Below are 71427 nucleotides of genomic sequence, written 5' to 3' on the forward strand. Positions count from 1 at the left end.
ATGTATCTTGTGAAGTGAAAACAAGCTTCATTCCTTGACAAAATAACTTCATTTTGAGTCAGGTTTCCAGTGTTTTGGTAAAGTTAGTGTGTGCAGAGAAATGACGAGTTAGTGTATATGTAACAAAATGTGGTGTAAGAACATGGGATGCGCTTTTGAGAGGAAAATGATCCATTTGGCCAATTGTGTTTTGTAGGTGAGAGTCTGTGTTTAGAGTTTTGAAAATGTGTCAAATGAATGGACAAACGATTGTTAGCGATTGAAAAAAACTGTAGTTACCAGGCTTCAAAATTTAAATTTTAAGATCGAATATTAACTGAAAGATGTCAGCCACTTGTGTAACAGTTGGTTTTTACAATAGGAAGCAAAAAGGTGAAATAATATTTTTCCCAAACACAAAATATATTTGAAAAAACATATTTTCGACACTTAAAATATATTTAAATATACTTCTGTTCTGTATGCCCATACAGGCTCATACACAACAAAAATATATTTAAAATATATTTTCACAATATATATTTTAAATTATAATTAGGTAAATTTCAAAATGGGCCCCCAAATATATTTTTGACACTTTCACTTCAATATGTATACATTTTCTGTATTTCTGGCTTCATTAGATCCTCATAGTTGTGGAAGATGGTGATGGTTAGCAGGGAAGTGTTTTTTTATGCTGTAGCCTACTGTCTACTGTACTAGCCTAGGTAGTCTAGCAACTCACTGTTGACTTGGGAGCAGGCCAGTTTCAACAAGGAATATAACAGGTGGCGGGTAAACAAATCATCAGAATCTAATACATCACATGAAAAACCTTCATCCATCCATCCATCCATCCGGGGTAGCCATGGTCTACTGGTTAGGGCTACGGGCTGGTAACTGAAGAGTTAGGGTCGGAAGGGTCCCCGGCCAGTAGGAAAAATGTGAGTGGGGGGAGTGGTCTCCCATGCCCACAGCTGAAGTACTCTTGAGCAAGGCACCTATTCCCTCACTGCTCCCCGTGCGCTGCTGTGGCAGTGCTCCAGGTTAATGTGTGCTTCAACTCACTTTGTGCTGTGTGTGTTTCACTAATTCACAGATTGGGATAAATGCAGAGACCAAATTTCCCTCACGGGATCAAAAGACTATACCCATACTTATACTATCTATCTATCCCTATCTATCTATATCCCCTCTCAAAAAAGTAAATGCCTTTAAGTTTGAAATGTAAAACAATGGGAAAAAGGAGCTCAAGCTGAGATGAGTGTTAAAAAAATCTGCGTGTTTCAATACAAACGTTCCGATCAGCAATGTGTCAATCACAACTTTTATTCTAGTACGGTGTTGTAACGGATTATGAGCTATTTGTCATCAATTTATCAAATGACATTGTGAAATCTCTTCATCTGATGAGTGGCATGAGCGTAGGAAAATGTAAAAGAGGGAAAAAGTGTCTGACAATATTCCACTACCAATAGTGTAGCTTAGAGCTACTTTAGTGGGTGAAACTAATGAGAGTTACAGAGTCACAACATAACAAAATGAATCAAGCACATCTTAAGGCAGTTTATACAGTATAAGTGGCTGTCCCACCTGAGAAAAATGGCAAGACTTTCAGTGCAATGACTAAAATAAGTCAACTAAGTGGGAGAAGTCTTGTTAGTCTAGTTTAGAAGTGGGAACATTCCCACTTCCCAGCCACATATACACACTATCAAACTAGATTTGTAGTTTGCAATCTGACTCATAATCAGGGCTGTTGCAAAGGCATTTTGTGCTTGGTGCCCCGAGATGGCTAGCCAACTTCCCCCCCAGTGACAGTTGATTACATTGGTCTGCAGCAACAGTAACTCCTTGGGGGCCAGTGAAGTGTTGGGGCGAGCCCTCAGTCCTCAATTGCCTAGCTCCCTGAGTCCCTTGAAAAAACACTACTCAGTCACAGAAAAAGTCTTTATTTTGAGAAAAAAGGTAGGCCTATAGGCTAGATTAGTCTACAGTTTGTTTAAGATATAACAATGGTAATTCATAGAAAAAAAGGCATTTAAAATACATTTTGTTCATTAGAAGAAGAGGATTTTCTTTAAAATGGTATATGATTGTTATGACTAGATGTACTGTAGGCTAGTCTAAAACCTGACTGACTTCAAGGAAATGAAACATTGCAGTCATCCCTCGTAAGCTTAGGTGGGCCCAGCCATGGTTGACTCCAGACCCTAAAATGGCATGTGTAGGGCTGAAAGACAAACAACAAAAACACAAAAAAATGTTAAAAAAAATATTTGGAACTATTGCTGCCTTCATATAGCCTGACGTTGTCATATCTAGTCTAGCCTAACCAATCAGGGGTGCTTTTCTAGAAAGCGTCGTATGCTAACTTGCGTCGCAATCTTGGGAGTTCGCTCCGTCGTTCTTGGATTTGGTGTTTCTAGAAAAGGTAGTTCAAACTCTCAATCACAAACAAGGGCGTAAAGTTTGGTCGTTTGAACAACTGCCCCTGGGCAGTCGCACCTGTGGCGTACCTTGGGAGTTCCAGTTGGTGAAGTCGTCAGTGTCAGGAGCGCCTAACCAAAAATCACAAACGCCCAACCAAAATTCGCAAAGTTGTTGTTTTTCTCGTGGCTCAAAGATTGCGCTATGCTGTAGGCGAATATAAATTAAAAGACTGACTCCCCTGTTGGGCTCATTCTTGCTACTTGTGTTACTTTGTGTTAATTTGCGTGTTGGTTTGCATTTTGGTAGGCTACTAATATGGTGTTTATAAACCATCATTGTAAACAAATCGATCATTGGTAGGCTATACAGCGGTTAAGGCAGGTGAATTGTTAACGAAACGTTGCAGGTTCTAATCCCATGTGAGTCATACATGCTTTTGTGTCTGACCAGTGAAACGTGGAAATAACCCTAGTAATGCCGTGGAACTATTAAATAAACTGATGTCATGTTCCTGGCCACTCGATGTAAAGCAATTAAATATATTCAGAATATATTGTAACCTATTGTTGTGTGTGGTATACTCAAAAGTGACATGGAGAGGTAAGATGCGAACTTTGGCCGTGCGCGCAATGTACTGACGCACAACAGCTGAACCACTAGACACAGATTAGTTATTGTGATAATTTGTAATTAGTCTAGGCCATATATATACTTTTTACAGAATTTTTTCAGATATTTCACACAAATAACTAGAAATGCAATTCCAAGGAATTACCAGTGCATGAAAATGCAAAAAAATGTAGATATGGCTACTAAGGTGTAGCTAGGGTAAACATGGTGGTTGCATAGTTTAAAGAGAGTTGATGGTGTTAAGGTAGACATTTTAAAGCTTAAACATTCCTGTTCTAACTTAACTAATGATTTCTAACAGGTATTCTAAAATGTTGACTATGCTAACAATGCTAACCAGGTTAATAAGTTAACTTAGCTGATGATTTCTAGCAGTAATGTTAAAAATGCTAACTATGCTAACATTGCTAACTATGTTAACAATGCTAACCATGTTGATTAGCTAACTTAGCTAATCATTTTAGCAGTTGTTAAAAATGCTAACAATGCTAACTATGCTAACAATGCTAACCAGGTTGATTAGCTAACGTAGCTAATCATTTTTAGCAGTTATGCTAAAAATGCTAACTATGCTAACAATGCTAACTATGCTAACAATGCTAACTTGCTAGTGAGGACTTTTATTTTGAAACAGTAGTTGCTAGGGTATCCATGGTGCCCACTATCAGGAATAAAGAGGTTACTGTAGTATTCACCCCTTGCCAATGATGTCATAAAAGTTCGCGCCACAGCGAAATAGCTAACTGGACGGCAAGAAGACGAGTCGAATCAATGGGTTCTGATGGGACGTATAGCGCTAGCTCAAAGATTATATTGAAATTGTACCTTCATAATGTCCTTCCACCACTGTTAGCATATTGTCTGTAATGAATCAACATCCGATTACTTGAAACAGATATATTTTGCTTTGTTTTCTTGAGTGTTTCGGGAGTATTTCAACCACGATTGCACTGTCATCTGGTCCGTCTACTTAGCTCAGCAAGGGTTGTTATACACTAATCCAGCGGGGATTTTATGGGCGCCGCCATCTTGCCTTGTCGCCATTACTGCGTGCCTGCAGAGTGCATGTTTAGTGCGACCGTGTGACACTTGCCGGTACCCTCTATTTGCATTTCAATGAATGAAAGCGGATCTTGCTAAGATTATGTCCGATCAAAGGGAAAATTGGATAGATGATGTTCGGCAGTGGCCAAAAGTCACAGATGAAGGTAATTTATTGACAACATAATGTATTAAGACGTGTATTTATTGATTACAACAATAAAACCAAACACTGTCATTACGAGCTGTGTTGCTAATATGTTCACACGCTTTGCTAATATGTTCACACGCTTCACAAGTTGCAAATAACTATTAGCCACGACCGGTTGTGGCAGTAAAATACATGTACTTACAGGTATTCAGGATTATTTTCTTAATCGTCTGGCATGCGATGAACTTCAGAACCATAACTACAGGGCACTGATTGAGGGGCAGAATTACATGCGATCCGGATGGATTGGCCAGCTACTGCATGCCATCGCTGATGAGGTCATCACAATAAAAGGGGTTGTGAGGTTTTCACAGGCAGTGAACTCATACCATAATGTGTCTGTAACTGTAGAGAGAGAAGACGGTAAAGTTCTCGATGTAGTCTGTGATTGCATGGCCGGCCGGGGGAAGTGTTGTAGCCATACAGCGGGGTTACTGTACAAAATTAAAGATGCCACAGACAGAGGGTTCACAGGCTTGGCCTGCACAGACACAGCATGTGCCTGGAACCGGTCCACATGTGCCAATGTAGTGCCAGAGACAGTGGAGAACATGCAACAACGCACTGGTCCCAGAAAATGTACAAGCAGCATTTCTACTGCATTTGAAACTGATGCAAATGTAATTGCACATTTTTCAGCACCAGACATGGTTGGCTTGTCTATGGTTCCTGGAACTATTTTGTACCATGTTTTAACTGCTAAACCACAGACTGCACACACAGGTCCACCCCAAGAGCACACAATGTGTGCAGAACGAAATTGCACACTTTGCAACACAACATTTAAAAATTATGTACAATGTGGGGAACAGGACAGGCATAGATTACAATCAGAGACCAAGGCCCAGGATAGTCAGCTCTGGCTGGACCAGAGAAAGATAAGAATTACCAGCAGTGAGGCATCTGAGGTCCCAAAAAAGACAGACCCAACAAACTGGGTAGAAAGGAAGCTTAACACTAGGTTTTCTGGAAATGAGGCTACTAGGTACGGTCAGCAAGCTGAGCCTTTGGCTAGACAATGTTTTGAGCAGACAACAGGGTTTACAGTGGAGACTACAGGCCTGGTTGTGCATGATCAAGAAAATTGGCTTGGTGCAAGTCTCGATGGAATTATTGACACAGATACTATTCTTGAGATAAAATGTCCCACATCAAAAAAGCTTGAAGCACATGGTGGCAGTCTTCTTAAAATGATAGATTCAAACAAATATGATGTTAGACTGAGTGATGGAAAGTACATTCTGAGGGAAACAGCATCTGGGTTAGGGTACTATTATCAGGTCCAGGTGGCAATGCACTGTTAAAAAAAAAGGAATTGTAAGTTCATGGTGTGGACCCCAAATGAGCATGTGATCGTAGATGTACCCTACAATGAAGAGTGGATAATGAACAAAATCAGCCACCTGAAAAGCGTGTACTTTCAGCATCTCCTACCAGCAGTAGCAACACGAATTGCACACGGGAACATGACCATTTGTGGGCTCAAGTAAATGATACATTTAAATGTGCTTTCCCATGACAACATAGTGGTATTAGACATATCAAGAGTTCAACATGTTTATTTTTTAAAACTGTACACTGTTTACAACTGCATTGCATCGTTATGGCAATTTGATATGAGAGTTGTGACATGTGTTGTTGTTTACAGTTGAAACCTGTGCATTTCAACTATTTGCAATTCTGTCTGAAACTGTTGATTGATTTGTTAGATTTTTCTGAAATACAAATAACCATTTGGTATACTGTGACCTTCTTTAGCCTAAGGACAAAAGTCATACAAAATTAACCATATCACACTCACACTTTCCAATAACAAAGTATCCCATGACACACTCAGACACACAAGGCTCTTCTCACTCGTCTTTTTATCTATCTATCCTCCCTTCCTTCCTCTGTCCTTCACTGATCTATATAAAGAATGATGGAGCGGCAACAATAGATATACTGTATGCCCAAGGGGAAATTCAAGGAGGACCGAGGAAGGAAGGTAGGGAGGATAGATAAAAAAGATGAATGAGAAGAGCCCACATACACATCCATTGCAGGTGTCTCTTCTTCATTCAGTACTGTTACGGATTAGCTGAGGTTGTAAATTACATAACCCTGCACAAATAATTACAATCTCATCGACACTTTGCAACCTGCCACACATAACATTACACAACATCTTAAAACCCTTCAGCCTTCGAATTGCTCGCTCAATGTGAATTCGGACATTAGCTAGGCGACGTGTGGATGTCACCTCATGTTCAGACAGCTCCTTACGTCCGCGTGTGAATGCAGGAAGGGCTAGACTCACTCCTGGAGGCAATATATCCATGATGGTGAATCCGCGATCTGCCAAAATCTCATCACCAGGGATCAGGTGATGAACAAAACCACTGTTCTTTGTGATAAAATTATCACTGGCCCTTCCACCAAAAAGCTTCGACACAAACATGACATAGCCATTGGGGGCTATACAGTATAGCAGTTTGTATGTGTTATGGTGTTTGTAATTGCTATATGTTTGAGATCTTTTTCTTAAGTTTTTTGGCCTTTGTACATAGACCTCTGTACAGTCAATTATGCATGTGGCTTTAGGATAGTTTTTGTGAAATGACTTGGGCCTGATTCTGTTCAGTGTATCCCTGGGCAACCAAGCAATCACCTTTTCCCTCATGAATTTGGCAAGGATTGGCCTCCAAAATGTAAATATTGTAGATGCCGTGCTTCGACTCACCCCAAATCGCTTTCCCAAGTCAGTAAATAATAAACCCAAACGGAGTCTCATTAAAACAAGCAACAATTGTTCATGGACGGCCAATTTGGTACTAAGTGGTTGAGAGCAAAACGTCAACAAGACTCGCAAAAGTTGCCAGAAACTGTCCGCACATAAACCAGTAAAAAATATGAAGTCTTTGTTATTTAAATGATGTGCTGATACTGACGGTGTTGGATCTGTTTGAGTGCCACAGTCCTTCATTGACTTGCCACTGCAGTTGAAACTGTAGTTGTGCTCTATGTGATCTGGCCACTGGGTTCCAACATCACATGTCTTCAGAGGTATATTCTCCAAATTCTCAACATCCACATCAGTTTCCATAGGTTCAGGTTCAGGTTCAGGTTCAGTAGTTGAGTTCAGGTGTAATGGCTGAAGACATCTTCTTTTGGGGGGAGGTCTAGCGGGTGTTACCTAAAGGCAAAAAAAAGAAGAGAGATGTGCATTAGTTAAACATGACAATCAAGTATATTTAAATTAACGAGTTGTGATGCAATAATATGGCTGTCCAAGAGATCTACTTACATGAAATGCATAGCCCATAGACAACACAGGATAGGGGTTTTCTCTTGTAGGTTGTCCGTCAGGAAAATGTATCCCACACACCTTAGAGTGATAATGAAGATACATACAGTACATAATGAGCGGTGCATTGGTGGTAGTACTTCTCAAATAACTATGAACATGACAGCACTTTAAATAGCACTCTGCACTTTCTCTTAACGTCAAACATGCACAATTGCACTTTATCATTCTATTTATGATGCATGAAAGGGGTACGATTGTTCTTTTGTGGGGTGAGGGGCCAAAACTGTTATGTATCCTGTCCTGTCCATCTTACTTGTCTCCTATTGTGTGGTTTCTGCAAGGACGAACATCTATCTATTTATAATTTATAAAGTAGTTTAATTAGTTAATATTACCAATCACACAATAATCACACAATGAGTGTGTACGTTTATCTATCCATCAAGCTGACCTTTCAATTTCTACGTTAAAATGTTCTAAAGAAAAGTGTGTGCTGTACAATGGATAGAAAAAAATTAATCTGAATCGACTAAAATCTGTATCGGCAGGTCAAACTCCATGAAAAACGGAATCGGCCAAGGAAATGGCAATCAGTGCATTTCTACCATGAATTTACAAATGTGGCAGGTTATTGGAATGGCAAATTCATAAATCTGTGCAGCATGTAGGTATAACATATAGTCAGTAACAATTTTAAGATATTTCAACATGATAATCTGGAAAGTCAAGGTAATGAGAGAAAGCATATTGGAGGATGGGGTGGTGGGGGGTTCACCTCACAATAGAGTAAGAACAGTTAATCGGCCTGGTCTCTCAAACGAGAACAATTTGGACGGGGGGGGGGGGGCTCTTGGCAGCTCTCTTTGTGTGGAGGGAGCTCTTGAGTTCGTTACACAGCTGAAACAAGAGCCTTTCACTGTCAAACAATAGACTGCCATTCTTAAGGCCTACGCTGGATAAGTGTGGAGCAAATTGTGTGAGAGCAAGAGTTTGAGTGTGTGTGTGCACGCACGTGTAAAAGCCACGTCAAACCCCTCCCGTACTCAAATAAAACCTGTGTCAAAGGAGAGGAGGAATCATCGACTGCTGAAGTGCTTTACGAGGTTCACCATTTAACAGAGGGCTCCATGGAAATCTTAACACATAAGGGGTCCTCTTTCTCTCTCTCTCTCACACACTCCCTCTCTCCCTTTCACACTCACACACTCTCAGTCTCAGTATTTGACCCTCTTCTCGCCGGGCAAAAGCAGTGGGGCATTTTCACCCATTAATGGTAGGCTTTCTGAGGGGCCAACACATTTAATGCAGCTCAGCTGGCCTAAAGAGACACAAGAGAATAGAATAGAACCGAACATTTGGTAGAGGAGACAGAGATAAAAATGTAAGACTGGCGCAGCAATGTATGCTTTTATAGAATAAGCGACCATATACCACTTTTTCACTTCTCCTAAAGAGTTTCAGATAGTTCTGGCATCTGCACATTACTTTCAATGGTCACGTGAATGACAGATTGATAAATCGATCTCTCTCTCTCATATATCTACATCGACTATTGAGCCCCTTAATATGTTGGTCTGAGGTTTGTTAAGTGCATAGAAAGTATGCCTTTCAGGCTAACAGCCAATGATCTTGATAGCATGAATATGAATTGAACATCTACTGGCTTGTTTGGTGTAGAATCTGTGCTCAAAGTTGATTAAAGATTACTATTAATCAACAGTATTTGAAATCACTGTTGAATTGACATAAATTCCATGATCACATTTCAATATCCATTATCAAAAAGTCATCTTCAAAAGATTCAATCAACAGGGTATAACTAATTAGCTAGTTATTTGACAGTCACAGTCCTACAGTAATGTCCTGCAAATAAGCCGCATTGTGTATAAGCCGCAGGACAGTGTTTTGCAAGTTAAAAGAAACAAAACCATATTAACACCATATTAACTGCCCCTCTGTATTAACCTCATAGCTGAAGAGATTTAGCAAAATCAATGTATAAGCCGCGGCTAATAGTCGGGAAATTACGGTAGTACAAATCTTCTATTGTTCAACTGCTTGCAAAAATGGAAAAACACTATGCTGCACTTAAATGCATTTGCAAGGTTTTCCTTATTCTCCCACCCACATCTCATTGCTCCGAATCCGTCTTCAGGCAATTTCCTCAAATTATGTCAGGAAACTCCCACCAACATGATGCGGGACTTTCTTTAAAACGAAATCTTTTCTTTTCACGAGCGAAGCGTATGAGCTCATCTCTCTGGCCTGTGCCCTCTCCCTGGGTCCTCCTCGAGGGGGTGGTCAGAGTGACAGTCCCTTCTTCTGCTACAATTACCATGGCTGACAGAGCCATTCTCCTTCCTGTCATCACCTATTATCTTCCATCACGACAATCCACCAGCGCACAGAGGACCACGAGAGGGGTGGAAGACGAGTGCAAGTGTGTATGTGTGCATTCATTTGTGTCGGCATATTTATAGTGTGAAAAAAATTATAAGAACAAAAACATAAAATCAAGTATATCCATCAGCTCATCTTCCTTTCATAGTAGGGACAAAGCTATATGGTAAAATTTTAAGGGGGGGGGGGGGGTAGGGGGGGTGCGCATTACTGGACATTTTCATTAGCTATGTTGGTCTGTAACAGAACTAGCTGACAGCTCCAATCTCAAGCGCATGCATTAGGTCTGTCGATTGGAGGTTAGTATTCAAAGGTGCATAAGAGTGCACAAATAAGAATCTCATAGACTTTGATGGATAATAGATTTGATAGGTCAGTAAAAGCCAGTGATGCCAGCTTTGAGATATCCTGCAGGACTTCAAGACCTTGACAGGGGAATGGACTTCTCTCTGTACAAAATGTCCATCTGCATTATGCCTCGCGTCCACACCTTGACGACAAACTAGCGCATGTGCCCAATTGAACAGAGACATCCCATTGACGTAACAGGGCAAGAGAGCCGGAGGGATTTGACAGCTATTTCCTCACAGTAGAACTGTGAAAAGAAATCCAATGGGAGCTTTACGGCACTCAGAGATACACTGGCCGTGACTGGTAGAAAGGGGGTTGGGGGGTGATGGGAGTACGAGGCTTTCCGGTGAACCCACGACGGTTCCCGGTGTGATGGAGGATGCATACATCCCTAACAGCTCTGCCTCTCTACTTCCATCAAGGGGTCGCAAGCAACATGCCAAGCAAAGGGGGAAGAGGGCAAGGGTGGGTGGAAGGATAGATAGATAGATGAAAAAGAGGGGGGGAAAAGAGAAGGAAGGGGACAGAGAGAGAGAGAGAGAGAGAGAGAGAGAGAGAGAGAGAGAGAGAGAGAAAGAAAAGAAGGATGGGAACGGGAGTGAGGGGTGAGAGTGTTGGGAGGAAAGGAAGGAGGGAGGGAGGGAGGGAAAAGCGGACTGCTGACATTACACAACACAACAGGCATTGTTGCCTGCCCCCCTCAGAGAGGAGCGCAGGCCACTTCCGACAGCTCACAAAGGCTCTTCCAGTGAAAGGGGCTACCCCTCTCTTGCTGCACACTCGTAATGCCATTTACCCCCAACCAGGGGCTATTATATCTGCCCCCCACTGACCACAGTTTCCGTTGTGGGGAGAGAGGGTGGGGGGTGAAAGAGACAGAAGAGAAGGAGGACAAAATAATCATAAAAGCAGAGAAAGGCAGGTGAGGGGTATAGTGTTCAGGGTGGAATGTACGGGGGTGGTCAGCCGATGGTTTATTAGTCGCAATATTGGATTGTGCCCAAGCTCTCTACATGAGCTGCCAAGATTTATTATGCACAAGCAAGCAATTTTAGAGCGCAGCAAAGTGACCATGTCAGAATATTTATGCCATTTAGGGAAATATGCTTCATGCCCCTTTTTTTCCCTTTTGTGCAACACATTGAACACTTGAACACTAATGCAAGTATATGAACACTGGCTTAAGGGGCCTGCTCAAACTGAAAGCCAGCCTGGGCCTACCTCTGCCTCCTAAACAGGTTTTCTAAAAGCAACTCATGAACTACACTGAGAAATGGTTTTCCCATATAAATGAGCACAACGCAACAGTTGTATCTAGTCCCAACTGTCGCACGTCAAGGCATTAAAGGAAAAGTTCGGAATTTTTAACATAGGACCTCATTTCCAACTTTGCCGAGGTGATATAGGTCGGTGGAGACATTTTTTTATCGCATTTAATCCCTTCCTTAAGTTGCAGCGTTCCCCTTTGATAAGCTGGTTCTGAGCTAACGCATTTCAACGGTAACATCCCAAACAGTCTTACTCACTCCACAGCACACCCGAGACAAGTAAATTAAAACGTCAGACTATCGATGTACATGTCCGTGTTGATAGAATAATTTTAGAAATAAAACTAACCTTGCAACTCAATGATTTATTACATTTTGAGGGACTAGTTTCTCATATCAATCCGCTACTGCCATACAGGGAAAAAGTATAGGCTATTGCAATGCGATGCAAGGTTCGTTTTATTTCTAACATCGTTCCATCAACACAGACATGTGCATCGATAGTCTGACATTATAATTTATTTGTTTCGGGTGTTATGTGGAGTGGATTTAGTGGCAGGCTGGATGTTACCGTTGACTGGCATTATCTCGGCACCAGATTAGCACCAGATGAACGCTGCAATTTAAGGAAATCACTCAAAATGGTCTCCACCAACCTATATCACCAACGGCTCTGGGTAGAGGCGTGTTCAAGGCAGAGGAAAGAGTGTTGTTATTGGTTTAAACTCGGCAATCCGCTTTCTGACATCTACCAGTAGCAAATCGAGGCACTTAAAGGAGGCGGGTCAACCAGCGCTGGCAAGAAACCGTGTTAGCACAGGCTGTTGGTCAGACTAAAGTCTCGCAGAGCCTTTGAAAGTCGATGGTAATCAGGCTAGTGTTTCATCCACTTTTGCCGCAAATCTTGGTCCTCCGCTCGACCAGGAACTCGGTGTAATCCGTACGGCCGCAAGCATGGACAGTCAGTATGGAACAAAGGTTTGTGAATTTCACAAGTTGATCTATTCCAGGCCTGTATTTTTGTGCTGCTGTTGAAACAGCCAACTACACAACACGCTCTTCCTGGCATATCTGGACAGTATTCGTAGCTACTAAAGACGAAATAACTATAACATCTGGTAAGGCAACAGCCCCAACGGGACCAACCATAGACAACACGCTACTTCCGCAGTAACAAGGCACGCAGTAATGGCGGCGCTGTTTTACTTCCGTGTTTCGCTGGATTAGTGTATAGCAACCATAAACTCTGAATGGGACGGCACGTTTAACGAGTTCAGTGCTAGGATAAACGTAAGCTAGGTTAGCTATTAATAGTGTTCAATGACCGCTAACGTTATTTCATATACTGATACTGTATGTTTTGACTATGTTTCATCTGTTAAGAGCATTACAAATAAAGTGGCCAAATCGGTTTGAAATATTTTAGCCCAGAAATACTTAATATGGGTGTTAATATACAGCAGGCTAATATTAGCAGTAGACTACGATCTAGCAGCCCTATGTTAGTGCTGTTATCACTAGTTTAATAACTATGTAAATTTGCGATCACAACCCATTTCACCTTACAACACATCTGGCATGTTTATTTGACTACCAGACGCTTACCAAAGTAATACATTGAACTACAAAAGATGTTAAAGTGAAGGTGTTCACTTCTTCATAATGTCATTTGCCGTACATCTCCTATCTTTCTGCCGTCCGTCATGGTGCCGTCCGGCGCTGTCACGTCACTTTGTGACGTTTCAGCAAGGGGTGAATAATCATGTTGGTTGCTATGGAAACTGTCAAAACGCTTAGTTTTAATGGTTGCTATGTTGGTTGCTAGGTACATGGAGGTTTCATTTAGTTGACTGGAGGCATAGTTGATGATAACTGACAGTTGGAATGGTTGAACAGTTAAATAGTTGAGTAGTTTCAATGGTTAAATGATTTAATAGTGTATTATTGCAGTGAGGACTTTTATTTTGAAACAGTTGTGGAAAGAGGAAACAGTTAACAGGATATGTAGTCTTCACAGAGAGATTGTATGCTTAAAGCCTGAGAGAGAGAGGGCTGCTGCAGGTGGGGCTGGCAACCTGGCATAAGATTCTAATTGCTCAACGACCCGATTGTGATGTCATAGAGGCCAATGTTAAGTCTATGGGGAAATTTTGAATAGTTTTTATTTAATAGTTCAAAAAGTATAAAAGTTACAAAGTTGAAAAGTCATAGCAACCCGATCCATTAGAATACCTAAGTTACAAAGTTTGAATGAAGTTTCTAAGTTAAACGGTTGATGAGAAATTGCGGTTAGAAAAAGTGGTAAGCGGAATAATAACTATAAGAAGCCTAGGAAGAACAGTACAGTGCATTTGCATGCACTGTAATTACATATATTGGACATCTTAAGCAAACTATTTATGTGCTTGCATAGGTTACGTTTTTTCCTGATAGCAATAGGCGCATTCGAGTTCGGAAACGGCTGACTTCGGCTCGCTGCATTCGTCAACGTGAGCTTGAGTCTCACCGGGAGGGGCGGAAGTTTTAGACGCAGATGGTTCCGAACACGATTTTGCAAATTTGACAGACATGATTTGCGTGAGGATTTATTTATTTACTTATACAGTAGCCTATTTAACTTTCATTCTTATTCATTAAAATGAGCATGATGACTGAGGAAATACATTTATATGATGTAGTTTAAATAAACCACTGTTGTCATACAGTTAACAGGCCTGCATTGTAGCACATTAATTAAATATCAAGTGTTTTCGTGTGTATATGTAGCCAACAGCATAAAATAGCAAAATATCAAAACCTTTTCAGTAGGCTAGCCTACCGCTGTTCCAGAAATCACAAATAAGAAGGTATCCCTTCCATATCTGTTCATTTTAGTAGGCTACATTCTAACGTAAGGGGCAAAGATTCTACAACAGAACAAGATGGATCACTTTTGACAAGCTCAGGTATCGTCCCAGACGCTGGCTACAGTGCTGATCCTAAAATGTTAACCGATCCATCTTGCTCCGCTATAGAATCTTTGGTAAGGAGGCAGAATGAGACCCCTGTCATAATCGTCATGGGGAGATTCCTTCCAAACATGTTCATTTGCATAAGGTGCATTTGACAGACCACATATTTTAACTGACTATTCAAGCAGATCAAGGTCCCTCCATTTGTACCTGACACATGAGGCTTCCTTTGTGTCCTGAAAGGAAATTTGTGCAGGACACAGTTTTTGCGGAAACCAATGTTAACCCTTTCATGCACGCATTATGAAAAAAAATGTCTAGATTTTTTTAGTATTGATTTTATTACTCTATATGAGCCCAATATTGAAAATCAGTTGGAATTTTTTAAAAATATGCTTTTATATAGAAGTTATGTTACTGTCCACGTATGTGGACAGTGCGCAACAAAGGGGTAAAACCCCTCTATGCCCACCCCTCTACTACCCCCATTATTACTCACCGACCCTCACCCACCCCTCTACTACCCCCATATTACCCAATAACCCCTCTACTACATCCATACTACCCACCCCTCTACTACTAACCCACCCACCCCTCTAGTACTCTCATACCCACCCCTCTACTACCCACCCACCCCTCTACCCCCCATATCCTACCATACCACCTTGGCATTACCACATGTAATTAGGTCATTATTTATAAATATGTTTACCAAATGTTTGTTTCTTTGTAATTTAAAGCAGTTAAAATCATATTTGAAAAAAAAAAAAAAAAAAGTCCTAGTTACAAAATCTAATTTTTGGCCATTTAACTCCTCTGTTGCGCAACGTCCACATACGTGGACAGTTGCTTTTTAGGGTCTACAAACTCTATTTTACATACGATTTGATTTCTGAAAACATAGAGTTGTTCAACACACTCTCCTGTACAGTTTTTTACGTGATTTTCCCTTCTTGAGTACTAACTTTTTACAGAAATGCCTGGAGCATTCATATGGCCATTAGGCCTACTGTCACTCATGTTGAATTGATGATGTCATCAAGCAGTCAATATTCCAAATATAAGATGATACATATTGTTAATATATTGCCATGGACCTACTAAAACTGCCCTGAAGTGGATTGGTGTATATCAACATGATAATAGGCTAAGTAGAAAACAGAGTTAAAGTTACTGTCCACGCATGTGGACGTTGCGCATATAAGTAAAAAGTGTGACAACTAACCCCGCTCTCCCCCTGACAGCGCAATAACTTTGGTCTGTTTGGTTTGGTCTATCCAATGAGTGCAGAGCTATCCCCCCCGCCCTGTATCGGGAATTAAGTATGAGGTAGCCATGGCTACTGTGGAGAACCATGCCAACTTTGGTTAGTTTTCGCAATAGGCCTACCCTCAATATCGTTGGAAAGTGTATCGTTCATCATGTGAGCGCAATAATGTCATTTAGTACATTAGTACACTGTAAAAAATATCTACTTGGTTCTACTTAAAATCATAAGTTAAGCAGCTGCCTCAAAACTTCAAGTTCAAACAAAATGGATTATTGTTTTTCTTTAACTCATTATTTTAAGTTTTGTTAAGCTTTGCATTTTCTTCTGTAAGTCAACATGACTGTACAGTTAGTGTTGTTTCAACTTTGCTTTGTAAGTTAAAAATAAAGTGAACTCAATTATTAGCATTCTGTTCACTTATCCCCATTAGTGATGTTAACTTTATAATTTGCGCTAAAAAAGTGTTTTATTCATCAATATGCATTATGTCCACTTATTCTAATAAGTGGGTTCAACCTTGTAATTTCAATTAAATAACGTCTTTGAATTATCTTAACAAGTTAGGATTATGTTAAAGAATGCCTTGTTTCACAACACAAATCTAGTACATTTGTTTTTATTAAAACCAATGTCAAGATACAATAAGCTACACATATGAACAGTGCAGCAGCAGTTTGTCCTTGCTTCAATATTTGTTGTGACACAACTCTTCAATGAGGGATGAAAATACTAGCACAACAAATTATACCCCCAGACTACACTACATTGAAATATTAAAGAGGTCTCAAATTTAAACATTTAAAACACCTGTTAACAGCATCACACAGAACCAGAATACTTTTACTTTGAAATGTACAATTTGCTGCCATCAAAAAGCTGTTTATATATATATAAAAAAATAAATAATAATAATAAAAAAACACACGTTCATGATACTAATTTGGACGTGATTCACAAGCTGTGCTGAACCTGATTCAGCTCAAAAACAAACTCCAGATTTCACCTGGTTAACTTCAAATACTTGAAACTTGGAATACCTGAAGCATACTTTGACCCTGCAATATAACATGCATGATATGTATTCAGTCCAACAAAGTCCAACAAAAACTGTCAAACTGAAATGACAAAAAATGTCAAACGAATGTCAAACGAATATCAGGGCTTTTCCTTTCCTTTTTGCTTAAGTGGTTCCCCTTCAACTTAGGCATAATGTCAAAAGAAACAAAATAAAAATGTATTCTGTCCCAATTCCGAGTGGAGCATGGTTTACAGTTCATATCTTAGGAGCTTGTTTCGGAAGCTGTGGACTCTGGCAGAGGCTTGATCTGGTTTGATCTTCATCACCACTCTTTGAAGGAATTCAAAAGAATACTTCATGGCTCGTGGATACTCAAGGTTTACGCAGTAGATGATCCCCAAAAGCATGGCGAAGCTGGATGACACATCCTCAAAGTTGTGAAGGACAACAGTCTCCTCAACCACAACCGCTACACTGAACACCTCACATGGAAAGGCATCTTGATTGTCACCTTCATAGCCTATCAGTAGGCCAAGTTGCATACCCTTCATGGCTTCAGCTAGAGTCTCACCGTGGGCCTTGAAAAGCAAAAAATAATTGTGTGAATGTTTAGGTCAAGACATAAATGCTCTGCAAAGTTACTGTACTTAAGTCTCAGTCATTTATTCTACCCCTCCCAACATTGTTGACCCCCCCTTCCATCACCATTATTCTATCCATCTCTCGTCCTTAACATCACTACTATTCTGTGCCTCACTCCTCCCTGCATCATTATTCTGCTGCCACAAGACTTGATTATCAACCCTCATGAGTGGATTTAATTAAATATCTGTGTTTAAGGTTGTGTGTATGTCTATGTGTGTTGTGGTGAGGTGAGTGGAGTGTGTGCACGTGCAAGTGTTGTACATGTAGGTGAATGTGTGCGTAAGTGGGCTGTTATGCATGACAAAAACATCTTACGTCACACATCCTGATGATGTCCGAGGGCTCTTCGGATAGGTAGTGTGGCAAACCCAGCAGAGCAGCAGTCCTTCTCCTTTCATTTGTGTCCTACAGAAATAAGCAGTGTTGAGATTTTATTGTAAACATACAGTAATAACTGGTGCCCAAATTCACAATTCTCAGCTCATCCACTTACATCTTTCTTCAGACAGTCCAAAATGGCTTTCAGTGCAGGCTTCTTCCCAGTCTTGGTCGCAGCTTTATACACTTCCAGCAGTCTTGGCACCAGGTCATCAAGTCCGTCGAGGAACGACTCAAGAAGGTCTATGCCTACAATTCTTTTAAACTCTGCCCGAACCTGAGGAGACAAAGAGAGACAACATTTAAGAGCTTACAGAACAAATACTGTTGTGAAAGGCTTTCATCCACTCGGTTATACTAGACAATTGGCACATTCTATTCCATATGCACATTCATGCCACCTAAAAACAGTACAGTATCAGACATGGAAATAATGCACAAAAGACTCAAATGTAACCAGCTCGCACACTGATATCCATTCAAACAAAATTGGATTAAGTTATTAATCTCAGGCTCAGTGTTGTCTATTGTTTTACCTGTCTCTCACAGAACATGGCAGGCCATTTTGCCATTACATCCCCGATGAGAGGTTGATCCCCTACAATCTCCTTTCTGCGCTTGGAAAACGTGGCAGACATCAACTCATCTATCTGCTTGTGATCTGGGTCTTTTTTCAGTACTTCCACCTGAAATGAGTTGCACAAGCACAAAGGACACATACTAAGACAAAATAGCAGGCTTCACAGACACAAGAGCAAAGTGTAGGTAGTCAGTATACTATAAGCAGGTACTGTATGTATGCAGCAATATTAGACAGGAATGATTTGCATGTTTGATGTGCATGTACGATGTACCTCAATCATCCTCCGCTTTTCTTCCATGTCTGCAGCACTCAGTCCTTCAGGGGGATCTGGACAGTAGTGTAGCTCGCCCTTCTTTGACTTCTTCAAATTTGGTCCCTTGGCATCTTCTCCTTTTCTTTTGTTGACTCTCACCTCTGGACATCCAGCTGCACTTAACTTCTGCCGATAGTTTCCAAGCTTAAACTTCAGGCTGTGGAACCAGCCGTACCAACCCTTTCCAGATCCTGGCTCTTTGAGACTGGGATGCTTCTCCACAAGCGCTTTGGCAACGTTCTCATAGTGCTGCCTCTCCGGATAGGGACTAATCTTTGACATGCTGTCAGCAAGTGTGTCCAGGATATCAGTTTTCATACCTTTAGGAACCACCATCACAGATCCATCCTTTGCATATCTTCCATTTGCTTCTTGCAGTGTGAGTTCAACATCATGGGAGAACTCTGGAATCGGGAAGGGCTCAGGCCATTGCTGTGAGTCAGATTCCCCACCACTGACAGATGGAATGCTGGCTGTATCCAATGTGGAATCCGAAAGAACTTCATCAGTTGTGAAGAGCACTTTCAATGTTGCTCGCTCCTCAGGAAGGTCTTGGATGTCGGTCAGGTTGGTCAGCTGATTATTGAACGCAGGGTCTTCAAATTGCAAAATAAATCCACCTCTCAGGCCAAGTTTTGTACGTAACACCTGGCATAGTTCCTCAACATTAGGGGGAGTGATTTCGATGGAAAGACGCCTGATCTCGGTCTCAGAAAGGACAACTCGCAACAGCATTGTGGAGCACTTCGGCCTGAAATTGGAGGAGAAATCATTTTATACATACAAACACATTAGAAGGTATTTTTTTAAAGAAAATGTGGAAAACAGCAAGGATTCTTAAGAGTCAGTGTGGCAAGTGTAAACAAACATCTGGATCACTGCAGGAAAGATTTGGTAAACAATGCAAGGGGGGGGGGGGGGGGGCAATAAGGTTAATTCCTCTAGATCAGGGTAACAAGTGTCTTGTAACACCAACATCTGGGTTACTCCAGAAAAGATCTGGAAACATTGCAAAAGGGTTAATTATGCAGGATTACAGTGACGAGTTGTCTCAGGACACAATTTGTGATGAAAGTAGTAACACTATAAAACTTACAGCAGCGTTAATTCAGCAAGAATGTTTTAGGAGTGGTTAACAGGTGCCCCTGGACAAGGTATGATGCAAGTGGCATGTAGTCATTGAGATCCTCTGGTTTCACCAAGAGACACTCGGCAGGGCTTTTCTTCACAAGATGATAACTCCTCAAATGCTCCATGTAGTAAGTCAAAAAAGGTTCAATAAAGAAACAAACATGACCAGCCGGCACAATGCATATTTCCAAAATCCTTCCGAAGTTGGGTAGTCCACTTGTGCTTCCCACAGAAAGTATCATTCCCTTTGAATACTGCGTTCCATTTAAGTAGACATGAGGGGTGAGTCCAACGGTGCCAACATCACTGAACCTATTCAAGATTGCTAGTCTAAGACCACCATCTAAGACTCCCAGGGCCACATCAGTCACTTTTGCTGTCTCAATCTCAGGCTTGAAAATACTGGGCATTTCAAGATGATAGGCCAGCATAAGTTGGTGTCTGGAGGCAAGGGTAAGCAGAATGTTTTTAAAGTTATTAGCATCACGCACAACCTTTTTAAAAAAAGAATGCTTAGCCTCAAATCTGATTGTCCACAAATCTATTAAGGGTCCAAACCTTTGAATCAGGTACGGATAATGTTCAATAAAGTGATGTTTGGGGCGCAACTTGTAATCCGGGAAAACTGTCAGCAGTAACTGTCTATGATCTGATATTTTGGACTGCAAATAACAAATTGAGTCTTCAGTGTAAGATGGAGTTGCCAAGAGCTCAACCAAGTCTTTCAGCTCAAGGAGTATTTCCCATGTTTGATCCCCTTCCGGAACACGGTGGCCGATAATTAGGGGAAGGAAACGCACAAGACTCCAATTTTCGTGGCCGTTACCACCTACAGTTCCATTCTTTCTAAAAGTTGAGGGAATTTTCTGGGGACAGTTTGTTTTATCAGAGAATTCAAAAGGGAAGCTCTGTATTTTGCTATTAAGCTCTTCTAATGTGAAACACTTCTTTGAAATCAAATCCGCAAGGCACAGACTAAGTTCTACAGGTACAATCCCTTCCAGCACATCGTGTAAAAAATCAGGTGGAAAGCCTGTGCAGGTGTGAAAACCGGTTAGACTATTGAGAGGGCAGTCTCGTTTCACACCATCAACAGACACAAGTTCACTCTGCTTTAAAACATTAACAGCTTCATCAAATGATTCTGGTGACCTTAAAACAAAGTTCCCAGTTCTAACATCATGCGTCTGTATGTCTTTACGACTAGCTAGACAAAACCTACAAAACTTCTCGACATTAAAAGACTCTTGAAATCCACCTAAGGAATGTGCTGCTAAGTTATCAGCAGCAATGAACAAAATCGTGCCTTTAACATTATACCCTAGTTTCTCTACAAAAACACCAACTGTTTCCAGACTTTTAATATCTTCAATCAGGGGCTTCAAAACACTATCATAACCATAAATCCTAACATGCTCAGCCTTACACAGTAACGCAAGGTATATTGATGACAATGCTGACTTGTATCTAGAGGGTAAATTGCCAATAACCCAATAGACACCGCAGACTTTATGTTTTTTTCTTGATGTCCCCAAAGGATTGCAGATTTCAAAGTCATCGATATACAAAGTAATAGCTATACTTAGTTCTTGACCTGAGAGAATTTCATTTGATTTATAGAAGTCACCATCCAGAAAAGACTTGTAGTTACCAGACTGTTCAACAGGTTTGCTTTTCCCTAATGCTTGCAGTACCTCTTCTTTTTTAAGAAGAACTGAAAGTAAACTTTAGAATAGGGATATAAACAACTGTATGAAACTTCTGTTGTCTATTCAAAAGATATTCGACAGGTTCAATGACACTAAAGGTCTTTTTGTAATACAAGTGTCTTTTGTAGTCAGTGCCTAGAGAACCTTGTCTTGAAAGCAAATTAAGTGGGTTAGCTTGTTGAAATAGATCAGTCAATGATGTCAAACATTCATCAGATATGCAATTATGCTGGTTCAAAACATTCTTAATTGACTCCCTAGATATTTGCCCAGCACATTCTCCAATATCAAACAAATCATCCACAATTTCTTGAATTGCAGACTTTGACACATGAAGGACGGCTTGCAGTCTAAGGAAAAGGACGGCAACCCTGTGCTCAACTGACTTCTGCGTAGGCTGAGAGTCAGGTTCAGTTACTGAAACATCTGACGACTCCAACTCAAAATTATCCTGTTCATCATAGACAGAAGCTTGACTTTGACAATGAAGAATAAGTTCAGGTTTGAAATGATTGAATGTAGAAGACTGATGATATCTGCTTCTGTGAGCAGTAAAAGTCGAGATTACTCTTGATTGAAAAGAGCACCCCACAAATGGGCAATTCACAGTCTCTCGTTTTATCAGATGTCTCTTCAAATGAAGAAAATAATGTTTGAGGTTACTTGGCGCTGAAAAATTACAAAGGTCACAACAAAGTTTAGCAACAGGACCGGCTCCTTGTTTGTGGTCCTTCAAATGTTTTCCAAGTTCAACATGGGATTGAAAGATGGTGAAACAATTGGGGTAAATACAACTAAAGCCTGTTCTTCCACGTCCATGCTTGTCCTTGTAATGATTCACTATAGTCTTTTGAATATATGAGGCAAAATTGCAAAACTTACAAGTCCACTTCATCAAATGAGTACTGTAGCTGAGCCAGGCAAGTCAAATCACCTGAAACACACAAAACAGAAAAAAAAAGTTTTAGCCAATGTGGTGTGCAGTACTGCAAAGTAAGAAGCACATTTCTAGTTAAGTCTAACAAATTGGATTTCTTAACTGTTTCAACTCATTATTTTGAGTATAAATAACCGTTGACGTGTCCTTTTTAATGTGTCTCAAAATTTAAAAATATAGCAAACTCATTACCGTGTGTTCTGTTCACCAGTCCTAGGTTATTAGTGGTTTCAGAAAAGTAATTTTCAATAGGAATGTCTATATTAGTTTTCCTTGGTTAGACAATCTACATTAAAAGATTGCTCTGTTTTATTTCAAACTTATCACACACACAACACGGCAGACATAGCACTAGCTAACGCAATTAATTCAGTAAACGAGCTGCTAGTTCGTGCATATTGCCACCATGCCTAGCAGCTAACGGCTTTTATTACTCAGCTGGCACCTACAAGTAGCTAGCAGCTAAACCCATAGACAGTAAAAGATAGTAAAAGATATGGACAGAGCTATCACGTAGACGGCAGCAGAGACCGAGGAAGCAAATCTCAACGGTTTTTTTTTAGGTCTTCTTGTCTCTGCGCAGGCTCAGTTGTCGTAAATGTGACGTAGGCACGTAGTCTGACCGAGTCTGACCTATGGCGACGCTTTACTCTCGCTGGACGCATGCGCCTTTAACACTTTAGCATTGACTTCGGAAAAACGTTAATTACTCAGCCGATAAGACAGTTACGAGATTATTATGTCAATTTCACAATGTAGTATGTACCCCGACAATAGAACATGTTCATATAAAGGCTTAAAACGCTTCAGCTCTAACGTAATTTGATGTCAAAGTGGCGCTTACGCCCCATAGGATTCAATGGAATGGCCAGCTAGCCACGGTCTTCTCGTTAGCATGGCAGCCGCCATACTGTCTACACTCTCAGAACGTTCGCTGCCCCCTTGGCTAAACCCCAGCCCGAACGACCAACGAAATGATTGGGTGCTAGTTAACTTAGATTGCTAAGACCTTGCTAACTAGCTAGCAACCACCACTGAACCAAATACCAATTGTGCAGAATGTACGTTGTCCATAAAAGTTTATCTGTATGGATTAATCATGCTCATGTATGAATAACAGCAAAACCCAGCAGCACCTACTGTTTGGAGAGCAATTTCCACCACTAATCTGCAGGGCTACCAGGCTGAGAAATGCTAAGAAAAGTAGCAGCTAGCTGCCTCGCTAAAATGAAATGACCGGACTTCACAGTGCATAACGTTATATCAAACAGTAACGACAACTGACGTTAATCACATATTGGCTTCATCATCAACACACATTGTAGGCTTAAAAAGAAAACAGAAACACTTACCAAATTCGACCTTCTTTAAGCCAACCCGACTCCTCCCGAAGCTTTAACTGAAATTTTAAGTTTGGTTATGGCGAGGCTGGCGCGTAAACTTCACCGAGGTCCTCTCGCGACTCGCACATGCGCAAATACCTGTCCTCCTTCAAGTTGTACCACTCAATTTAAAATTGCAAGTTCATTCAACCACCAGGTATTTGAGATTCATTGAAGTAACTTACAGCTGTAAGTTGGAAGACTGAAAACTCAAACAATTGAGTTGAAATTTCATAAAATATTATTTTATGTCTGAGTTAATGAAATATGCAAGTTATCATAACTTATTGGTGAGATCATTTTTTACAGTGTACTAGTTTCGCCTTGCAGTAGGCCTAGACTAAAATGGTCAGCATACCTTTGTGAGCTCGGAGTTGGCATCATCACACTTGTGCTGTGCGTACGGTTTGCAGCCAGATATAGCCATTTCCACTTCAAACCTGTACAGCATCCCTGAAACAACCTGTAGGAAGTACGTACAACTATATATTAAACTCCAGGCTCCTTAAAAGACATGCCATGTGTAAATTACATGTCAATGTAGAGCGAAAGGAAAGCGGGAAAGACTGCTGCAGACAAACCTGACCCGTGGCCGATATCACTTTCACCACTTTGCTGTTGTACACAACATGCTTGTTGACTTCACCGACGGCGAAGTTCAAAGCGTCTTGCGCCCCAGGATTGTTAACATCTATAGGGATTATTCCCCCCGCAATTTTAGGTGGATCTGGGTCGGGCATTCTTAGCGGAGGTGAATAAGCGGCGGAGAGTGAGACTTCAACGTTGATTGCGTCTTTCACCGGAGGGCTGAATAGTCCCGGCCCCGCATTTGGAGTTTCTGGATCTTTGTCGGTTATTCCTCCCAGAAGTGGATAAGTGCTGACCCTGGCAAAAGCCAGGGAGACCACCAATAGGGCTGCAGTTGTCCAGAACATGGCCTTTGCTTCTGTTCAAGTGAGTGATAGTGGAGAGAGTGGATAGATACTAAGTGAGAGGGGCAGTTCAGTTCTAACTGACGTTGATGATAGGGGGAGGACCGTAATGTAGGCTAAACGTTGCATAGCCATCATCTTTTTTGTTTACCAGGGCACGTCAGTCTCATAAAAAGATAGATCAAAATGTAGAGCTAACTGGCAGGTTTCTCAGGTGGAGATTCGCAGCTCTTGTTGAATAACACTTAAGATGCATCTCGACTAGGGTATTTCCTTCTCTCAATGCGATACATCTAGCCTGCCTCTACATCACCAACTGTTTCCACAACAAGGAGGACATGCTGACATTGAAAAAAAAAAAAAAGAATAGCTGGAGTTTGATTTTATCATGTAGCCTACAGCGGTTGCACATGAATGAAATGTCTAGGTTTACGAAATTGATTCATGTTGTGGCAACTCAATCTGATAAAGTAATTTATAATGGAATTGATTAGGCTTAAGTGAAGTGAAGCTATAATTTCAACGCCATTTTGTAATACAGGCGGCATGGATTCAACTTAATTTGCATTTGAAAAATCCACTCACTCAGTGGCACATTTAGTCTGACTTTTTTCCAATTTGTTGTCAAACTACAAAACATGTTTTAATGTTCTTTTTGGAACCAACACCATTGTTTTCAAGGTACAAACTTCAAAAGTAGGCCTATTGGCTAGATAGTCATAGTGTGTTTTTGACCTTTGTCCTTTGAAAATCGTTTTTGAAATAGGCTAGTTGTGTTTACACTGAATTATAATAATAATAATAAAAAAAGAATTTCCTTACATCCACTTTAGTCTCATATAATTATTGTGGAGGACCTCTAATCTAACCATATGTGCCACTTTTGCATAGGTGTTTTTAGTTAGATGAAGACTGCCTCAAAGTGCCTGAAAAGGCCCCGGACCTCCAAGTGTTAAGAAACTCATGTGAAAACTTTTGGCAACACGGTTAGCTATATGATTATCTCAGTGTTCTTGCAAAGGCACATGGGAACACAATGTAAAGGTGACACCAAGGCATCCCATGTGTTCATTTGCCTTACTGGTTCAGTACTTACTATAGGTGCTTCACATAACAAACATGATTTTGTGGGATGAATTCATTGTTGTGGCAAAATATGTCAGTTCAACATAATAACATTGTGTTTGCATGAGTTTGTTTACGTAATTGAATGTTTTGTGGTTTAGTAATGTGACAAACAATCTTTTCTTTTACCTTACTTGATTCAATTAGAAAAAGTTGATTACTCAAATGGAATGACTATTTGAACAAAATAAGGATGTGTGTCATTCAGAACTAGACTGTTTCATGTAATTGTAATATGGTTTGATAAATTGGATAGCCCTGACTTTTCCTTTTTTACAGTGTATGAAGGTCATCGGTAGGCTAGGCCTACAGTATGTGCTGGTGCTGTTGTTTACTATGAACAGGAAGTTTGCAGAATGGCCACGGTACACGGACGGTACAACGTTCATGCGCTATTAGATTGGTGTAGCCTACAATGTATAGCCTACATTTTTTATGAATAAGGGAACAACACTCCAAAATAAAGTAACCTATTGACTCTTGAGTTAATCTTGATCTTGACTGTGTTCCAACCCCATTGCTTTGGCGCAGGACAGCAACTTTACATTACACAGGAAGGGTCAGGCAGGCCATTAAGTACCAATAGCCTATTTGTAGCTGACTGGAAAATGTGCAAAAGGGAACTTTAATTAGAAGAAAATTAATTTGCATTGAATACCGTATCAGTACATGAATTTTGCTTCACCCATCCCTGAATATATTATGAAACATGAAGTGCCTATAAAAAGTGTTCACTTGGATATTTCCCAGCAACACTGAGGAGTTTTTCGTACCTTAAAATAATGTTCCCAAAATCATTTCAGTGGTTCATCAACTCGTAACAGGGTGAACGGCACTTCTGCATTCACTTCGCGGCCCTCTGTCAGCTATAACCGCAGTATGTAACTTTAACAGATTGGGTAGGCCTACCTGAAGTTTGATTAAATGAGACATAAGAAATTACAAATTTGATTTGCTTTGATGTCGTAATACATCACACAGTCGCAAAATCATGCAACATACTCTACATTGTCTGTGTACATCGTTATTTGCTGGATAAACAAACAGCGTGGCAGAGGAAACGTGCTTTATTGTTGCTTTAATATAATTGGACTTTTTTGACAAGAATTTACAAACTCTTTAATCATTTAAAAATATATCAAGCACATAAGTGATAGCATAAATATTCACCCCTTTCAATTCTGTATTTAGGTGCACCTTTGGCCACAATCATTACACTGAGTGTGTGGAAAGACTTTCACAACTGGACACTGTAAATGTACTCAATTTTTCATAAAATAGCTCAAGCTCTGTCAGGTTTCACAAGGATTGGGTGTGGACAACCCTTTTCAAATCCATGCAGCCACAAATTCTCTATTGGATTAGAGAACATTCACCTTGTTGGCTTGAAACATTTTTGTGTAACTTTTGCTGTACACTTAAGGTCGAGTCTTGCTTGAAAGTGAATCCTTGTTGTGGTTGTGGTTCTCTTGAAGACCAAATCAGATTTTCCTCCAGTAATTTTCACATCTTTTTTATATATATATTATATGTATATAAGTATAGTTTTGGGGCTTTTTATGCCTTTATTGATGGGGATGGGGTATTTCTTACTGAATTAATATTACCCTTTAGGGCCTTTACATTTACAAGATTTCCAGGACTTGCTGCGAGGAGCATCCCCACAGCATGATGCTGCCACCACCATGCTCCACAGTAGGGATGGTGTGTTAGTGGTGATGAGTAGTTATCAGTGTCTGCCAAACATTGTGTCATAGTCTGATGGCCAAAAAGCTCCATCTTGGTCTCATCAAACCAAAAAACCTTCTTCCGTTTGTTACGACCCCCTTGTGCCCCCTCTGGTCTCTTCCTGTCAGTGCACGCGCAGGTGGAGCCCATTATAGGTTGATTGTTTAACTCCATACACCTGCTATGCCATCAAGGGTGTGGTCATATAAAGGGTCATTCTCTCTTCTTCCGTTAGGCACTTTTCCTTTCTTCTTGCAGGCTACTTTTGCTTCTTGCACTCTTTTGCTCTCTCTCCTCTTGTTTCTTATTCTTACTTCTCATTCTTTGTCTATTTGCCTTTAGCTTCTCACATAGCTACTGACACAATCTTTACATCCAGACACGCACGTCATCACTCCCATACCTTTTCCCCTAGACATTTTGCTTTACTTAAATAAATTATTGTTTGATTTAAAACTGTTGTTGCGTCCCTCTTTATGTTGCGGTCTCCGAACGAGCTGGCCGTAACATAAATTGGGGGTTCTCGTCCGGAATGTAGCTCGCAGAGATCCAGGTGAGATTGTCTTTTGGTTTGATTCAGTCAATTAGCTAATTAACTCGCTCAGTCTCCGGTTAGGAAGAGTGGTCCAGCTGGGCTCTGCCCTTCCATCGGGGTGCTGTTTTTGTTTTGCCGTTTTCTGTAAACTTTTTGTTCGAGGGGTAATCCTGGTCCGGAGTTTAATATTCCTGTCGGGGGCACGCTTCGTGCAGTTTACTGCAACGAGTTCACGCGTTAACCAGTCGCCCCGAGGCCGGCAGGCCCCTGAAGACTAGCAAGGCAAAGTTAGTTGTGGGAGGGAATAGGCTAGGCTACCGGAGTATTGTTTACTGACTGATATCGACAGTGACCGTCTGGTGATTTGACCTGGATTTATTGCTGAGTATTTTGGGTGCGTACGGATGTTTGGTAAGTAGTTTATTGTTTGCGTGGTGTTTTATAAATGGTAGACAATTGATTGGAGATATTGTTTGTATAGCGTCGTGTGCTACGTAGGCTAGGTTGTTTTGAACGTGTAGTTAAAGTTGCATGTCCTCATTGTACGCTAAGCTAGATCTAGCGCTTAATTGTTTACACATTCAGTCAGCTGTGCTGACCACGACGTGAATGACGTAGGTGACACAAGTCAGCTGAGCAACGTTCTGTGTTCTTGGTAGTGGTCAGGCTACGTTGCTCCTCTTAACTTGCGCTCATGTGTGAGGAGAGGGTTTTAGTGTGTTGTGCCTGTATTTGTGTTTTTCGTTTATGTTGTGCCTCATTGGTGGTTCAGCTAGGTAGCTTTGCTGGCGTTTAAAACTTGTGGAAGTTTGTTGCACTTATCTACTGGTTTGTGATTTGGTGATTGCCTGTGCTGGTTAAGTTGGCTCTGATATTTTAAATTATGTCTTCATCTCTTGAAGAGTTTTATGCCAAGCCTTCTGAAGAGCTACTTGCACGGCTTACTAAAGATGAACTCTGGAAGGTTTCTGAGCACTATGCGTTGATCATAACTGCTCAAGAAAAGAAAGTTAAGGAGACTTTATTTATTGCCATAAAAAATCAGCTTACAAGTACAGGTGTGTTTGGGAAAAAGGTGATTCCAGTGAAAGAGGCAGCGGTTGTAGGAGCAGTGGTGATACCACTGCCACCAGACCAACAACTGCAGCTGGAAAAATTAAAAGCTGAAAAGGAAACAAAGGCTATGGAGATAGAGAGAGAAGTTGAGCTTAAAAAGCTTGAGAATCAGCTTGAGTCTCCTCAGCCTGCTCCTCCTCCGCTTTATCCACCTAACTTTGATGTCACTAGGAATATCCGTCTTGTTCCCCCCTTCTCTGAGAAGGATGTGGATCGGTATTTCGCTCACTTTGAGAGAGTTGCAACCACACTAAAATGGCCAAGAGAGGTGTGGCCCTTGTTGTTACATGTGTGCTCAAAGGGAAGGCCCAAGAGGTATTCACGGCTCTTAGTCTTGATCAAGCTAGCCAATATGATGTGGTTAAAACAGCCATTTTACACGCATATCAGTTAGTTCCTGAAGCCTATAGACAGCGGTTCAGAAACTCCAGGAAGTCTGAACAGCTGACTTATGTGGAGTTTGCTAGAGAGAAAACAATCCTGTTCGATAGGTGGTGTATGGCTCAAGCCGTTAACTCCAGAGAAGAGTTGAGACAACTCATTCTGTTAGAGGACTTTAAGAACTGTCTCCCTGAGCTAGTAGCTGTATACCTGAACGAACAGGAAGTGAAAACTCTAGATGAGGCTGCTGTCTTGGCTGATAAGTACGTCCTAACACACAAGCGTTTTCCTGGGTTCCTTCAGGTTAGCGGCCACAGTAGGAAAGACCAGGGTAGGAGGAATAGATTGGAGCAGGAGTCTTCCGCTCCTAACTCCCCACAGTCTTCTTCTCCCCCTGGTAGTCCTAGCCGTTCCCCTGTAGCTGAGAGCTTTCCCGTCACCAGGAGGGTCATATGCTTTTACTGTAACAAGCCTGGTCATAAAGTGACCGAGTGTCTTGCCCTTGGTAGGAAGGGAAAGGAAAGTAAGTCTATAGGGTTGGTGACTTCTTTCATACCTGGGAAGGCCCAGAGTAATTTCGAGTTGATTCACACTGGATATTCTGCTTTCATTACAGAAGGCACTGGGTGAAAAGGCTCTGAATCAGGGGATATGCCGTCCGGATATTTTTTATGACATGCAGCATATCAGGAACGATTTTGATCATATCTTGAGTTTTTAAGAATCAGTGGAAATATGACTTATTTCGACTCCTGATTTGCTAATCAGAAATCAGGGGTGCGATACTCAAAGCACAAGTCACGCACACCATTTCTGGATTAATAGGTCTATCATCCTAGACAGGCTATTATGTTAGATATCCAATTTTATGAGTTTGGTAGTCATTTTAATGTAACTGTAACAGTTTAAAATATGCCAACAGTAGGCTATGTCTAATTTCCACGATTTCTTAAAATATAACGGATGCTTATCAGCATGCGCACGCACTTCCCCACCCAACTGACTTTTAAAATCCAACCACTACTGCACTGCTGCCGAGTCCGACTTCAGTTCAACCGTCATTTTTCTGTCATGTATCTGAAGCTGTACAAACTCTGCCGTCTTCATATCCAAGGTAAGAACTACAGTACTTTTGTATGCTAATTGAAAACTGGAATTAATTCGAAAAATACAGGGTTTTTTTTTTTATTTATAATGTAGCACTAATGTTAACCGTCAACTGTCATGTTAGAATTACTGCTAGCTAACGTTATGAATTAGCTAGCGAGCTAACATCGCTAACGTTAGCTGTTACAAATTAATGTTAGCTGCTAACTTTTCCAATAACTACCATTATGGAATGGTAGTAATATCATAAGTCTGTCTGAGATGTCGTTATGAATGTAAAGTTTTAGTTAGAATGAAATGGTCTAGGGCTAGGCTATCAGTCTTGAATGTTAGCTAACCTAGCTAGAAGCTATACCTTAGCAGCTACATTTCAAGTGGCTGCTGCTGACGTGAACTTTAACGTTACAGAGGCAGGCTGCTGACCCACGTCAATACCGAAGTAAATGCCAGGGATCTTTAGTTTGTGAAAGGTAACGTAGTGTTAAGCCATCCTTACACCAGAAGACTTTGACAAGATTTGGGTAAGATTGTTGACAGCTTGTAGTCTTTTCACTGAAGCTTGAATGGGGGGCATTAGTTTAATGACTCAAATCTTGTCAAAGTAGGCTATTTTGATGTATGAGTAGCATTAGGCAACATGTTCTTCATTTCATAGCCCCTATTTGCTTATACCTGACCTTGTGCAAAAGTATGTGTTTATTTAAGATGCATGTGAGGGCAGTAGTGTTTCAGTGATGGTATTTTCAGGTTATTAATCCTAGTCTCCCTCTGTTCCCTGTTTGCAGGCGGTGAGTTGTGACGACTGCTGTCCTGAGACCATTGAGTGCAGTCTGGAATATTCCAAATGTGTGCCAGTTCCATAAGAAAAAAGTTCCAATCAAGAGTACACTCACCAGGTAGAAACAGACACACACACGCACACACGTAGTATCACATGTAGCATTATAATATGTGTGCATGTATTTGTGTCTGTTACTGTGGTTAGTTTATCCCCTTTTTTCATGTGTCTGTTTGTTGTTATGACTGTGTAGTGGGCTCAATAGTCCAGGACAAAGTCGGTCTGTCCTTCTACTACTACATGCTACTTGACTTTGTCTGGAAGCCATGGATGCTGCCCTCAACATGCTGTAAGTGTCTTTGTGTTTTGAATGAGGGCTATGGGGTATGTTACTGTCCATACTAATTTGTTTGACATACGTGCAGTGTAATGCATGAATATGCGGCTATTTATAATAGTCTTGAATTTTGAAATTTAGCCATGTTTACCATTATGTTGGTGGTAAGGTAAACAGTGTTGTGAATATATGCCAAACTGATCATAATCACTATTTCAAATGTATTGTACAGAATGTATAATTTTGTTAAATCATATCCTCTATTGACAGAAACCCTCACAAATAAGCTGATATCAAGAATTAACATTGATGGTGATGATGGAAAGGCCTTCATAAGGTAATTATATATATATATATATATATGTGTGTGTGTGTGTGTTTGTACACCTGATTGACTTACCTTTTGTTTTAATGCTTTGATATTAATCAACAATAACATAATTTATGGCAATTGCTGTTTTTTTTATTTTTTTATGTGCCCTCCAGCAACCCCAGCCTGGAGCCAGAGGCTGGTACTGCACATCAGATGGGGTATGATCTGTGCTAGGCATCAGAAAGGTGGTCTACGCAAGAAGGCAAGAGCTTCTGCAGACAGTGTTGCAATTAGGTATGCACACAGATATACTACTGTTCGGAAGTGTAGGGTCACTTCGAAATGTCCCCTTGATCAAAATAAATGCACCAGACATTTCTAAGTGTACCCCAACTTTATTCCTAACTATTGCACCTGACTTCTAGGCTCTTGTGGGTTTGCTTTTATTTGTCACACAAACTGAGTAGTTTACATTAATTATATTCATGTACAATATATGCTTTGTTTCTCTTTTTGTAGACACCTGACCTTTACTGCCAAAGGGATCCCCATCAGAGCACCTCTGCCTTCCCTGCAGGACAACTATACCAGAAGAGTACGGACAAGGACTCAACATGTTTTAAAGGACATTTCACGCCCAGACCATGGACTGTTGAAACCACTGAGGTCAAGCAGAAGTCTTGTTCTCACTCGAGACAGGTCATTGACAGGCGGCGAGTGTCACTACCCAAGTACCCCCACTGCAGACGAGAAAGCCATATTGATTAGGGATGACCGATAATATCGGAAGGCCGATAGTATCGGCCCGATATTAGCATAAAATGTAATATCTGTTAATATCGGTATCGGATTTTTTTGCCCTTAGAAGAACCGATAAAATAACCCTGCCGTTACACCCCTATGCGCTCCTGAAGCGTTTACCGGCGCACAGGTGATGAGTCTTGATGACCTCATCAAGCTGCGTCTTGAAACTCACAAACAAACACGCGTGGATGGCTGCCCTAACAAAGTTGCTCGCTCTGTTTCAACGCTATGTCTGCGGTTTGGAATTATTTTAAAGTGTGTACTTCGGATGTTAAATTCGCAATTTGCAATGACTGCAAAGCGGCAGTTCCGAGAGGCGGAACCAAACCGTCTTCATTCAATACTTCCAATTTAATCAACCACCTCAAGCTGAATCATCCAGAGATTTACGCGGCATTTGTCAACCAAAGCAATGAGAAGAAGCAACAGGGCCAGGCAGCGGTGGCAGTGAAAAAGACTCAGTTGACGCTCAAAGATTGCACCGAGAAAAAACAGAAATACGCCAAGGACCATCCCAGGGCAAAAGCCATAAATCGGAAAATCATCGAGTGTATTGCACTGGATAACCAGCCCTTTTCGATCGTACAAGACGCAGGGTTCACCAAACTTGTGGAGTTCCTCGAGCCACGCTTTACCATGCCCAACCGCAGGTATTTAACTATTTTAAAATAGTAGCCTGTCATATACACCATCATACACCATGCATGGTGTCACCATGCCTGTTATTTTAGTTGGTTACATGCTGCTATGTTGCACATAGTTTTCAGTTACTTACAATGTTTTATCATCTGTGAATGACAGGGAGAGTGTAATTCAAACTGTTGTTTCAAACAATTAAAAAAATAAACATGGCACTTTTTCCCTACATTAAGTTGAAGTATTTTTCTTATTTTGCATAGACAAAATTTGGACAGCCTTGTTGCATTCAAGAATACATCCAGTGGGGCATCACAATAACATTAAGGATGTTGTGTTAATTCTACAATAGGAGATGTGATGTTAGGTACCTAAATGAGTTTTGGGGGGGGGGGAAAAAACATATATCGGTATCGGCTGATATCGGAATCGGAAATTGAGAGTTGGGCAATATCGGCATATCGGATATCGGCAAAAAAGCCAATATCGGACATCTCTAATATTGATGAGTATTTCTTGATAAATACAATAAAGACCATGTAACAAATGTTATTGCCTGTTATATATGAATTTAAATGTTTAGATTAAGTCACTGGGATTTAGTAGGTGTAATAATGCAGGTGCAGGTGCAAAGTAAATAATGTAATTAACTTTATGTAAAATTAATATAATAATGTAATAATAATTTATACAATCAATGAAATATTGAAATGTTGAATGGCTGTGGGTGTAACAATAAGCTCAGTGTGGGTGATGTAGGCCTATCCCACATTTAAAACTATTTCATATAGGGCATAACTCATTTAAATAATTAAAACTATTAAATATATAACTAATAAAGGCATGCACATAAATGCCTGTGAAATTAGCTCTGCCTGGCAGTATATGCGTGGTGTCATGTTTGACATATCAGGGGATATATGGCAACAAATACCAGAGATATCTTGGGTCATATAAGTAGCTAATACTTGAAACATGGATCATATCTGGTGAGTATATGAAGTCAGGATATCTGGCATATCGTCGCAGTGCCATTCAGGAGTTTTGATATGCTCCGGATATGCGAAATGGGACATAAATATCAGGAGCATATCAACCAATATATTCCCTGATATTTCACATATCAGGAAATATATCACGATGAATATCCCCTGATTCAGACCCTTTTCACCCAGTGAGGGGTTGTGTCTTTGCCTAATCAGAAGCATGGTGTTACTGTCCGTATCCTTCGAGACACAGGGGCTACCCAGTCTCTTCTGCTGGACAGTGTACTACCCTTGTCTGACCATACAGCCACTGGAGCGCACGTCTGGGTTCAAGGTTTTGATGCCTCTGTTCCCGTGCCACTCCATCAGGTACACTTAACATCTAAGTTGGTTACTGGTAAGGCTGTGGTTGGTGTGCGGCCTTCACTTCCTGTACCAGGGGTTGCGCTCATTCTTGGTAATGATCTAGCAGGTGGTATGGTTTGGGAAAACACTGACAAGGTGCTGCCGCCTGTGTGTGTGCCTGCAGTGCCATTGATTCAACGCACTGGGCATTCGGCAGTGACACTGGTTCCCAGTAAGGCAAGAACGTCCCCAGATGTGGATGTTAGCTTAACTGACTCCTCTGCTACCTCTAAAACTGAGGAAAAGAGCTCGTCAGCTCCACCTGTAGGGCAGGTGAAGAACATGTCGGCTGTCACTGAGACGCTTGGTGACGCTTATGTGGAGAGTAAGCTCTCCGTTGGGAATTCTTGGGGGAAGATTGAGGGTCCTGCTCTGACCAGGGGTGGTCTTATCTTGTATTTATCCTCACTAATGCTTTTCTGTGTAAGTGCTCTTCTTTACATCTCCGTAGCGCATGGTGTTTGGTTTGGGTTGGCGCCACCCGTTCAACACGTGTGTCCGGTGGGTATCGGCAATGCTATGGTGCAGATGGACTGCTGCTCACTGCCACCTATGGGTGGGAGTTCTGGTTTTGCTCCACGTCTGATTCAGACGAGGTTATCTAGAAGTTACTGGCCCGATTTCTATGGTTAGTGTTACCTGGCTGTTCTCAATGGTCATGGTCATAGTTATTGGTGTAATGCTTCCAGGTTGAGTTAATTTAAACGTCTTGGATAGGTCACTATGTGAGATGGTGTTCCTTTTCTAGAATTTTGGTTTGTTTGTTTTTCTTATTTAGTGTTTTGTGAACCTCAGTGTTTTCTCTTGTTCTGTCTTTCCTTCATTCCTAGGTACCAGGATGTAGGGAGATGTTTTGGGATCACAGGAGGTCTATTTTCTTGTTAATGTATATGGAGGTTTCCTTACAGCAAACCTCTTTTAGGGAGGGAGGTGTTACGACCCCCTTGTGCCCCCTCTGGTCTCTTACTGTCAGTGCACGGGCAGGTGGAGCCCATTATAGGTTGATTGTTTAACTCCATACACCTGCTATGCCATCAAGGGTGTGGTCATATAAAGGGTCATTCTCTCTTCTCCCGTTAGGCACTTTTCCTTTCTTCTTGCAGGCTACTTTTGCTTCTTGCACTCTTTTGCTCTCTCTCCTCTTGTTTCTTATTCTTACTTCTCATTCTTTGTCTATTTGCCTTTAGCTTCTCACATAGCTACTGACACAATCTTTACATCCAGACACGCAGGTCATCACTCCCATACCTTTTCCCCTAGACATTTTGCTTTACTTAAATAAATTATTGTTTGATTTAAAACTGTTGTTGCGTCCCTCTTTATGTTGCGGTCTCCGAACGAGCTGGCCGTAACACGTTTTACCCTGGAGTCTCCCGCAAATTCTAGTGGATATTTAGGTGTACCACTCTGCCATAAACCATTGACCAACCAACAGTTGTTGTATGCAGTCTCTCCCATCTGTAGAGACTTTGAACTTCTTCAGAGGTATCATACTAAACGTGGCTTGGTGGTCTCTCTCACCATTCTTCTTCTTGCATGTTTGTGGGGACGGCCTGCTCAGGCAGATTTGCACCCTTTCCATGCCCTAAAGATACATTGTTCTGAACTCCAGGGGATGTTCAGTGACTTGAACATTTTTGTATCAATCCCGACTTAAACTTTTTTCTTCATGATGCAGTTGTCGCCATGAATACTGATGGACTAGCCTTTCCAGCCTTTCCATGTGTATGTTTCACTAATTCATGCATTGGGATAAATGCAGAGACCAAATTTCTCTCACGGGATTAAGAGTATATCTATCTATTTTTATTATACAGCTCTTCACAATGCTATCTAGGAAGTGACTGAGTCACAGGCCCTGAGGAGCTTGCGGACAAACTCGCAAACGTTCACCTATGTTTGCGAATTTGAATGCACCTCATTCCTGTAGCTGAGGAAGAGCAGCCTCAGGCCAGGTTGTACTATGAACTCTTTTTAGCTTATTTACACTTTGCAGTGTGTGTGTGTGTGTGTGTGTGTGTGTGTTTGGCTCAAACTGTTGATTTGTTGCATCATTGTCCATTGTTCTTTTTAAAGACAACTGCCAGAAGGTGTCTGTGGAGATTCAAGGTTAAGGAAGTTATGCAGACGGCATCTCGTCATACTCATGGTTCCCGCCCCCAGTTACCGTGGTTACCATTGCTGAAACATCCCCGTGGGGGAAAACATTCGTTTCCATTGCATGCAATCTAATGGAGGTGGACGGTGTGAGTACAGAAAACACCTTTAAAAAGATTAAATATTTTAACAAAGATCAATAAACGGCTAAACCACGTTTGGATTGATAGTTATCTCTGTATCACCGAGGTTAAGAGTAACATTAAGTTCCCTCATTTTGCTAATTCCAGTTAAATAGCCAGAACTGTCTCGAGTACACCCATTGTAGAACTAGTGTCAATGGCCGGACTGAGTAGCACGGTTTAGCAAGCTAAGTCTTATGGCATAACACCACGTACACATACAGATGGTACGGGTTGAGAATGCTCCTTTCATTCCCGCACATCGGGACTCCCGAAGCATCGGGAAAACTGCAACCGCAAGGGGGCAACATAGACCGCCCGAGTTTTCGAATGTTTACAGCCTACCTCACAGCTCTCTCACTCGACGTAGCCTATAACTCAGTCAGTCCAGCAGAGATGCCAGAGCAACGTTTTGGTCAACGGAGAGGGAGAGAAATGCTCCGCATATCCGTCTCATTTAATCATTAAAATGAAAGTGATTGGCGAAATTAATCAAACGACGTTTCAATAAACCATTGTTGAAATGAATGAAAATGGTTTTAGAAACCTATAGGCCTATCAGAAGGACTATTTCCTTCAATTCAACCTGAAATAGGCTACTCGAAAGGCAACCTTAGATTAATTCATGAATTCATTACGGTTACAAGACCGCATTTCCGTGAATAGGCTATTATTGTCAACGTCAAGGCGAAGACGAAAGAGATGGACAAGATGGACATTTTGGCAACATTTACATGCTAGGAATACTTAGAAATGTGTAAGCTATTTTAAAACGGAGGCTTGTTCATTTTAACCGGCGACGTTTCAAGTACATCTGCCGAATAAAGCCAATGGAAGTTCACATCCAGTTGTGGCACAAGTGGTTGATGCATAGGTATCGTATGCCAGCGACCGGGGTTCGAAACCTAGTCGAAGAACCTCTCCGGAACCCATCAAAAGAAAATGCATCGATTTATTAAAAGAAATGAAAGACTTCCTGTTTTGAGATTCTTTTTATGTTTGCGATGTCTGCTGAAAAGAAAAGTTAATATGTTAATTCGTGGTTCAGCGCGCACTCACACACATTTTTACATTGAAATAGTGTCGGGCTCAAGTGTCGTGTCGTCCTCAGTGCCGCATATAGGCTATAATGTAGTGACCTGGGGCCTATTTCACAAAACCAGAGTAAGTAGATCCAAGATAAGTGACGACACACGCGGTTGACCAAGCCTGGTCAAAGTAAACATGCTAAATACGTTTCACTAATGCTGAGCGCAGATGAGTTGAGGGGGCTAGGTCAAGACAGGTGTAAGTTATTCGGTATGTGTGCGCGTTCTCGTTTCTCCCCCAAATAACTCACGGTGGGAATACAAAAGACGCGAAAAATAGCATCTTGCACACAAAGTGAACAACCGCTTTTGATATAGACTAACAACGAGGTAAAGTTGTACTTTTTTGGATGGGAATCATGAGTATTTCTGTTACATAGCGGGAGTAGGTGTGGCAGATCAACTGAATGCAAATTTACGTATGCACCCACGTGTGAGAGCTTCCTTGTCTCAGCACGCAACGTCATTAAGAAAGCTCTTTGCCACCGCAAAGATGCACAAAGTAGGCTATGTCCTATATTATCTTAATTTGTCTTAAAAGCCGAATTAGTTGAAAACACCTTCGAAAAATGTCCCCTCCACTTCCAACCAACTACTACAGTAGGCTATTCATCAAACGTCCGTCAAAAAAGAAGCAAACAACAAGTATGTTATTAATTATAAGGCCACCATAATTTAAATGACACCCATATGGTATAGGCAGCCATTCTGCTGCGTTTTGCGAGTAAATACAAGTAGCAAATAATATATGTATAAATGGAATACAGCTCTTTGAAAAAATCGCATGGAGGTCTGATTTGACTGACAGCTAGCAGAACCAATCAGATAATGTAATTACCATTAGAATTAACTTAGCTTGGCTGTTAGCCTGGTCGGGAGCAGGCTAGCTTCCAAGTATAAATTCCCATGGTAACTTATATGTGATCTCTTCTGTGAAACCAAGTCAAGGCTATGTTCATCCAGGATAACCCAGTAAGCCTGTCTAAATCCCCTATCTTGGTTTTGTGAAATACCCCCCTGGTTAGACGAGTGTGGGGGAGGGGGAATGATCGCACAAGACAATAATGCTCTTCATGAAATGGATCTCACAGGCGGCTGTCTGTTTTTAACCCTCATGTTGTCCTAAAATCTTACGACGTTCGTTGTCCTTGGGGTCAATTTGACCCCAGCTACAAAAAACTCTCAAAAATGATTAAAATTATTTTTTTTACACAATTTTTTTTGTGGTAGGTACTTAACAAGAGTGTAATAACCACTATCAAAAGCCCTACAAAACAATCCCACCCCCCCACACCCCTTTATGAACCCTGGAACCCTGACTGGCAATATGGCCAATCCAGTGTCAACAGCCCAAAGGCTGACTTTTTGGACTTTTTCAGACCTGCCAAAATAACTTATATGTAATATGTACTTGTATATGAAATAATGATAATAGCTACATGTTCTCATACTATTACAATAATAATATCCATAATTTGTCAAATATTCATTTTCATCATGTTTCATAAAAATGGGGTCAAATTGACCCCAATACCACCAACGTAACTATTTTTTTTACAGGACATTGGAAACATATTTTTGTGCAAATTTCATGTTTACTCTGTTGTACCCTTCAAATGAGGAAAAGTCATGAAACTTGAAGCAAAACAAAAAAAGGGAACCATATATTTTATGATGTTAAACACTGCTTGGGGTCAAATTGACCCCAAGGACAACATAAGGGTTAAATGTAGCCTACTACACCACTTGCGAAATCGGACGTGGCACATAGCCTAATTATTAGGCTACTGGATAGCAAATCCATAGACTTTGTTCATCCTATATCCTTAAAATGAAAGTGATGACTGGCGAAATTAATCAAACGACGTTTCAATAAACCATTGTTGAAATGAATGAAAATGGTTTTAGAAACCTATAGGCCTATCAGAAGGAAATAGCCTTCAATTCAACCTGAAATAGGCTACTCGAAAGGCAACCTTAGATTAATTCATGAATTCATTAGGCTACGGTTACAAGACCGCATTTCCGTGAATAGCCTAGGCTATTGTCAACGTCAAGGCGAAGACGAAAGAGATGGACAAGATGGACATTTTGGCAACATTTACATGCTAGGAATAGCCTACTTAAAATGTGTAGGCCTAAGCTATTTTAAAACGGAGGCTTGTTCATTTTAACCGGCGACGTTCAAGTAGGCTACGGCGACGTTCAAGTAGGCTAGGCTACATATGCCGAATAAAGCCTTTCGAAATTCACGTCCAGTTGTGGCGCATGTGGTTGAAGCATAGGTATCGTACGCCAGCGACCGGTGTTCGAAACCCAGTCGAAGAACCTCTCCGGAACCCTTCGAAACAAAATGAATCGATGTATTAAAAGAAATGAAAGATTTCCTGTTTTGAGATTCTTTTTATGTTTGCGATGTCTGCTGAAAAGAAAAGTTAATATGTTAATTCGTGGTTCAGCGCGCACTCAAACACATTTTTACATTGACATAGTGTCGGGCTCAAGTGTCGTCCTCAGTGCCGCATAGGCTATAGGCTATAATGTAGTGAACTGGTTAGACGAGTGTGGGGAGGGGGAATGATCGCACAAGACAATAATGCTCTTCATGAAATGGATCTCACAGGCGGCTGTCTGTTTTTAAATGTAGCCTACTACACCACTTGCGAAATCGGACGTGGCACATAGCCTAATTATTAGGCTACTGGATAGCAAATCCATAGACTTTGTTCATCCTATATCCTTGGCGGAGATAATAATTAGGCATATCAAATTAAAAGCACACTACGACAGGTATACTTGTGTGATCACGCAACACAAGAGAGCATTTAGCGATGGGACAGTTGTGAATGAGTGCTTAACACCCTGGAGTCTAAATACCCCCGGGGGATTTGAAAAACTGTTCCAAACACACATCTCAATCTCTGCTTTTATCATATTATAGAGACACCATTAGAAGCCTTTAATCAACTCGTTTTCAAATATATAGCCTATGTTTTAAGAGAATATGGCAATGATAATGGCACTTTCTAAAAACAATAAATTCGTAGGATTTGTCCTCTCACCTGCAGCAGGCCCATTCAAAAGCCCATCCACCTAATTTGCATTTGAAAGAGCCAATCACTAAAGTGACACATTTAGTCTAGCCTACTTTATTAGTTTTTTTTGACCCCTCTAATAAATTGCCTATATAGTCCTACGATAATGGAGGAAGGGCTGCCTAACTGTTCCCCCTAAGAGTTTTTTCATAAGATAAAATGTTTACTCTATTTAAGGCGAGACACGGCAGGTGAAAATACTGTTTTTGTGACCTCCGGTCAATTTCGAGATTTTGAGCTAGTTTGCTACTTTAGCATGTATTCTACCACCCTAGGGGAGAGCAGGGTCAATTGAAACACTTTTCAGTTTAACGTCTTTTTCAAAACAGGTGAAAGGGATACAAATAATGTTGTCATATGATCAACAACTCACATGTGTCCTCTCTTAGTTACCAGTGTCATTTCATATACACCTTGAGTGATCGCGTTGTTTTTTAACTTTGAACGTAAGTTGTCATTTGTTTCAATTGACCCACCCAGTCGGGTCAATTGAAACACATGTGCGGGACGAATGAAACAGCATATTGTAAACAGAAACCATTGACTTTACTCTAGTTTTTATGAAACATACCTAGCAACATACTTCTGTACTTGTCATGGCTAAAATTTCACCTGATTCTTCAAAATATAAGTAGGTCAAAAAATGTATTTTTCCGTGTGCGTCAATGTCGAGATACGCGTTTCGATTAAACTCACATTTCTTCATTTTATACCATGCTGATGACTACATTTCCATCTAATTTACTTATTTCCCGTTGTAAGCCTTGTTGAGGGATTCACAATTGATCTTCCTCTTTTATTTTGAAACATTTAATTTTTTTTTGCATTGATAGTTCGGGACGATTGAAACAACTGTTTCAATCGTCCCGACAGTGCTAACTAACACTTAAACATATTTTGCTTCTAAACCTCAAAATGCTGACATTTAACACTTTCAGACATGTTTAAGTAATGATTCATCTCTCGTATGGTCATGTGATCATTGCATGAAACGATAAACACGAGTTGTGATCACAAAAAAATTACCGCACATAAGATTTTACTTGCCGGTGTCAAAAACAGGTTTGCGGGGATAACGTTGGAATTCGATGACGTCATGGCACGAGATTTCCCGTGGTTGGCAAGTCTTGTGTGTTGAACAAACTGACGACATATGACATTTCAGATGTGCATGGTTTTCGAGGAAATCGCTGTGTTACTTTCGTCCCACGTTTCAATCGACCCGGCTCTCCCCTACTACAACAACAAAGTCCGATTTGCACATTTAAGTGTTTATTTCACGAACTTTTGTCTACTCGCGCCTGTATATTTGTCCTAATTTTACCAAAAGTTCCCATTCTAAAGTGTCATGTACTACCGTGATCGTGATCCAAATCATATCGTGTTTGATACCATTTGAAAGCCCTGCTTCTCCTAAAAGACGCTATGCTATCCAAATATGGGCATTTTCTTTTGTATTAGCAACCAATCGCGAAAGTTCAAAGACGAGTCTAAGCTGAGAACGCATTTCATTGGCTGTGTTTCAAGGCTGTTTTCTCAAAACGAGTTTTCCCCCACACGCCATGCAAAGGATCTCCACTTCTGCAGCACCTACATACACCAAACTTTCCAGTCTTACTCCTAACTATATTAGGAAGATATTTACAGAGGGATTTGTTGATATAGCATTCTTGGCATGATTTACATGACTTTTTATGCCTAAAAATAGGGCGAAAATCCACTTTTTAAGCCAATTGGCAGTATTTTCTGATTTACTGGAAAACAAAAGAAGATATTCATAATCCCCTCTGTAAATGTTTTTTTATCTGATATATTAACACAACAAAAAAATAATTTTCAACCTGGCTTTTTCCAATGGTCAGATCCTTCGCATCAAAATATATGCAAATTAGCGCATATTTAATGAGATATAGCCTAATTAGCATATTTAAACATTAAATTAAAGAAAACTTGCAATACATTTTATTCTCCTATTTATGTGAGTATTCAACTGGTAAAGTTTCATGAAGATATCTTTAAGTTTAAAATGTTCCCCTATTCACCTGGGGTGTCTCGCCTTAAGTTTAGGATTTGGTAGACAAGACAACCTCGGAAAAGTTCTTCAGATAAACAATGTTTTATTGAATTAAAGGAAAGAAAATGTATCGCCAGGGTTTCGGGGCTTGCGAAGGCATTCGTTGATCTTATCGATGCAGTCCTTGCGGCCACTTCTCCCCATCGTAGGAAACTTTCTGCTTAGTGTTGACAAAGGTCTTGACGTTGTGTGGCAGTGCTTGCTTGCCCTTCGATCCATCCCAGTTGGTGGTTTTGCACCAGGCTCTAGTGCTCCTTTGTGGTGATGGCTCTGAAGAGCAGGCATCCGTATCTACCAGTGATGCGCGGGCTGATCCAAATCGAGCGGGCGACCGCGGTCACCCGCGGTCACCCGCGGTTATGGGTCAAGAAAAAATATTTTTAATGATATGCGGGTCATGTTTGGTCGGGTCGGTAAAAAAAATAAATTGTCATTTATATCGTACATAATTGTCTTTAGAAGAAAAAGACATAAGTTGCAGCATTCCCACTGAAACGCGATTCTATCCCCCACATTTTGTCACGAGCATGTAGAAATGCACTTGTTGTTTCTGCGTAGACAGACCCTCGGCTACACTTGACATGCAGTTGTGTTCTGTTCTCAGAGCATTGATCTGCAGCTTTTATCTCGAACTGCTGGCCTCTACAGAAAGTGGCAGAATCGTCTACTGAGCAGCGAAGTTGCCGATGCAATGCGTGTTTCTCAAGTCTGATCATTTCCAGCAAGATCGAATGGTATTATGGAAAGAAAAATAAACTAAAAGTTTCCCAAATCAGGAAATATTTCTTAATTTAATGTCATCAAGGCATATAGCCTACAATTGGTATGAGCATGCAATATGTGCGTCCTTGCGCAACTTATAGGCCTAGTGGCTCGTTGGAAAGCCCCACGTCTGCTCTTCCCCACGTCGTGCAATAAAGGTTTCATCTCGCTGCAATTTATAATCGCGGAGCAATGGACTTTTGGTCCATTGATGAAGACGTTAATAAAGAGTTTCTTAATAATATTCTATGCCTGCATTTCATGCTTGGGAGAGCTTCAAGGCATTCATGTGAGGAACGGCTGAAACAGAATTTGTATAGGAAAATCCTAGGCTAATTATGTTCAATGTTGAGTCAAACAGCCACATTTTTGGATGAATGCTGACACGGAACAAAAAAAAGGTAGACTAAATGCATGTTTCCCAAATTCTGAGCAATTATAGGCTATATATAATTAGGCAATATAGGCTATATTATTGTTTTACATGCATATGAGATACCAATTTTGCATAGCTCAGAACGCGAAGAATAAATACGAGGACTGACCATCTCGCCTCTCCGCGTTTCCCCCAATAGGCCTACCATGGCGACAAAGAAATAAATATGATTTGACATTTTAATGTTTGTAGCGCGCCAGTTTACCCAGTGTGTGTGCATTGAGTAGTTCCTTAAAATACGGAACAAAGAGCGTCCCGTAGGCTATCTGTTCAATACAGAAGAAGACTTTAACTATTACTTATATATTTCTTATAACGAAACGCGAAGAAAAAATACGAGGACTGACCATCTCGCCTCTCCGCGTTTCCCCCAATATCATGGCGACAAAGAGAAATACATGATTTGACATTTTAATGTTTGTAGCGCGCCAGTTTACCCAGTGTGTGTGCATTGAGTAGTTCCTTAAAATACGGAACAAAGAGCGTCCCGTAGGCTATCTGTTTAATACAGAAGAAGACTTTAACTATTACTTATATATTTCTTATAACGAAATGCGAAGAAAAAATACGAGGACTGACCATCTCGCCTCTCCGCGTTTCCCCCAATATCATGGCGACAAAGAGAAATAAATATGATTTGACATTTTAATGTTTGTAGCGCGCCAGTTTACCCAGTGTGTGTGAATTGAGCAGTTCCTTAAAATACGGAACAAAGAGCGTCCCGTAGGCTATCTGTTTAATACAGAAGAAGACTTTAACTATTACTTATAGGCTATATTTCTTATAACGAAACGCGAAGAACAAATACGAGGACTGACCATCTCGCCTCTCCGCGTTTCCCCCAATATCATGGCGACAAAGAGAAATAAATATGATTTGACATTTTAATGTTTGTAGCGCGCCAGTTTACCCAGTGTGTGTGCATTGAGTAGTTCCTTAAAATAGCCTACGGAACAAAGAGCGTCCCGTAGGCTATCTGTTTAATACGGAAGAAGACTTTAACTATTACTTATATATTTCTTATAACGCTGGCTGTAGGCGATTTCTATAACCATTTTCATTCATTTCAACAATGGTTCATTGAAGTGTCGTTTGAATAATTTCGCCAGTCATCACCTTCATTTTAATGATTCAGTGAGATTAAGGAGTCGACTATTGACGGATATGCGGTCTTCATCATTAAATGCAGTTGAAACTTTCTGCCACCTGGTGGTTGTTTGGGTACATTGCCTTAGCCTCGAAAAAAATCGGCTTGACGCACTGCGGGATCTCTTCGGGAGTCCCGCGGGAGAAGGTGCATTCTCAACCCGTACCCACTGTAAGTTGCATCTAAATGTATTCTCACATTAATGTACATTTCCTACAATGTCCGTGGGAATAGTTTTAATACGTAATGTGTACGTTGGTTATGTTAAACTGATGATATTAAAGTTAGCTAGTTAGCAACCTAATGAAGCTACCATCGAATATTAGCTTCCAGCGAAGCTCGTCATCAAAATTGGGAAACTGAGAGTGAGTTAAGTTGTTAGCATACACTGGACAGTTAGGTAAACACAATTCCTTCACATCATTGTGTTCAGAAACAAGCAGAGCTGCATTTGAAAGTAAAACGAATATATAAAGTGTAACTGTTAGCGAGTTCGCCCATTCACTTTCACTGTGCGATGTTAGCATGTTTTCCCCCACAGAGGGGGCGGCAACCATAGATATATGGGCGGCAACCTTCTAACCGTCTGTATCTATTCATCCTGCAGTCTACATGCGATGTGTACATACATACAGTAAATCAGCAATGCCTAGAGATGCACCAGTAACCAGACCCCAGCTGGCTTCAAGCACAGAGCAAAAACTTCAGAATATCAGCTTCTCAAACTAGAGCTGTCCATCTTCTCAGTAACCATCTAGGCCTACCAGTCTAAAAATTGCTTTGGGTGAACTCTCAGGAGAATGTTTTGACGTCACTCAACAAAGTGAACGCTAGTTTAGAAGTGGGAACAGTAGTACACACTCAAACTAGATTTACAGTTTGCAGTCTGACTCATAATCAGGGCTGTTGCAAAGGTGAAGGCAGTTGCTTGGTGCCCCGAGATGGATAGCCAACTTCCTCCACTGACAGTTGATTACATTGGTCTACTACAGCAACAGTAACTCCTTGGGGTGCAGTGATGTGTCGGGGCGGGCCCCCAGTCCCCCATTGCCTAATAGCTCCCTGAGTATCTTGAAAAAACACTACTCAGTCACAGAAATGTGTGAGAAGACTTTATTTTGCGGAAAAAAAGGTAGGCTAGATTAGTCTACAGTTTGTTTCAGATAAACAGTGGTAATTCATAGAAAAAAATGTATTTAAAGTACATTTTGTTCATTAGAAGAAGAGCATTTTCTTTAAGATGCTATATGATTGTTTTGACTAGATGTAGGCTAGTCTAAAACCTGACTGACTTCAAGGAAATTTAACATTGCAGTCATCCCTCGTAAGCTTAGGTGGGCCCAGCCATGGTTGACTCCATACATCAAAATAGCATGTGTAGGGCTGAAAGACAAACATAAGAGAACATGTATTTTTATTATTGATTATTTTGTTGTCATACTCTAGCCTAGCCTAACCAATCACAGCAATGAACTCCGATGCTACAAACATATAGACAGCTGGGGAAGGGTGTAGCAAACCCAATGAGCAAACAGGCCAATTGGAGATTTCAAACAAACAAGGGGACACCATATCATGCAAACACATTGTTTTCCCTTGATGAAAGTGAAACTGGAGTTTTCCCACATATCCACTTTGGCTTAAGTTTTCAGAAATAATTCTGTGATAATCAGTGATAAATGTGTGTAAATGAAAGGCCAAACTGCTTGGAAATAATATGTCCATCATCGTGTAAAGCCCGCCCAATTTGATTGGACCAAACAGTGCTGGTTTGAGCATAGTTGCGCCACAACAGAGCAATGCCAGACTGAACTTCCCGACCTCATATGCTGAGGGCGTGGCTAAGTTTGGCTGGCATCCAGGCTAGCCTTCTTATGCTATTAAGTGGTAATCTCGAGTGGGAAATTCATTCATAATTTTGATATCTGAGTTGGGATGACTATGTCACTTTGTGGTCCATTAATGATTATCTATATGAACTTCTGTGACTAAGTGACCTTCATGTGAACTTGATAAGCAATGTTAGCTTTGTCACTTGAAAGCTGCAAGTCCATCTCTCACAAGTGCACAGGACCAAATGTTTGAGCTTAAATGTGTTTTTATGGAAACATTCACACTTGATCTTTGTCTTTCACTCTTTATTGTCACACGGTTACCAGTGTGTTGTTGAAATACTGAATAATAACAGCAATGACAACGAGCAATGACAAGCACCATTCTATGTGGTGTCCATGTTTTTCCAAAATTGTGATTTAAAAGTCGGATTAACTGCTTCACAACATTGGAGTAGGGATCACCCAAAGCACATGAATGGTACAGAACAGTGCATTACCACTTACCAGTACATCATCACCAGAGGTGGGACAAAGTCATTGTTTGGCAAGTCACAAGTTAGTCTCAATTCATTGCCCTCAAGTCCCGAGTCAAGTCCCGAGTCAAGACAGTCAAGTCCAAGTCAAAGGCCAACAAGTCTCAAGTCAAGTCCCAAGTCCTACGGTCTGACTTTCGAGTCCTTTCTAGTCTTTTTAAAAAATCGAGTGAAACAGGTATTTTGGCAATTGAATTTGTGTGTGCTGGAGAGATTGAGATGCAAATCTGTCTAGCAGAAATGTCAAATGGTATCTCTAGCACATTCTCAATGAAATATAGGCCCTATGTGTTAAAATATGTGTTCAATTTGTTAAGAAACCACTGATAGGCCTACACAAGCTGAAATAGTTTTATAACGTGTGACCATGTTTATTACATTACAAAAATGTAGGCAAAACCGTATTGCCATAAGGGGGATACAGATAACTCACAGCAGTGGCAATCCTCTGCTCAAACCTCCAGTCCACACACACAGAAAATGGTGTGTCTTGTGTCTATTTCATATTTTGAATTCATAAACTTGATATATTTTGTTAACGATTTATAGTATTTTAGGATCTGCATAATTACTTATAGCTAAAAATATTCAGTAATTTGAATACCTCATATTGATTACACTTGTCTTTAATAATATTACAGGGTGGTGTGTAGGTCTAATTGAGTGCTTGTCACTTTAAGAAGTACGTGAACGTAATTAGATTTCATTCGGTTAGAAAAATAGTCACACATAGTTCAAGGATATATGTTTTCATTAAATAAAATGAATGTTCAAAAAACTGACAAGGTAAAGAAAATATTTCTGATGTCATAGAAAATATCTTGCAATGTTAACTTCTATGATTTAGCTAGGTTACCGTGGCATGGCATTGTTGTCCCGTTCACTTTTTCCTTGGTCATGTTTAATTGGGTGGGTGCTTAATTTACTCTACCATGACATGGAGTTTGATATCCAATGAGTAACAACCAGTGCTCAAAATAAAACGTTATGGTAGCCTATTCTCCTCCTGATAATGTTAGTGGAATGGATTTAATGTGAATGTACACAAAAAGACGCAGTGGCTATATGATACAGCGCACGTTTGAGGTGAAAATGTTCCACCTTTTAAAAGCCTAACCCTAATCGTGGTTAAATCCATCAATTAGACAACAGAATCAGTAGGGTAGGCTACCAGTTTAGTTTCATAGTAGCCTACCAGGCATATGTCAAAAGCAGGCTAGGATGAAGCTGGGAGGAATTTAACAAGTTCTACACAGTCATTCGTTTCTTGTTGGTCTCCACGTAATTTTTGTAGGCAAACGAATTAACGAAATAATCTTAGGTATCATTTTGCTGGCGCATTCACGTCCGTTGTCTGGCCCTGCGTGTTGTCTAGCTTGTTCCGCGTGGCTGGCCGCTGTCGAATCAAAACAATCTTGGCTACAGTAAGTGATTTGATTGGATTGTGTGCCGAATACGCGCATTGTCTCACGCACAGGCGCACACACATAAATATAGATCAGTCCGTGTCTACATTTGATCTTTTTGTCTTTCGTTTTTTTATGGGAAGTAGCAAGTCTTTACAAGTCATTAGGCGCAAGTCCAAGTGAAAGTCCGAGTCATTGATGTTAAAGTCCAAGTCGAGTTGCAAGTCTTTTTATATTTTGTCAAGTCGAGTCTAAAGTCATCAAATTCATGACTCGAGTCTGACTCGAGTCCAAGTCACATGACTCGAGTCCACACCTCTGATCATCACACAGGTCAAACCATAGACTACAGTCTATGGGTCAAACATATACATTGAAATGGTCAGCATACCTTTGTGAGCTCTGAGTTAGCATCATCACACTTCTGCTGTGCACACGGTTTGCAGCCAGATATAGCCATTTCCACTTCAAACCTGTACATGTACCCTGAAACAACCTGTAGGAACAAGTAATGCACATTAAACGGCAGGCTCCTTAAAAGCATAGACAGGCCTGTGTAGAAAATGCCACATGTCAATGTGGAGCGAAAGGAAAGAGAGACAATGACTGCAGACAAACCTGACTTGTGGCCGAGATCACTTTCACCACTTTGCTGTTGTATACAACATTCTGCTTGTTGACTTCACTGACAGCGAAATTCAAAGCGGCTTTCATCTCAGGATTGTTAACATCTGTAGGGTTTATTCCCCCTGGTATAAAGCTGCCCCTGGCAAAAGCCAGGATGACCACCAACAGGACTGCAGTTTTCCAGAACATGGCCTCTGCTTCTGTTCAAGGGAGTGGTAGTGGAGAGTGTGGAGAGTGGGTGGATGGTCTATATAAACTGTATGGTGACGTTGATGATTAAGGGGGAGGATAGTGTTCTAACAATTGCAATAGTCATTATTTGTTCAGTTTTCCAAGGGCGTGTCAGCCTCTCAAAAAGACAGATAAAAAGTAGAGCTAACAGGCACGTTTCAGGTGGAGACGGGGTATTTAAGTTCAGCTTATGATAACACACAACATATTGTATCTTAACTGAAGGGTATTTCCTACTCTCAATGTAATACATCACCAACTGTTTCCTCAACAAGGAGGACAAACTATGAAGGTCATATACTGTAGTACGCGCTGCTGTTGCTTGCTATGAATGAGTGTGAATCAATGTTCATATAGATTATGTGGTGTACAATGTTTTTTTTTTTTTTTTTTTAAAGAGGACATAGAATGGATGAATTGAGTTTCATGATAGCTCTTTGTTTGTGCACAACCTCTCATAATTCATGAAAACCAAGAAAAAAATGATTTCCATTCTATGTCACCTTTAAGAAAGAAACAAAACAATGTAACCTGACTGAGTTCATCTTGATCTTGTGCTGCGAAACTCGGATGCTTTGGCACAGGACGGTGTAAAGGTTGAAAAAACAGTCCCAAACGCGCTACACGAACACGTCGGACGTTCTCCCTTTACATGCGTGAAGAACAATGGATCAGTAGCCATGTGGAGTTAAATGGTAATGTTATTAGGAAATTCACCACGTAAATCTGACTCCATTAAGATTATATTGTACCTCTAATACATTACCAAATAACTAGTTTGTTTAATTATGGCAGAGAATGGAATGGCACACTAAACTTTTAGAGATATGCAAACTGAGCGAGGAGAATTAACCATTTATTAGGCCTTAAGCCTTAGGTAAGAGTAAAAGTATCAGTAATTGTCCTTGAACAAAGGAACAAAGGAGAAAATGAACTTAACCTCAAAACAAACAATAAACTTGGACTTAAACCTTAACAAGTTACCAAGTTACAATGCTACATACACCAGATAAACAATATATCAAATAATGAAAATAACAAACCCCATAAAGAAATCAAAAGATAGATAGATAGATAGATAGAGAGAGAGAGAGAGAGAGAGAGAGAAAAGGCAGGGAGAGAGAGAGAGAGAGAGAGGGGCAGAGAGGTCAGTGTGACCTCTTGCCTAGACCAGAACAGAGCAGGAAGAGAAGAGAGAGAGAGAGAGGGGCAGAGAGGTCAGTGTGACCTCTTGCCTAGACCAGAACAGAGCAGGAAGAGAAGAGAGGGACCAGAGATCAGAGTGACCTCCTTGCCCAGAGCCGAGATAGAGAGAAGAGAAGAGTCACTGCAAGAACTTCTCTTTTTCATTCATCCAGCCACCCCCCACTCAGCAGGACCTCTTTACCTGAAAGTGGGTGTGGCGTCTAAAACTCTATAGTGTATTTCTTAGTCTATAACCATGTACAAATATATTAGATTGCAATGAAACTGTGATTACACTGTACATTTTGATAAGTTGACTTTACTTAAAAAATGTACGCAAACTCATTGCCTTGAAAAAAGTAAGTTCAATTAACTTACATTTTTTAAGTGAACACTGCTTGTTTATTCTGAGTAAGTAACACTTAATAACTTACACTTTTTAAGTGAATACAACTTATTTATTTTAATTAAACTGTACTTAATTAGCTCATGGTTCTTAGTACTCATATACCTAGAACCCATAGTTCTCATGGAAGCTTGTTTTTTCTGAGTAAATAATACTTAATTAGCTCACATTTTTAAGTGTGTACTACTGACTTGTTCTCTGGTTCAGTTTACAATGTCTATACAAGAAATGTATGTAAAAACATCTAACAAAAAAAATGAAATGAGAAGGTTGGTTTAGGTTAATCACATTTTTTTTTATTTTTAATTATCCAGCATTCACATAGCAAACTACCCTGCCATTCAACATATTTAAAGTAAAATAAGAGTGCTTGGACTCCGCAGTAAAATAATAATAGTAATAATTATTACATAGTAATATCAAGCAGAAAATTAATATTATATTATATCAAGCAGAAATAAGGTGCCACCATAACACCTGACAGCAGCTTGGACCCTGGAAATGATGTTAGCCGTCAATCTCCCCAAGAACAGTGAGCACATCAACACATGAGATAGTCCCATCAGTCACAGCGTCCTGTGAAGACACAAATGCAAAAGAAAGTCTTGTTATCATGTGTTGCTACTAATGAACAAAGCTGTGACCACAAAATGAGTCCACCTGAACACAATCTACTTTCCAAGTGTCAACACTTACCAACTGTCCTCCTACCAACTCCTCCAACCCCAGCACGAATAACAGATTAACCAAATGTGACAGTTCAACGAAACCTTATGATACTGGGTTGGAGGAGCTGGTAGAGGACAAGTTGGTAAGTGTTTTCTGTAATAAACTCCGGGTTCGCTAACTACGTTGTTGGTGCTTCCTTTTAAGTGTAGGGACCCTGAGCAAGCTACTGATGAGGTTTGGTGCTGTTTTTAATATTATTGGTTAAAATGCTTTTTTGGAAGTGTTTCCTCACCGCCAGAATAACACTTTAAACTATTTTGGAAAATGTCCAATGGGCCCCCTCCTCACCCAAAGACATTGACAATATAAACATGCGGAATAAGTGGCAATTTCCAATGTGTATTGCATAACATACATACTGTACATACATAAATAACCATAACTAGATATGATAACTTGCTTTATTTCTTCTTATTATTATTTCCAAGTATACTTACAAATGCTGTGCTGTAGAATTTGCTGGACTTGATCCATGTAAAACAGGAATTCCCTTCAGGACAAGAGTGCGTTGGGCTATCACAGTCGATGTCTAATGATAGAGACAATAAAGATTAAGACATTCACAAGACACAAACTGCTACTTTAGCAAATAGCCTTATCAGCACGAAAAGTGCAGTACTTACAAGTTCATTCAGGGATTTGGTCTGCTTGACAACATCTCTATAAGAGAAAAGATCATGTTAGCACCAAGCTCAATGAAATTAACTCAATTATATAAATAGTAAATAGTAAACTAATGTTTTTGCTCAAACAAAATAGGCCTACTTTGTATTGATATGAAATAACATAAAATCAAAGAATTTGAAAGCAATTCCTGTAGCTGCTACCATGAGGAAAAGAACTAGCTAGTGCTAATGACCAAGCTGCAATAATTCCAGTTGAAAAATGCTAACTAATATGGAGGTCGAACATACTAATCATGCTTCATACCATTTAGCTGTTACACATGCAAACGTGAAACTGGAGTTATTGGCTTTGGAGTTTTTATAAATAATCGTTTTCAGTGATGAAAACACATGAGCCACGTCCGAAAAGAGTCTTTGGTAGATCTACAGTTTAGTGTTTCTAACAGATAACGTTAGCAACAAATGTTGGGCTAGCGATAGCTAGACGCTAGGCTATGATACTTAACATCACGGCAGGCACAAGTCACATAGACATTGACATATGGTGAACAAAACTTAACTAGCGTTGAATGAATAATACATAAAGAAAGCAAATCGATTTCAAACGTTTACTCACCAAATGAGCCTGTAAAGAACTCCAGCGATGTCCATGCGTGTTTAGTCGTGTGTGTCGTGTCGGTTGGTTTCTACTAGAGGCTTCTGCGCATGCCCAAGTGTTGCACTAGTGTTTTGTGAGTGAACTTAAAATGATTTAGTTGGTTTGACTTATCGCTCCCAAAGTACTACTAACTCAAATAAAGTGAGTATTCTCGACAGATTGGTCAAAACTAAGTCAACCCTACTTAATATTTCTTATTAATTTGAATGTTAGAATTTACAGTGTAGGCTGTTGCCCACATTACAAGTATTAATTCAAGACCAAACATGGATGTATTATCATTTGTCATGAAACAGATACATTTCAGTTTCCAACATTAGTTCATCATAGGCATGGAGAGGGGGAGAAGAGGTGTGTCCGAGGGCCTTTCACCAAATGGCCGGCCACACACACAATGGGAACAGTTCAAATGCAAATAGATCACCTGGACACAAAGGAGTCTTAACTGTGAGGTCGTCTCCCCCGTTCTGAACTTTAGGGATGTTTCTCAGATGGAAAATTTACCAGCTTACAGTGGAAACTTTACCATACCCAGGAAGGTTCAGGCCATTTAGGCCAAGCCATCTAGCTCCAATATATGTAGCTGAAAAATATGTCTGGAAAAGGGCAAAGGCAACTTTTATTTAGAAGAAAATGAGTTTGTATTGTATACCACATCAGTGCATGAATGTTGCTTCACCCATGAAACATTTAGTGTCTATAAAAAGTAATCACTTGGATATTTTCCCTTTTATCAACATAATTTGGCTTTTTTGACAAGAATTTACAAACACTTTAATTTCAGAGTGAAAACTGATTTTTACAAGGAAGTGACGTTGCACAACATTTCTTAGGGCGCCTTTAATTATATAATGCAAAGTGATAGCATAAAATCTCCCCTTTCGATTCTGTGTTTAGATGCACCTTTTGCTGCCAGGTTCTGTCAGGTTGCACAGGGATTGAATATACTGTAAACAACCCTTTTCAAGTACAGTCACAAATTCTCTAATGGATTGAGATTGGTCTTGGGTACACCTTGTTGACTTTAATCCGTTTCTGTGTAACTTTCGCTCTACACTTCAGGTCATCGTCTTCGTGGAAGTAGGCTAAATCTTCTCCAAAAGTTGTGGTTCTCTTAGGGCTGAATCAGATTGTCCTCCTGGATTTCCCTATCTTTTGCTGAATTCATTTACCCTTTACCTTTACAAGACTTCCAGGAGTTGCTGCAAGAAGCATCCCAACATGATGCTACCACCACCATGCTCCACAGTCAGGATGGTGTGGACCTTGGAGTCTCACGCCTTAGGGTGAACTCCAGTTGCAATTTAATATGAGCTTTACCACTCTCTCATAAATCTTCGACTGAAACAGTTGTTGTCTGCAGAGTTTCTCCCATCTCCACTGCTGAATCTTTTAACTCCTTCAGAGTTGCCATTGGTGTCTTGGTGGTCTCCCTCACCAATCTTCTTGCATGGTCACTCAGTTTGTGAGGACGGCCTGCTCTAATCAGATTTATATGTGAAACATTCCCTCCACTCCTTTTAGATTGATTTGCTTGATTGATTGAACTGCAAGGGATGTTCAGTGACTTGAACATTTTTGTTATCAACCCCTGAATTTTCAAAAATCTTTTCTTAGAGTTCCTAGGAGTGTTCTGTTGTCTTCATGATGCAGTTGTTGCCATGCATACTGATTAACCAGTTATATTGCACCCTCCAGTCAGGTTTACGCTATTCACAACACTCTGGTCATCTCCATGTAATTAATGATCAGACTATTAGCACCAATTGGCTGGACCGCTGTTGAATTTGGCCACTTGGGGAGAATATTTATGCAACCACTCATTTCACAAATTCATATCATGTATTTGTTATTAATAGGGGCTATGCGTAGAAAGCTACGTTGGAAAACAAGTCTATGCATCCGCTTATCGAGGGACACCATTGATTCTGACAGCAGTTAAGCTATCGTCAACTAAATGCTGTTGACCTGTTCTTTAAATCCAGTTTTATCGTCTGTTTGTTATTGTTTTTAATCGTTTCAATGAATTATTAGATTTGAACTGTTTTCCGGTGTAGCCTTCTGCATAACCCCTAGTATTGCCATTACTTTATAGAGATCTGTTTCACTTTGACATTAAAAAGTTTTCTTTGTAAATCGTTGTCAAAAATTCTATTGACCATGATTTCATAAATTACATTAAAAAAAAAACATATGTTGAAAAATATTCAGGGACCCCTTCAGTGTGATTTTTAAAGATGGCTTTAACAAAGATACATCCTGCCCTTTCAGAAAACATGCTAAATGGGTTCCATTAAATGGGTATAGGCTACAATTTACAAGGGATAAATATGAATTCTTACAATGTGTTAGAATGTAGGAGAACTCGGGCTATTTTTCACACAGATCTCTGTGATGGTGGTACTAGCTTGAGTTGCTGCAGTCAACAGTGCTACACCTTGGGGGCATCTTTGAAATATTTTTTTCCCGTACTGATAGTACTCAATGACCTCGAAAGACAGATAGGCCTATTTATGTGTAAAATCACCAGCTTTCCTTTAAGTGGACAATTAACTGCAAAATGCTCGTTGTAACAACTTGTAATAACCTTGAATCTGAAGTTGTTTGAATATCAAACCACTACACAAGAGCATTTAATGTTTAATGGAAGATAACAATCTTTCACAGTGTGCTTGATTCTTTTTAGATGTTTGCTTGCCGCTGGTGTGATACTTTTAGTAAAAATCCCCTATGTATTATTTGCTTTGGTCTTATCTATAACAATGTGCGTGATTTTGTTCATGTTTCCCTGACTAGTGAGATACTTTGGAAATGATACAGTAAAAACACAAACCACTGACCTTGCTGTGGAAAGGAGACATTTGTCCCTGCCCACACTCCTCATACAAATCTGTTAAAAGACCACCTTACCACATGCTCAAATGACAAAAAAAGTTTTTTTCTAAAGGCCTTTCATTTTATCATGTCATGTGTTCTTTTGGCTTAGTCTGGTGTGTTTTGACCTGGGAGGAATATGGCTGTTGGGAAGTTATCAAAATATTGTAATTGATTCGCCCCTCTGCTACTGCAAGGCCTACACTGGCAGTGCAACAGCTTTGGGGTGCTTGTCTATTACACTGTAATGGTTATGGTTATGGGATTTGGCAGACGCTTTTGTCCAAAGTGAAATACAGATCAAAACAATATAATAGTTAAACATTTAACTGTGAAACAATTTAAATTTTCGCAATACTATATGAAGGAGAATAGCAACAATAATATCAATTTAATAAATAACATAATGACAAAACAATCCTGTAATAAACAACCTAGAACTCTTTAATTAATTAAATGCATGTTGACAATATTGTATAATACCGTCTTCCCACGCTTTATACCCACACAATGAGCAACTTATACATCTCTCAAACGAGCCCTTCATTTTAAATGACAACTTTATGTGTCCTCAGCTGAACTATTTGTTTATTACAGAGACTTGGCTTAACAATGGCAACCTCATTCCACTTGGTGAACTTTGCCCTCACTGCAACTTCTGAAATTCCTCTATAGGGCTATGGTTGTGGAGGTGGCCTAGCTACCATTTTTTAATAGCTCTTAAATGTAGAATTATTAGAATTATTATTAGAATTATTCCCACTAATAAGTCAATGAACCTATTCCAGACCCAGAAAGTCTGTGTGCCGACTCGGCTAAACATGTTTGTCTCCTACAAAGTTTGGGTCGGCTGTAAATAGTATATTTCAAAATAACAACGCGCCCAATCATAGCTTCTCAGATTATGTGTTTAGAAGCTGTGAAACTGTAATAAATAATATTTAAAAAAACATGGACACATTACATTTTAACAGAAAAATATTGCAGGCCTTGATTTGGGACCATTTCATGATGTAGACAAGGATTGAAAAAAAACAAACAATTGAGACATGACCCATGTTATAATCTTGAAGGTATTAAACTTATACAGGCCACTTTGATCCACACATATAGGCAATGGTAGGCATTCCAATACTGGGAAATGACAAATTGATGATGACAAAATAGAAGTTTGTATCAGAGGGTCCATACCATAGATATATATACGTCTATGGTCCACACAATATAGCCTACACAAAAAGTATTGTGAGATAATGAGATAACTGAATCAGTGCCATTTTTGCCTTACAGTACAAAAATGTACAAGTCAAGTCTCGTTGTTGCATGGCAACCATTCAGACCCCCTCCCCCCGTATAAGGGTCAAATTCTTAGTGTCATTAGTATAAATGTATGTATTTGTTTTTTAACTGCAACGAAGTCAAAAGTTGAATAAAGGTGTGAAATTGTCCTCTGATGCTTTTAATAATGCAAGACTGTCACCACTTTCAAAATAACACAATTAATAACCGACACACACACACACACACACACACACACACACACACACTCACACACACACACCCTATGGAGTCACAACAAGGTTACATAACTCAGGGCAAATCTAAAGTTTAAAGATCACCACTGGGACCTTAAAGAGATATTCCGCCATTTTTGGAAATACGCTCATTTTCCACCTCCCCTCGAGCAAAACAATCAATATTTACCTTGTTCCCGTTCATCCAGCCATTCTGTGAGTCTGGCGATACAACTTTTAGCTTCAGCCTAGCATAGATCATTGAATCGGATTAGACCATTAGCTTCTCGCCTGCTAGCTTCATGTTTAAAAGTGACTAAGATTACTGGTAATTTTCCCATTTAAAACGTGTCTCCTCTCAAGTTAGAAAGTGCAATAAGACCAACTGAAAATGAAACCTGGCGTTTTTCTAGGCTGATTTGACATGGAACTACACTCTCATCTGGCGTAATAATCAAGGCAACTTGCAAACGTACCATAGGCGCAGTGATATCGTACGCAGCATCTGAAAATAGTCCCCATAGACAACAAGCAGTAGTAGTGCCAGTAGTTTGCAAGTTGCCTTGATTATTACGCCAGATGAGAGTGTAGTTCCATGTCAAATCAGCCTAGAAAAACGCCAGGTTTCATTTTCAGTTGGTCTTATTGCACTTTCTAACTTGAGAGGAGACACGTTTTAAATGGGAAAATTACCAGAAATCTTAGTCACTTTTAAACATGAAGCTAGCAGGCGAGAAGCTAATGGTCTAATCCGATTCAATGATCTATGCTAGGCTGAAGCTAAAAGTTGTATCGCCGGACTCACAGAATGGCTGGATGAACAGGAACAAGGTAAATATCGATTGTTTTGCTCGAGGGGAGGTGGAAAATGAGCGTATTTCCAAAAATGGCGGAATATCCCTTTAAAGAAGTGTCAATCTTGGGTGCAGCTTCAAGAAGAGAGATGTGGAAAATCAGCCATGACAAACCACAGTTTAGTTTTTGCACCTGTTTTTACCACCATGTTACATGGTAGATGCAAACCACCACCTATAATTCCATTTGATCTTATCATACAATGTGTCAATTTCTTGAGGCATATAAAAGAGTCTCCATTCGTAGCCATCAACAACTTCACAGTTGAACGTAGAAAGTCCTTGTTGACATGAAAGGGTTAAGCTGTATAAATGTGTTTTAAGGTGCAAACATACATACATCTTAACCTTAGCCTGTGTAAAATGACTAAATATACAGGACTAAAACAGTGAATACGCTTTGTGCTCAGTATCTTATCCTCATATCAGATGACAGTACTATTCTAAAACACTGACTTTTCAAAAATGTCTATGAGAATAACGTTCATAGATTAAAAAAAAAACATTTTGCATTTCATTTAATAATAATAATGAAAAAAAAACCACGGAGCTGAACAAACGCAAGGTCCTGAGTATCTCTTAATGTTGTTCCCTTAATTTTGTTCCAAGAGCTGACCAGCACCATGGAAAATCCAGACATTTTAAGTTAGAACTTATAACTACAATTTGAGGCATTTCTTGATGAATTATCATTTGCAGAATCCCTTGATGGTTATGGGTGCTTGAAACCACACATAGTCCCCCCAGTCTAGAGAGTTTGATTGTGCTACTCCGTCTTCATTACAAGCTATATTAATGACTTGTCTTTTCACTCGTGTGGGCATCTTGAAATCCAACTTGGGTCTAAACCCAGACACACCACAGTCCCTGTGCCCCAGCGCCATGAGTGTTGTGGTCAGAAGGTGAACGGGTCGTGCGTCCGTCAAGAGGTCAGCCACGAAGAGAGTGCGGAAGATCTTCCGCAGGCACACAGATGCGTGCAGGCAGGCATCCCCAGTGCTTAGAGCCACCTCCTCCATGTTGATCTCGTACAGCTCTTTGGGTAGAACCAGAGAGCCCCCCAAAACTAGCAGCACACGGGGAACCAGCGTCAGGGAGAAAAGCGCCTCCATGTGCCCCACCAACTCGTCCAGGTCCTGCAGTGTGCGCTGGCATTTCCTCCAGTCCAGACCCCCAGGGCCTCTCGGTGGCCTCCAGCCCACAATGTCTCTTTCCTGCAAAAACAACATATGGGCTGAGGGAGGCTTTGACAACACAGCAGCTTCCCCTGTTGTTAATAACTCACAACCCCGCCCCACTTCTTTTCTTTTCATTATTCAAATGTGTAACACACACCTCCAGAAAATATCTGTCAGAATAGACATAAATATTTCATAAAGTATAGTTGGGGTGGAACCCTGTCCCACCCCCGATTAAGCAGCCTGGGAGAACCAAGATGACAAATCTGTAAAGCATTTGAACTTGCTCTGCGGATCCGTCTGCCCATCCTGAAACTCTCAGTGATTTCCAAAGTCACAGAAAACTCAGGAACAAATCACAACAGCTTATTATGCATGGGGCAAGCTTTAAACGAAAACGAGTATGGAAAACAGCACACTTGAACAAAACCAATGTCTGTGCTAATGGCGTCATCATTTAAGATTTCATTAAGAGTTTAATGTACCAAATACCAAGTTTCATTTCACTGCTGGTTATGCCCCTTGGAAATCGGAAGGGAATGAAAGGCTCCCAGACCAATTCTCCTTTGAGAATGTCTGGTGTCAGCCAGGCTAAAAGTGTTTTGTTTTCTGTGTGAACACTGAACAGTCAAAGAAAATGTGAAAATAAAAATTGGTGTGCAAACTTACCAGTAGTTGCAAAAATATGATATATGATATATTCGTTGGGGAAAATATAATAGTGAGGCACGGTGTTCTGCATTTTTTTTGCACCAACAATACATGGTTTACATTTCCTTTTACCTGTGTAGATGTCTGTTGCTGCTTCTGGTGGTACCTCAGCTGATCATAAGTCATTGGCAGCTGTTGTCGTTGGTAGAGTACACATTTGAGGATTTCACAAACAAACTTGCAGCAAGTTTCTTTCGTGACATATCCAGAGAAGAGGACGTCAACCACACCTTCATCCTTGGCTTTCCGTAAGACCTCAGAATCATAATTCGGACTTTCTCTTTGAGGTGACAGGCCGTCTTCGTTTATGTGGTCTGGAATGTTAGCGGTCTCACCGTTTAGCAAATCTGCTTACCACAATAAAGACAACAAGATAAATCATGCAATGTTACAAGTGATGGCCATAGAAGACGACAGCATTTTAAATAGCATCCACATTTCTACACATATTGTTTTCCTGCCTACCCCAACTGATCTAAAGCTAGCCAGCTATGCTAACTATGTTGCTATGTCGATTTTGCTAGCAAAATTCAGATGCTGTTTAATTTACTCACCACTGTGCCTAGTTGACACAATCACCCGTGATGTATCCGATATTTCAGAGCCAGTGCAGTTTTCCTTATTGTCCAATTCTTTTGAACCTTCACTAGCGGGCATCGATGTATTATGTACCATCCACCCAGACAGTCTTTTCATTAACTCTCCCTTTGGAGGTTGCTCACAGCCCGTTTCCTCGTCGACAGTAATGTTACACTGAGTGGTAACAGCCACGTTGGCTATGTTTTCACTTTCTCGACAGCTTGAAGAATCCAATTGATCTTTTTCGCTATTTGCTACAGCATTTTCGTGACTTACATCTTTAAAACGATAACTCTGACTCTCCCTCTCCCCCTCCATTTTTGCGAGTTTGTGTTTGAATCTCCCTCTAGTGAGGACTCATGGGTAAATTATGGAAGCGGAAGTTGCAGTCATTTTAAACCATAGACCTAAAAGAAACCAACCCGATTTTCTTTTAGTGTCTATGGATTATGAAGAATACACAATAATGTAAATGCCGAGAGATCAAGTACAAAACAAATCGTTTATTTTTTTTATTTTTTATTTTTTTTTAAACCTGTTTAACTTGTTTGTGTCCTGGACTGTGCCACTCCTTAATTAGTCATAGGTAGGGTACAGTCAAAGCAGAAAAAGAGCACTCATATATTTTTGTAGGCCTACAATATGATTCATGAAGTATGATAATTATGTATGCTACAAGATGTGTTAGAAAGGTGTATTTGCTGACGCACAGAGCATGCCTGCGCTGGTCTCAAAGACGTAAATGTCTTATCCTATACTGCCATCTAGGCTATATGCTGAGAACTGCAAATGGTGAATTGAATGTCTGGGAAATCTAGGATTTATTGTAAAATGTTGTAATCTGTTAAAACCTGAGAGCTGTGCTATTAATTGTTAAGCTTCCCAAATGTTATAATTGTGGATTGTAAATGTCTAATTTATGACAACTATAGGCATAACTTTGCAACTGCAGTTTTCTGAGTGTCAGAGCAGCAGTTTTTGAGGAATCCCTTGCAGTTCGTGCAGGCATGCAGTAGGCCTAGACTATTTTGGATATGTAAAATGTAATTGCAACATTCTATCACCCTACGCTGCAATATGCTATGCACATTTTGAACTGTGAATTTGAATTTTGAATGTAGGCCTACTGCGGAAAAACCACAGTAGGCCTAACTGCATTTTTGTTCCATGGATGATACAGCCTAAAGTGGTGTGTGGTAGGCTTAGCCCCCCTAAGGCTGTTAAATACAACCACATGTAAAAACGTAGCTAGAGCTTGGGTTTGAATGATATGGGGCCAGAGACAAGTGGCAGATGTAATAAAATTGAACTCCTATCAAATTTCAGTTTTTCAGTCTAGTTACCCAACTCTGCTCAGTCACATTGCTCAACTCAGTCAGCTGTGCCTGTATCACTCATTTTAAATGATAACTGTAATTGAATGATGTATACATATTCGTGCCAGCCTTCTATAGATTTAATTTAAACCACATTTCAATCAAATAGCAACACATATAATTTTCTCCTAGACAGTGTATTTGTTTATTAGTCTAGTCTTCCTTGAGTGCAGGTGACTGTTTGAGATGGTGCTGCATGCTCTCAGTAAAATCTGGGTTAAAATATCACCCTGGGCCACAGGATGAACGCTCTGCAGATAATAGAGTACATTTGCACTTCCTCCCTTCTGTGACAGCCTCTGAAAGCCTATTCATTTTCTATCTATCTATCTATCTATCTATCTATCTATCTATCTATCTATCTATCTATCTATCTAACTATCTGTCCCCCTGCCTCTCTCTCTCTCTCTCTCTCTCTCTCTCTCTCTCTCTGTGTGCACAAGCCTGTATCAGAATCTGTAAAACGTATTACTACTTGGATGTTATGCACATGTTTTTGAAGCAGAAATAGGAATAGGAAAAGCTTGATTTAATTTTTATATATTATTTTTTTTTAAGACAGCTAGATCAGCTCGTGCATCACTCTGTTGTTAAATTTGCCTTGAATTTACAAACAGCGAATCTGTACGTGTGAAAATTGCAAGCTATTTTGCATCGCCTGTGACCAGACTGGTCCATCTCTCACGGATGTTTTGTCCGTAGCCTTGTGACTGTAGTGCATAAAGAGTATTACCACTTTACCGTTGCTAGCCTACCACACTGAACGCTTTGAGGATGAACCAATTGGATCAACCTACCCCATTTCCAGAGAGCGTGGTTGTTATCTGAATGCCACATCAAACCACCCTATCATACTGTCACTTCCCTGTCTTAAATACCCAATCGTCCACTCCGGTAACCGATACACAGTTCACAGAACAATCAAGCTAGGTTGCATGCTACAGAGACTACTATATTTTGACAGCTTCTCAGGTGAGACACCTCATCCAGGAGCTGTTTCACTTTCTCTTGAGTTGCCGAACACACTCGCTGTGAGCCTGGGGTTGTTACACTCAAAAAACAATCATTTCAAGCCCATACATCACGGCACCATGAGTAAAAAGAAAAAGGACTGGAGAACGGAGAAAGGTAAGCGTTGGTTTTGTAGCGATATCATTCGGTGCCTGTGGCTTGTCACAACTGGAGAACCTGCTAGCATTTTTTTTGTCAGTTTATTAATCAAACGTTCTGGTTACAGACTTGATGCTGTGAGTAGGGCAAGGGACACAAACGATTAGCTCCAGATGTTAATGTGAGGCAAGTCGGTGTTACACGAGTCGTGGCTGGCAGATGCTACTGCTGTGCTGTATTGTAGCGTGGAGGAGGCACCCAACTCGTGTTAGCATCCAGTCCGCGCGCAAGTGGAATTCCACCAGAGCATTCTGAATGATTCTGCCTTCTAGGCCATCTGTCCTAGCAAATTCACCTGTTAGATTGACAATTGCATTTATTCGTGGGATATGTATGTTTTTTTCACACATGCACTGGTCTTTAGATTGCTGGAAAAGGCAGTTAGTGGCACTGCGGATAAGTAATTAGTTGTCAAAGTCAAGCATGGTGTAGATTTCGCAGTGCTATCCAAACGGTATGGCATTTCTAGAAAAGGCATACTGTAAGTATTTAGAATGAACATGATTTAAAGGTACAGCTTGCTTATATAAGAGCATTCTCCTTTTGAGTGTTGAGTTAAACTCTAAGGATAATGACTTTTCAGATAGTTGAGCCTGCTTCCGTAAAACAATTCTTGGTGGATGCTTGGCGTCGGCCACATGCAGCATATAAAATGCGTTGTGTTGACAGGGGCAGTATTATTTTAAGAATAATCAGAAGCTGAAGTTTGGAGAATATATATATATATATCCCCTGAGAGTGAGGCAGAGAGAGGACCTTTTAGGCATGCTTTTACCACTCATAAAATTGCAAAGAGTTCTACCCACTCAGGGGAACATTTCACAAAGTATGGGGCAGCAAGTTTTTTCCTGATGCTTTGACCTGTCAATCAATGAAGTTGGAATACTGAGATCCTGTTGTTGCTTCTCTGAGATAGTGTTTTTGTCAATTGGGTGATTTAATTGTGTATGTCAAACAAGCTCTCTAAAATGCAATGAGTGAATGCCACTCTTTCTATTCACTTTATGAAAAGCTGGATTCAGCTCAATCCAAATCTGTCCCTTTTCTTTAGGAGAGGCTATATTTAATACTGGTGTTTCTTTCCTCCACAGAACGCTTGCTCAAGCTAGGACTGGAGGAGCGACGCAAAGAGTATCGTGGTAACTTTATGTCTCTGGACAAGGTGCCCACATGGAGGAAACACGAAAAGACTACAGGTACACTTGAACCCAATTGACTCTGTTTTCATGGGGATATAAAGACTGATGCAATGGGCAATGACGGTCGGCTGAAAGCAGTATGATCTGCATGCAGAGTTCTTCAGGCCTAGTTTGATGAAAGAATACATCGCAAGACAGTCAGAGTTGCTCTGTCTCTGTTGATAAGAGCCGAAAGATGAGTCCATTTTTAATCGAAATAACAGTTTGAACTAATGCAATTAACAAATCGCAAATGCCACCATTAATTGTACTGCTTACAACTCTGATTAGTTGTGTGTATTTTCCTAGTTCCTGAGGCAACATGAGGAACAGCCCAACATTTAAAAAAAAAAAAAAAAGAAGCCCCAAAGGCTGCTGTACGATGAATGGACAGCAAAAATGTCAAGCAGAAACAGGGATGGTCTAGCCTGAGGTTATATTTCAGTCATTTTTAGATGCATTATATAGTGAATAAGTGATATTCATTATATAGTGAATATCACTTTTGCCACACATTTGCCAAGTTGTTTAGTATAAACGTCTATGAAAAGTAAGATATGACCGGAACGATGTCGTAGCCAGAAAAAATAAAAATAAAATACATACACAAATGGTACACAAATGGTCCGTCACACCTCCACCAGTCCTCCTGGTCATAATAAAGATTTCATTCTTAAAGGCGTCTGCTAAATAACCATAACCATAACCATAACCATAAAGGTTAGGGAGTGCTTATGCATTAAAGACTTAAGCTCATACATTCATTTTTGCAGAATACAGATCAAGCTGTAAAAAAGCTTTAAATTTTTTTTGTTTTTTTTGCCAGTAACTGTTGAGCAACATGAGATGTGAGCAAATAGAGAAGACTAAGACAGAGCGCAAAGGTCTGGTGTCATCCTATGGGTCTCAAGTGTGGAAAAGTTGGCTTAATTTACTATAACAACACTAGAGCCCTAGAACCCCTCAGATCATCCCACAGCGTCATTGGCTCATTCATTTATTCCCTCACTCTCCACCTCCAGCTGCTGTGAGGAAGGTGCTTCTCCTTGGTGGTGGTTAGTGAAGTTCCTCCTTCACTGTAAAGTACTTGCCTTGATAAAGCGCTATATAAATGCAAATTGTTGTTGTTGTTGATGATGTTCTTGTTACACTACCATTCAGGAACTCGTACTGTAGGTCTAGCGGCTAAAGAAGCCACTTCATATGCATGGACCTGCTGTCCATGTACATACAGTGTAAACATGATAATGAACATTGATTGTTGCCATTGGAATGAAACCGTGGTCAAAACATTAAATGTGAAGTAATTTCCACTTGGTGGCAGACAATGTATATTCTGGTATGCACTCGGGTTTTTACAACTGCTGATTTTTTGCTTTTTCATAATAGGCTAGTTGTCAACTAATTGACTAATTGATACTGTATGTACCGGTACAGTGGTAGTTCTAACATTACTGCTGGTTCCAACTATTGCAGCACTTCATTCATCATTAAGTGGTTATCCATAGCCATTGTATTATTATTATTATTATTATTATTATTATTATTGTTATTATACTTTAATACAGCTGTATAACTTGTATGCCGCAGTGGAACAGGTTTCTTTTCGGTTAAGTTCTTCCAATCCATACATAGAGATGTCTGGCCTGTCCCAATTCTCATCTTCCCCTAGATTTTTGCCCTAAACCCTAGATTTTGCGCGTTCCCGTGTAGGGTTAGGGTGTCCTGTTACTTTAGGGAGCAAGTGGAAGGGCAATTTTCCCCTTAAAATCCACCCTAACATTATAGTGGGCTCCGATGCAGGCTTAAAACGAGGTGGAAGATGAAATGAACGAGATGGCAGACATCGCTGGAAAGCGAAAGCGAAACTTAACTCTGCTATAAGTATATTTTCGCAAATAAGCATGTTCAAATTTCGAGATATGTTGGAATATGTTAGTTTGAACACACTTATTTCTGTTTGTCGAGTTTTGAACACTAATGTTAGAAAATATGTTAATAAGCTATCTGAAGATATCTCCCGAGTGCTTTGAGAGAGTCTGCCCGTCAAAAATACATCTGATCTGGGTAATTTTGTCAATATTCAGGATGGTTGTTCCGGTGTTCACATGAACATGAATATCCCAAGCTTATCCTGGGTTCAATCAGATGTAGGTAAACCAACACAGCCCATGCAACAGGCAATACAACTAATGTCACCGGCAATTTCGTGAATGAGAACAGCAGCAGTAGGTTCACCAGTAGGCCTAAAGGCATTGACGCTGCGTGTGATGTAGGGGAGCACGTTCGCTTCATCCAGGGGACTTTACTGTCAAGGGCAGTCAAAACTAAGTGGAAGATTTAAGTGGGGGGAGATGGGACAGGACCTTAGCCTTTAGCCATTTTGTCCACAACTATTTGACTGTTGCCTACAGGACTGAGTAGTCAGTCGACTATTTGATGAACCCCCTAGTATGCATGAGTGATGTGGCAGAGGGGAGTGAAGATGGGCTTTTGGCTTGTTAGGGCCCCCATAGAGACACACAGATCTTACCCGTGTGACTTAGCTTTAAGGGCCGGTAGGTGCCCCAGCCCCTGTTCCTCTTCTGGGTCAGCAGCTCTCCTTGTTGCTTTCCACTGATGTGGTCTAGAGGAGGTCGTGCTTGTGCTTGTGCTTGGGTGCAGTGCTTTGCATGATGGGAAAAGGGTGCAAGATTTTATAAAGTTATTTGTCATGGAAAACTCCCTCTAGCATGGTTGCATCATGTCATCAAAATACATTTTTATTCTACAAATTACAGAGGTTCAATACATGTCAGAATTGTTCAACTGATGTATTGTAGCCTACTGTTTCCAGTGCACTTGTGACTGATGACCTTTTGTCAGCAGCAGTAGCTGAGGTAAAGCTCACAACAGTCAATAATAACAACAACAAAAACAACAACAAATGAGATGATGTATAACAATGATGTAACAAAGTGATTGAATGAGGAGATAGGGGCTGAAGAGGGGATGGAGTTATGTGCAGTGATCAGCTACAGTGTTGCAATTATATAATATTGTGTGTCTGGCATTCTTTTTACAGCCAAATGCTCCAAGCATAAACACACAGTTCGTTATTGCATATTCTACAACTTTCAGTCTTGACCATAGTCAATTCGATATACATAGAGGCAGGCAGGCACAAAGAACTGTGTACTCTTAAAACAGTGTACACCGTATTGTGTATGTTGAAAATACATAAATTGCATTGTTTTTTCAACACATCTCTATCTCCAGATAGGGACACCATAGTTTGTGTTGTTTCCAACACATTCATTTTAACAATGTGTGAACGTCAAACCAATAACATGTGTTATCCAAAAGATAGAGAGACAACCTAGTCTACCTTCTACTTACTGTAGACAGCTGAAGAAGTTTGCTCGTGTTCACTACTGGGACCTCCATGTGACATGGTGGGTAAGGATTATACTGATCACAGTGGCAGGTTCAGTTGTCATTTTGAATGAAGGTTTTTATGTGTGGGTAACTCCATAGAGATACAGAGGGTTTTGCCTGTCAGGTTAGGTTAAAATGATGTTAAGTTGTTGCTCACAGCAAAAAACGCAGGAACCAGAACAGTTGTGTGCAGATTGCTTTGACCATAGCGGTGCTACATGGACCTTTGTATTATCATTTTGTTTGTGTAATTTATGGCAGAAAGAAGATATATGTACTGTATACGGATCTGTGAATAGAAATGAAAGATCAATGGTCTGGTTTGTTCTTATACACTATTGTAATGCTTTGCAAATGAGTAGGTCAGTAACATTGAGTGATTGCTAAAAGAATCTGATCTTTGTATTGCCCTGTACCACGAAAACAAAGGGATATTAATTGGTGGGAAATTTCAGGGTAATTGCATGAAACAGCCTGACATGCTCAGATGCCCTGATTGAGCGGAGTCGTTTGCAATGCGTCGCCATGCCTCCCCTGGCAGGGCAACCTTTAGTGGCTGTCACATCCTGACAGAATGGCTATCTGCTGGTGTCCTTCCGCTTGTTCACACTCTTTCCACTGTGATGCGCCATGTGTGATGCATTTGTGTGTGTGTGTGTGTGTGTGTGGACTTGCAGGACGTAGTGACTGATGGACTTCTTAGGCTCCAGGGCTGCCCATCATGCAACTGGGGTTTCATGTAGTGGCTTTCAGTACCGCTCAAGCTAGTTCTCCATCAGGTCTGCCCCTCACGCTTGTGTGCAGAGCTTTTTAAACGGGCATGTTATGGCACAGACAGATAGGGGTCAAAGGTCACTGTGAGTTCACTGTTATGTTTTTTTTTCTTCAGTGTGCCAGCAGAGGGAGTCCTGTTGTCAGTTGGAGGTAGAGAGAAAGCAGCCCGTGGCTAAATGTTACTTTTGTTACTCTTCGAATTTAGTGTTGTCTCTGTACAGTCATAGCTGCGAACTTGTTGTTGTTGATGACCTCTGACGCTCTTCTATCATTGGTATTGTTTTATTGTTGTCTTTTTTTTTTACTCACATAAATCAGTCCCGCGACAGTAGAAGCTGTTGTGGGCATCCTTGCACCAAAAACCGCATGCAGGACCACCACAGTCAAAAGAGCTGAAATGCTACTTGTGTATATCAAGGAAGTTCCCCCCATAAAGAAAATGGGTCAGCCCCTGTATTGCACTTCCTTGGTGCTTAACCACAACCGCTTGACTCTTTAGCAGTCATGCTTGTTCACTGTTGCCTTGAAGTCACTGAGGATGTCCTAGACTATGATGTTAGCCTGTATGATACCAGTGACCAAAAAAACAGAATGTGCATGAAGGACCTACATCCTGTTTGTAGCTTTAGTCTGCAGCAAAGTCTAGAATTGCCCCCAAAAAACGATGAAAAATCCTTTGTGTAGTCAACGATTCTGACAAAATATTGTACATTTGAATCTGAATGCAGCAATATGGTTGAAGAGGTTTGAAGATATGTCGGTCAGGGTAAGAAAGTGAAAGCAATTGTTTAGAAAGTCACCAAGGCCTTGATTGAGGGTATGGTATGGCTCTTGTCTCAGCATTAGTAATGGTGGACTGGTCAGTCCTAGGCTAGGGCTTCACACTGCACAGACTAAATAAGACGATGATAAAATTGTTTTACAATCCGTCTTGTTGTTCATTCATATTTGTTTACAATAATTGTATGTCTTTGTAACTATTGTATGTTTGCGCTGTCTACTGTGTACTGTTAATCCAGGCATTCTCTGGGGAAAATTTCACCCAACCTGAAACTAATTGTGACAGAAATTATTTTGTTGCATTCAGTTTTTGAAACCTTCCCATATCAACACAGTCAAAATCGGCATACTTTGTGCTTAGGTCAAAGGCCAAAATTGTACCTTTGGCAGTCTTACAAAACGTTCATAGTGCAGGTGATATGTTTGGAGATGGGGAGGGTGTGGGTGTGGGTGTGGATGGAAGGGTGGGTAAGGTTTAATGTTTAAGTAATTTGTATGAATTGATGATCCATATAGTCTGTTGTACATCTTTATATTTCTGCTACCAAAATAACAGCGCCACCTTGATAAATGTGTTCTACAGCTTTTGCTACAGCTCAGTGGCGTGCTTTCCAAAACCATAGTATTTAACTAAGTTAGCTACTTTGTTGGTTACAATGCAATTTCCCATTGCCAACAGGTCAGCAACTATGGATTTGGGAAACTCACCCCAGGCTTGCACTTATGTTCATGCTCCTTCATGTTCCATTGAAGTAAAGGATACATTAATATTCTTCTTTGGGCGCTGGCGCCGCACATGGCTG

The 71427-nt window shown here is 40.4% G+C and overlaps 5 protein-coding genes and 1 long non-coding RNA gene across 11 annotated transcripts in view; 2 read left to right on the forward strand and 4 right to left on the reverse strand.

The window, feature by feature from the left end:
* Positions 1-1960: 1960 nt before the first annotated feature.
* LOC134064435 (cystatin-like) lies at positions 1961-24885 on the reverse strand. Its single transcript, XM_062520356.1, has 3 exons — positions 24501-24885; positions 24278-24382; positions 1961-2212 (listed from the first exon to the last, which is right to left on the reverse strand). Exons 1-3 carry the CDS (start codon positions 24852-24854, stop codon positions 2123-2125), a joined length of 549 nt encoding a protein of 182 aa, XP_062376340.1. The 5' UTR covers positions 24855-24885; the 3' UTR covers positions 1961-2122.
* LOC134064009 (uncharacterized) lies at positions 5838-7733 on the reverse strand. The gene is made up of 2 exons (XM_062519782.1): positions 7581-7733; positions 5838-7469 (listed from the first exon to the last, which is right to left on the reverse strand). The coding sequence occupies exons 1-2, from the start codon at positions 7692-7694 to the stop codon at positions 6351-6353; spliced, it is 1233 nt and encodes a 410-aa protein (XP_062375766.1). The 5' UTR covers positions 7695-7733; the 3' UTR covers positions 5838-6350.
* Positions 24886-30818: 5933 nt separating the features above from the next.
* On the forward strand, positions 30819-32297 carry LOC134064116 (uncharacterized). Its single transcript, XR_009936250.1, has 5 exons — positions 30819-30850; positions 31252-31313; positions 31629-31739; positions 31875-31970; positions 32229-32297. It is a non-coding gene; the product is annotated as an uncharacterized LOC134064116 (long non-coding RNA).
* Positions 32298-47062: 14765 nt separating this feature from the next.
* Positions 47063-50615, reverse strand: LOC134064086 (cystatin-like). Its single transcript, XM_062519888.1, has 3 exons — positions 50376-50615; positions 50149-50253; positions 47063-47366 (listed from the first exon to the last, which is right to left on the reverse strand). The coding sequence occupies exons 1-3, from the start codon at positions 50571-50573 to the stop codon at positions 47277-47279; spliced, it is 393 nt and encodes a 130-aa protein (XP_062375872.1). The 5' UTR covers positions 50574-50615; the 3' UTR covers positions 47063-47276.
* Positions 50616-59474: 8859 nt separating this feature from the next.
* mad2l1bp (MAD2L1 binding protein) lies at positions 59475-62263 on the reverse strand. 3 transcript variants are annotated; one of them, XM_062519551.1, is made up of 4 exons: positions 61905-62263; positions 61581-61697; positions 61423-61482; positions 59475-60675 (listed from the first exon to the last, which is right to left on the reverse strand). In XM_062519551.1, exons 2-4 carry the CDS (start codon positions 61614-61616, stop codon positions 60151-60153), a joined length of 621 nt encoding a protein of 206 aa, XP_062375535.1. In that variant the 5' UTR covers positions 61617-61697; positions 61905-62263; the 3' UTR covers positions 59475-60150. The 3 variants fall into 3 exon arrangements, with proteins under 3 accessions (XP_062375535.1, XP_062375533.1, XP_062375532.1); XM_062519549.1 differs by having other exon boundaries at positions 61423-61697; XM_062519548.1 differs by having other exon boundaries at positions 61423-61700.
* A 1985-nt stretch (positions 62264-64248) lies between these two features.
* Positions 64249-71427, forward strand: part of macrod2 (mono-ADP ribosylhydrolase 2) — a 537441-nt gene continuing 530262 nt past the window's right edge. For all 4 annotated transcript variants that reach the window (XR_009936258.1, XM_062520021.1, XM_062520023.1 and 1 more), the window contains exons 1-2: positions 64249-64433; positions 65567-65671. Coding sequence is in view for 3 of the 4 variants with exons in the window: in XM_062520021.1 (XP_062376005.1) it covers positions 64397-64433; positions 65567-65671 (142 nt within the window). In the remaining variant the exon portion in view is untranslated. The remainder of the gene's footprint in view (positions 64434-65566; positions 65672-71427) is intronic.

The sequence above is a fragment of the Sardina pilchardus genome, chromosome 18, assembly GCF_963854185.1.
Source record: "Sardina pilchardus chromosome 18, fSarPil1.1, whole genome shotgun sequence".
Lineage (NCBI taxonomy): Eukaryota > Metazoa > Chordata > Actinopteri > Clupeiformes > Clupeidae > Sardina > Sardina pilchardus.

What these genes read in the sequence shown, in the direction of transcription:
- LOC134064009 (XM_062519782.1), bottom strand. Translation starts at nt 7,694, where the DNA reads ATGTACTGTATGTATCTTCATTATCACTCTAAGGTGTGTGGGATACAT. An exon ending in CTATGGGCTATGCATTTCAT is followed by an intron (nt 7,470 to 7,580) that starts GTAAGTAGATCT and finishes TTTTGCCTTTAG; the next exon opens with GTAACACCCGCTAGACCTCC.
- LOC134064086 (XM_062519888.1), bottom strand. Translation starts at nt 50,573, where the DNA reads ATGTTCTGGAAAACTGCAGTCCTGTTGGTGGTCATCCTGGCTTTTGCC. An exon ending in TGATCTCGGCCACAAGTCAG is followed by an intron (nt 50,254 to 50,375) that starts GTTTGTCTGCAG and finishes TTGTTCCTACAG; the next exon opens with GTTGTTTCAGGGTACATGTA. An exon ending in CTAACTCAGAGCTCACAAAG is followed by an intron (nt 47,367 to 50,148) that starts GTATGCTGACCA and finishes TTTGTCTTTCAG; the next exon opens with CCCTACACATGCTATTTTGA.
- LOC134064435 (XM_062520356.1), bottom strand. Translation starts at nt 24,854, where the DNA reads ATGTTCTGGACAACTGCAGCCCTATTGGTGGTCTCCCTGGCTTTTGCC. An exon ending in TGATATCGGCCACGGGTCAG is followed by an intron (nt 24,383 to 24,500) that starts GTTTGTCTGCAG and finishes TACTTCCTACAG; the next exon opens with GTTGTTTCAGGGATGCTGTA. An exon ending in CCAACTCCGAGCTCACAAAG is followed by an intron (nt 2,213 to 24,277) that starts GTATGCTGACCA and finishes TTTGTCTTTCAG; the next exon opens with CCCTACACATGCCATTTTAG.
- mad2l1bp (XM_062519548.1), bottom strand. Translation starts at nt 62,247, where the DNA reads ATGGAGGGGGAGAGGGAGAGTCAGAGTTATCGTTTTAAAGATGTAAGT. An exon ending in TGTGTCAACTAGGCACAGTG is followed by an intron (nt 61,701 to 61,904) that starts GTGAGTAAATTA and finishes TATTGTGGTAAG; the next exon opens with CAGATTTGCTAAACGGTGAG. An exon ending in AGCAACAGACATCTACACAG is followed by an intron (nt 60,676 to 61,422) that starts GTAAAAGGAAAT and finishes TTGTTTTTGCAG; the next exon opens with GAAAGAGACATTGTGGGCTG.